General features: G+C 36.7%; 7 protein-coding genes and 1 non-coding gene across 11 annotated transcripts; 5 read left to right on the top strand and 3 right to left on the bottom strand.

Moving 5' to 3' along the window:
• Positions 1-11,004: 11,004 nt before the first annotated feature.
• On the top strand, positions 11,005-13,064 carry LOC141831772 (indole-3-pyruvate monooxygenase YUCCA2-like). 2 transcript variants are annotated; one of them, XM_074719175.1, is made up of 4 exons: positions 11,005-11,748; positions 12,236-12,484; positions 12,575-12,697; positions 12,774-13,064. In XM_074719175.1, exons 1-4 carry the CDS (start codon positions 11,005-11,007, stop codon positions 12,951-12,953), a joined length of 1,296 nt encoding a protein of 431 aa, XP_074575276.1. In that variant the 3' UTR covers positions 12,954-13,064. The 2 variants fall into 2 exon arrangements, with proteins under 2 accessions (XP_074575276.1, XP_074575277.1); XM_074719176.1 differs by having other exon boundaries at positions 12,801-13,064.
• Positions 13,065-15,474: 2,410 nt separating this feature from the next.
• LOC141832668 (NADPH-dependent diflavin oxidoreductase 1) lies at positions 15,475-23,505 on the bottom strand. Of its 2 annotated transcripts, XM_074720126.1 has the most exons (13): positions 23,343-23,505; positions 22,962-23,148; positions 22,747-22,824; positions 22,558-22,662; positions 21,290-21,381; positions 20,683-20,867; positions 20,389-20,486; positions 19,236-19,310; positions 18,987-19,097; positions 18,633-18,767; positions 16,874-16,993; positions 16,495-16,717; positions 15,475-16,414 (listed from the first exon to the last, which is right to left on the bottom strand). In XM_074720126.1, exons 2-13 carry the CDS (start codon positions 23,115-23,117, stop codon positions 15,885-15,887), a joined length of 1,908 nt encoding a protein of 635 aa, XP_074576227.1. In that variant the 5' UTR covers positions 23,118-23,148; positions 23,343-23,505; the 3' UTR covers positions 15,475-15,884. The 2 variants fall into 2 exon arrangements, with proteins under 2 accessions (XP_074576227.1, XP_074576226.1); XM_074720125.1 differs by having other exon boundaries at positions 22,962-23,505.
• Positions 23,506-23,755: 250 nt separating this feature from the next.
• Positions 23,756-29,004, top strand: LOC141832215 (polynucleotide 3'-phosphatase ZDP). The gene is made up of 13 exons (XM_074719703.1): positions 23,756-24,070; positions 24,171-24,236; positions 24,765-24,827; positions 24,896-24,958; positions 26,705-26,788; positions 26,936-26,992; positions 27,075-27,151; positions 27,373-27,454; positions 27,657-27,773; positions 27,912-28,042; positions 28,124-28,193; positions 28,454-28,706; positions 28,849-29,004. Exons 1-12 carry the CDS (start codon positions 23,756-23,758, stop codon positions 28,499-28,501), a joined length of 1,173 nt encoding a protein of 390 aa, XP_074575804.1. The 3' UTR covers positions 28,502-28,706; positions 28,849-29,004.
• Positions 29,005-35,197: 6,193 nt separating this feature from the next.
• On the top strand, positions 35,198-42,975 carry LOC141831806 (hydroxyproline O-galactosyltransferase HPGT1-like). The gene is made up of 12 exons (XM_074719205.1): positions 35,198-35,405; positions 35,552-35,615; positions 35,717-35,766; positions 35,864-36,060; positions 36,673-36,736; positions 36,815-36,887; positions 38,969-39,092; positions 40,596-40,683; positions 40,759-40,809; positions 42,201-42,272; positions 42,356-42,468; positions 42,653-42,975. Exons 1-12 carry the CDS (start codon positions 35,302-35,304, stop codon positions 42,673-42,675), a joined length of 1,023 nt encoding a protein of 340 aa, XP_074575306.1. The 5' UTR covers positions 35,198-35,301; the 3' UTR covers positions 42,676-42,975.
• A 3,679-nt stretch (positions 42,976-46,654) lies between these two features.
• Positions 46,655-54,113, top strand: LOC141831930 (common plant regulatory factor 1-like). 2 transcript variants are annotated; one of them, XM_074719355.1, is made up of 13 exons: positions 46,655-46,829; positions 48,789-48,867; positions 49,134-49,184; positions 49,266-49,355; positions 50,846-50,923; positions 51,074-51,115; positions 51,233-51,375; positions 51,487-51,544; positions 51,623-51,671; positions 51,868-52,109; positions 52,552-52,629; positions 53,415-53,540; positions 53,689-54,113. In XM_074719355.1, the coding sequence occupies exons 2-13, from the start codon at positions 48,808-48,810 to the stop codon at positions 53,956-53,958; spliced, it is 1,287 nt and encodes a 428-aa protein (XP_074575456.1). In that variant the 5' UTR covers positions 46,655-46,829; positions 48,789-48,807; the 3' UTR covers positions 53,959-54,113. The 2 variants fall into 2 exon arrangements, with proteins under 2 accessions (XP_074575456.1, XP_074575457.1); XM_074719356.1 differs by having other exon boundaries at positions 51,074-51,106.
• A 2,727-nt stretch (positions 54,114-56,840) lies between these two features.
• Positions 56,841-56,942, bottom strand: LOC141832698 (U6 spliceosomal RNA). Its single transcript, XR_012602135.1, has one exon. It is a non-coding gene; the product is annotated as a U6 spliceosomal RNA (small nuclear RNA).
• A 165-nt stretch (positions 56,943-57,107) lies between these two features.
• Positions 57,108-62,658, top strand: LOC141831963 (mitochondrial carrier protein MTM1-like). The gene is made up of 10 exons (XM_074719415.1): positions 57,108-57,347; positions 57,616-57,705; positions 58,293-58,421; positions 58,508-58,567; positions 59,883-60,053; positions 60,789-60,885; positions 61,424-61,515; positions 61,624-61,773; positions 61,952-62,010; positions 62,208-62,658. Exons 1-10 carry the CDS (start codon positions 57,108-57,110, stop codon positions 62,338-62,340), a joined length of 1,221 nt encoding a protein of 406 aa, XP_074575516.1. The 3' UTR covers positions 62,341-62,658.
• Positions 62,659-67,915: 5,257 nt separating this feature from the next.
• On the bottom strand, positions 67,916-69,325 carry LOC141832127 (putative WRKY transcription factor 53). The gene is made up of 3 exons (XM_074719612.1): positions 68,998-69,325; positions 68,784-68,918; positions 67,916-68,706 (listed from the first exon to the last, which is right to left on the bottom strand). The coding sequence occupies exons 1-3, from the start codon at positions 69,294-69,296 to the stop codon at positions 68,238-68,240; spliced, it is 903 nt and encodes a 300-aa protein (XP_074575713.1). The 5' UTR covers positions 69,297-69,325; the 3' UTR covers positions 67,916-68,237.
• Positions 69,326-70,233: the final 908 nt, after the last annotated feature.

Here is a 70,233-nt window from a genome sequence, read left to right on the forward strand (position 1 = left end):
ATATATATATATATATATATATATATATATATATATATATATATATATATATATATATATAAATTATTTTAAAAAGTAATTAAAAATTTTGTTCTAAATTATTCAGATTTTTTAGTTGGTCAGCATTCGTCAGATTATATATATATCTGATATTCTGCGCGATCTATACTGCGTGACCCTGTGCGCGACACAACCGATCCCTCGCCATTACTGCCGCCCTCGCTGCTCCGACCGACCACTGTTGGCCACGGTTCGGGCCCGATCGACGCGCCGCTCACCGTCACGTTGGCCGACATTAGATTCCGATCGGATTGTGGTCAGAATCCGGCGTAATTTGGTCGGAACGTGGCCGACAGTGGCACGTCGGTCCTTCCGTAGTCGGTCTCCGACCGCGATTTGGTCGGAATCTGATGGCGATTTGGTCGGAAACCGACGCGCGCCACTACCAGCCGTGTTCTGGCCAAATTGCGCCGGATTCTGATCACAATCTGACCGAAATCCGATGTTGGCCGACGCGCCAGTGAGCGGTGCATCAATTGTGCCCAGGCCGGCGGCCGATGGTGTGCGGACGGAGCAGCGAAGGCGGTCAGAAGCGACGGGAGTCAAGGGGGCGGAACATTGTGCATTCTCATATTTGGACGACCAGATTTGCTATGCGATTGCTTGATGGACGATAGATCGTATGTCACACACGGACACGCACGAGAGAGTCGCGCAGAATATCAAATTTATATATATATATATATATATATATATATATACAGGAATGATATCCTGCGCGATGAGTTAACGCGACTCTGTGCGCAACAGCCGACGTGGCGAGGAGTTTCACTGTTCATCCTCCACCGTGGCCGAAACGAAATCCCGAAATAAAATTCCGCCTCTCCCAAAATCGCGCGGCCGATTCTCAATTCGAGCTTCCGCTGTGGTTGAAAAGGAAGTAGAGAAGGATGTGACTGCAGCGGAGGTGAAGAACGAGAAGGGTGGTCCGGTTGTGGAGAAGGCCTCGTCCTTCAGGGAGGAGAGCAACTTCTTGTCGGATCTCAAGGAATCCGAGAGGAAGGCGCTGGTGGAGCTCAGAGCCGTCGTCGAGGAGGTCATCCTCAAGAACAAGCTATTTAGAGACGAGTCAGAGCCATCGAAGGGGAAGGAGAAGGTCCATGGAGAAGAGGAAAAACTGGAACTTGACAAATCTTCTGAGGTGAAGCACACCGACGAAGAAAAACCCGACCTTTCTACCAAAAACCCTAAATCCTATTCGCTCCTCTCGCGTCGCTGCGTTCGGCCCGCCCCCTTGCTCGCCCGTCGCTCCTCTCGTTTCGAGTTCCCTACTCGAGTTTGGTTCCGTTTCAGGTTTCGACCCTCGGTGCGAATAGAGGAGGAGAAACGCATCGGAATCGAAGATCTCACTCCTAGGTATCGGATCACGTTCTCTTTGGCCTCTACCCACTGTCACAGAATTTGATGTGATTCCTCTGTTTGATCTTTTTCTGGCTATTTAACTTGAAGATCTGACGTTTTCTGATATTGGGTTCCTGGTTTGCCTTCTTGCACTGCTGTAGGTCTGGTGTTTTGCTTCCGATGAATATTCATAAATCAATTGTTTTTATTGACAATGTGTTCTTTTGTAGGTTTTTTCTGCAAGATGTACGTTTCTGATTTGTTATATTATTGTAGATGGTGGAATTTGTGGTGTTGGTTCAATAATTTTATTTATTTATTTATAGTTACGCCCATGAAGATGTTCCTTGGATTTTTGAAAGTCATCATCTTGGATTTATTTATTGTATAGGATTTGTGGTGTTATATTATTGTATAGGATCCCAAGATGATGACTTTGATGAGTTGTTGAATAATGATTAAGATTTTTGAATTTTCTACTAAAATGAGATTTATACTGATTTGTTTTTACCAATGTTAATCTCACATTAGGCATTTTGGGATACACTACATTTTGATTTGTTTGTTCAACTTGCAGTGTGGTTCTTCATGGTCAGTGGCACCAATTAAAGCTGGTTTCGTGGCTCGAGTTGGCCGTCGTAAAGCTGGCACATGATCAGAATATTCTCCAAGTCAACAATGCTACTCTTCAGCCATTTCAAAAGAGGCTCTTCTTTTGTTGTTCAGTTGTCTGAACCCTTCCCCTGAGCTTGTCTTTCATGTACACTTTGATTGCAACACTATTTAAAACAATTTTTTGTCATGAGAATCTTTTGTAGGAATCTTGTTTCGACTTAAAATTATGTTTCTGCCTTCTTTGAGGAGGTGTTTGTTGTCATTGTTTGCTGCAGCTTGTGCCCTCGAATTCAGGCGATATTGAGAGCATGATAGACTAGAAACACTAAGACCCCTCAAATCCTTCAATTTAGTTTTTAAAAGACCAGACAAACTGGACATATAAAAAACCTTAAGTAATCAAATGCTCTATTCATTTACATACAGTATCATTGGCCTGCAGTATCATTGGCCTGCAACACTGTTTTTTTAGTTCTAGAGATTGTTAACATCATTACACTCTATCGTATTGGCTGATGAAAATTCCTGCTAGATGATGAGTTCACAAGGAATCAACCTAAACTTCCATCACTAATTTTATTTTTAATTCTACATAGATGATACTTGGTGTCTCAAAGACACCAATGAGTTCCTTGGACTCCCTCATTCATGTAGATATAAAATTTTGAATTTTTTATTATAAAAAAAGCCATCAGCCTGTTTTGTCCAAAAGTGGCTGATGGACTTAAAGACCTCTAATGCACATGATCCGAACACCTTTTTTGCTCCTCTTGCACTCTATAATGTGTATATCAACTCAGAATACATTGCGATACATCGTGTTGGAAGCAGGAATTTTTTTCGCTCGTGCTCGGCATGTGGATTGGGGTGAAAATTTTATTTTTAATTCTACATAGATGATACACTCATTGGTGTCTTTGAACACCAAGTATCATCTATGTAGAATTAAAAATAAAATTTTTCACCCCAATCCACATGCCGAGCACGAGCGAAAAAAATTCCTGCTTCCAACACGATGTATCGCAATGTATTCTGAGTTGATATACACATTATAGAGTGCAAGAGGAGCAAAAAAGGTGTTCGGATCATGTGCATTAGAGGTCTTAAAGTCCATCAGCCGGTTTTGGACAAAACCGGCTGATGGCTTTTTTGATAATAAAAAATTCAAAATTTTATATCTACATGAATGAGGGAGTCCAAGGAACTCATTGGTGTCTTTGAACACCAAGTATCATCTATGTAGAATTAAAAATAAAATTTTCACCCCAATCCACATGCCGAGCACGAGCGAAAAAAATTCCTGCTTCCAACACGATGTATCGCAATGTATTCTGAGTTGATATACACATTATAGAGTGCAAGAGGAGCAAAAAAGGTGTTCGGATCATGTGCATTAGAGGTCTTAAAGTCCATCAGCCACTTTTGGACAAAACCGGCTGATGGCTTTTTTTATAATAAAAAATTCAAAATTTTATATCTACATGAATGAGGGAGTCCAAGGAACTCATTGGTGTCTTTGAACACCAAGTATCATCTATGTAGAATTAAAAATAAAATTTTCACCCCAATCCACATGCCGAGCACGAGCGAAAAAAATTCCTGCTTCCAACACGATGTATCGCAATGTATTCTGAGTTGATATACACATTATAGAGTGCAAGAGGAGCAAAAAAGGTGTTCGGATCATGTGCATTAGAGGTCTTTAAGTCCATCAGCCGGTTTTGGCAAAACCGGCTGATGGCTTATTTGATAATAAAAAATTCAAAATTTTATATCTACATGAGTGAGGGAGTCTAAGGAACTCATTGGTGTCTTTAGACATCAAGTATCATCTATGTAGAATTGAAAATAAAATTTCCACCCCAATCCACATGCCGAGCACGAGCGAAAAAAATTCCTGCTTCCAACACGATGTATCGCAATGTATTCTGAGTTGATATACACATTATAGAGTGCAAGAGGAGCAAAAAAGGTGTTCGGATCATGTGCATTAGAGGTCTTTAAGTCCATCAGCCGGTTTTGGACAAAACTGGCTGATGGCTTATTTGATAATAAAAAATTAAAAATTTTATATCTACATGATTGAGGGAGTCCAAGGAACTCATTGGTGTTTCACTTCCCATCAATTTAGGCATGCAGAAGAACCCTGCAGTTATTTTCTTTTTCATCTTCATGTTTACAAGATACGTGCATTTTCTTTCTCCAGATCCCTTGTTTGTTGTTTCAAAAAAATAGCTATAAAAACACTGAAGAACTAGATGAAAATAAATTCAAATTTTGACAAGAATTTCTAATATCCTAATTAAATTTTGATGGTAATTTTATATATATCGTTATTAACTCGCAGATCCATTGCTTGCAGAAAAGATTGAGAAAATAAAGGAGAGATTGTATTAAAGTAAAATATGAAAAAAGTAAATATTCGATCAATATGATTCATACACATAAGCAAATGAAATACATTTCCAATGTACTCAATAATTAAGCTTCTCTTCTGTTGTCTTCTCAACATAAGGCCTGCCGGGAGATATTCAGACTCCACTAGTTCAGATCGACAATTATATCTCCATCTTGAGATTATTGTTAGGCAAGAGATTCCCTGCAAGAATTGTAGACGTAAGTTAGCAAACTTGAGTTAAGATTCCCTGCAAGAATTGCAGCGACGCGAGAGGAGCGAATAGGATTTAGGGTTTTGGGTAGAGAGGTCAGGTTTTTCTTCGTCGGTGTGCTTCGCCTCAGCAGATTTGTCAAGTTCCAGTTTTTCCCCTTCTCCATGGACCTTCTCCTTCCCCTCCGACGGCTCTGACTCGTCTCTAAATAACTTGTTCTTGAGGATGGCCTCCTCGACGGCGGCTCTGAGCTCCACCAGCGCCTTCCTCTCGGATTCCTTGAGATCCGACAAGAAGTTGCTCTCCTCCATGAAGGACGAGACCTTCTCCACAACCGGACCACCCTTCTCGTTCTTCACCTCCGCTGCAGTCGCATCCTTCTCTGCTTCCTTTTCAACCACAGCGGAAGCTCAAATTGAGAATCGGCCGCGCGATTTTGGGAGAGGCGGGATTTTATTTCGGGATTTCGTTTCGACCACGGTGGAGGATGAACAGTGAAACTCCTCGCCACGTCGGCTATCGCGCACGGAGTCGCGTAAACTCATCGCGCAGGATATCAATCCTGTATATATATATATATATATATATCAGGAGTCCGACATTTGGAGGCCATCCGTGTTTGCTTCCTCGCGCTTCAATTCCCTTGGCCAGATACGTAATCTAGAGGAGAATGGAAACAAAAAGTGGAGATCTTGGATGGTCTTGTGTGTCGGCCCACGGTCGATCCCTATTCAGTAAGGTAAGATTTCGAATCCATTCAAAAGCTTGCAATTTTAGACTTTACGTTGATTTTTACTAAACTATGCTTGCAAGACAGCTTACTCTTTGTGTTGGTCAAGATTTCCACCTCCACCCCACTGTCTAGTGAATCTACCTAGCACAGGTAACCGAGTGGTGCGACGGAGAATATTTCTTATTGAATAGCAAGTGGTGAGAAAACGGCAGTGGTTGCATTTGCTTTTCGATTTAATATTGGAGGGTTGCCAAATTGAAGATGTAATACTCTAAAAATAATCAAACATGGATCAGCTAAAGATTGTGATGAGCGTCCATGTTGAAGAGCACTAAAAGTGATTCTTTTTAGGGTTTGGCCTGTATGCTTCCAAGTCCAACTACTAATTTTGGTTTGGTAAAAGAAATCTTGAAGGATCTTGGTGAAATGGAACTATTCTCAATTTAGCCTTGTGTGCAAGTTAGCTGAGTTAGAGAAAGAGGAAAACCTAATCAAATGTTTCTTATTAGAGGTAGTTAATAAAAGCTGGAATAGTAGAACTTCACAGAATTGCACAGTCAGACACTTCCTTTTTATAACAAGAGGGAGCTCATTTAGCATTCACTCACCTCAGTGGACAACCTTTTGAGGCGTGGAAGGACGTAGTTTGACTGTGGGAGTTGGCTTTCTTGGCTCATCAATTTGATTTATTGACCATTGTTCTCTTTATCCCTTTCAGTGCCTACATACCCTAAGGCTCGAGTCCTGGAAATCCAGCATTATTCTCAATCACTTTCTCAACCCTTGCAAAAGTTTCAGAGTAAAAAGTACCTGCATACAAACTTTAGAGATTATAAATTATTCCCATATAGACATAGTGTTTTGGTTTATGATGTAACTGGATGGTGGCTACCAATCAATATCCTATGATTGTAAAAAACCTTAGTATCTTAATATATATTTCTATAAATTTGTGACTTTTTGTTACTAGTACATGGCTTACCAGATTTTCGTACACAGCTAATGACAAAAGCATCAGTTGCTTATGTTGTATGCAATCCTATGGTACAAGTGTCTATATCATAAATTTTCCCAAGCCAAAAAAGATCTTTTTGCATGAGAATTGAGTTTACCCCTTTTTGTGCTTTTTCATGAACGAGCAGTACCACTATCTATGATAGTTTTCTTGTTGAAAATAATTATTTTAAGCCTGATTTATGTCTTCAGAAAGGTTATCTCCCTCTAGTTTTAAGCCTTTCCTTTATAACCAATCTAATTTTCTGCTCCCACAAAGGAACCTTTTTGTTTGGTCGTATAATTTTTTCACTCGTATAGGCATGCATGCGCACACATACAAACATCAATTGGATGTTTTGAAGAGCTTAGTTATATGAGTATTATTATATAAAAGCTAATAGAATCATTATTTGGTCGGTCTATCATAAATTCTTCTTTATTGCTTATTATTAAAATTTCTACTTTAAACAGAGTATTTCATCCTGTGCTATGAACATTGTCAAAGCAATTGTTCTCCACCGTGATATTTCTATTGGTGTTAGTTGCTATCTCCACTGAAAAAAAGCATTGCGATAAAAGGAAGCACTATTACACAATGACTGAGAATATTCAGAGGTCAGCAATATCTACTGTATTTTCTTTCTTTTCTAGAGTGGTTTTCTAATTCAATTGAGCATGACTTTCCCTCATCATTCACTTAGTTTGTCATTTGACTCATTTCTACTTCAAAAACATAGACCTTTTATAAAGCCAATCATTTTGAGATTATTGAGAATGCTCATGACTCCTTTGCCATAATAAAGAAGGATTTTGTTTATCATGCTAAAAGTAGTACACCATACTAAGTGCACCTATAGCCTCTTATCTTTGTTGGAACCTGAGCCCACTTATTTTAAAAAATAAGTTTGACTTCCAGTTTGCAATATTGAAGTTTTGAAATCTTCAAAATGTAGTTAGACAAACTCTTTTTTCTCAGATCATTTTAGTTTTTTTCTGATTTGGTAAACCATGTGATGTATTTTTGTTTCTTTTTTTACTTGTTATAAAAAAAAAAGTGAATCTACAACATTTTCAGAAGGACAAAAGCCTTATGATCACTGAGGATCAAGAGATGAAGGGTGAATGTCTAACTTGTCATTACAAGGTGTTATGGATAAGAAGGTTCGACATCAATAAGGGTTAGTTTGTGAAGATCAATTCTTTAGAAGAAACATAAAACCAAAGAAACTATCTGAAATGTAATTGTCTAGCTTAATCTTGTATCTCGATCATCAAGGAACTGATGAGATTAAAAGTCGCCTAGTAAAGGTTTTTGATGCAAAGAAAAAAGAACTGATCTGACTGTTGGAATGACAGGCATCTCACAAGCTACTAGAATTTCTTTAACGTGACAAGTTATTGTTGCACAATAATGGCTTATCTATTTGCCACAAGGTTTTAAAAACCATAAGCACCATATACAACCCAACAAATATGTTAGGAAATATGAGTTATGAATGAATACATATGCAGTACCTATTTTTTAATATTTAGATGTTATCCTGTTGATATAAATACATAGCAATATGTATAAAGAAATTGAAGTTTACAGAATCCATATGATATATGAGAGTAATCAATCTAAGCAATTAATGCAAAAGAAGGTTTTGCATCCACAATAATAATTTATCAAAATATTCAACTTATGCAATATTTATAGAAGGATAGGATATCAAATTGATCATGCAAGAGATCCACATAAGAGAAACTATGTTTCTTCAAACATAACAAAATGTATACATATTCAACATTTACCACTCCAAATTATATATTGTTTATACAAAATATTCACAAGTATTGGTTCTATCTAGGATATAATTCATCTAACAAAATATCATTGTTATATTAACTTTAAAATTGTACATTATCACACTTCTTACTCTTCATTACTTTCTCTTTAAACTTCTACAGAGGCTTGTTCGATGAAATTATCTTAATTTGACTATTTGTTTCAAATAAAATTAATTTAGACTCATCAATGAAATCACCTACATATATACTTCACTTACTGGCCCACCTAGTTTGAATATTTAGTTGAATCAGAATATAAGGTCGGGATAGAGCTTTACAGCATTTTTGGAGAATATTAGATATGTAATGCAGTACTTCAATATGTACATGTATGTAGTCACATATGGACGCATTAGAGAACTTTTGAAACAAAACAAAAAAAAATGTGGCAAAAAGAATAAATCTTCTAACACTTAGAAATAAATAAATTGTGCATTACAAATAGATACAATTACAAATAATATGCCTATTGAATTCACTTAAAATGTTCATGTGAATGGTGTGTTTGAGAATGCTTAATCAAAGTGTTTTAGGCCCTAAAGTAGGTTGGCCTAAAATTCCGTGTTTAGTAAAGATACCCTCAAAGCAATTTCCTGTTCAACCAACTTCTCAAAGCTATTTTTCCAATCTGAGGAAATTGTAATGAAATAGATACTTTCCTAATTGGAAATAAAATTAATATATCATTTTAGAAAACATTGAAGTAATATTTGAATACTAATATTATGGTCAGTACATACTATTAAAAACATAAAAATTTTAAAGATATGAAATTTATTTTGTGTTTCTTTTACAAAACGTACTAATATCCATATCTATATCTATATCTATATATATATAGATAAAAGTGATTTCTAAATACATTTTCATCTGAACAGTATGTGTGATAACGAACATTAAATTGCTTGCACACAGTTATTCTATCTATTTACTTCGAATGCACTTTCAAAATGCAAAAGTAATACCAAACATACCCTAAGATGGCATATAAATTATATGTTAAATGAGTTATCCTATGTCACAGTGAATAAAAAATTACTTTGTTTAGGAAAGTTACTAAAGTCACAACCTATTTCCATATTCTTTTACTAGACTCTTTACCTGAAATTAAGATGAGTGGTCTGTGCTTAAAGATAGTGACTCATTTAAAATCAATGGTTAAGTTCATTTTTTATTTGAATGGTCCTGCGCTGGTTGAAGCTTGACATTTAGCATATCACGCGGTTCCGCCACTTTTTTAAAATTGAAAATATTAAATAGGTTATTTTTAATGTCAAAAGTTGGCAGTGATGCACTGTAAAACAAAAACTCTAATTGACTTTTATGCTAATTCATTTCTTTATGAATACACTAAAATGTCTACTGATCTTAGAGCATCATAGCCATTAGATTAGAGAGTGAATTTTGAGACAGTTAAGGTGAATGAAAGATGGAATGAGTAGTTTATATTAATCATTTATTCATCTTGCAAATCCCAATTGAGTTTCTTATTAATATTTTTTGTGATTTATAATTCCTGACCAAGTGATATCATGTAGGTCAATTAAACAATAATTTTGGCATGAACCTTAATAATGCAAAGTTTTATTGGTGGATGCAATGCTTAAACAAATGGCAAAGTCTAGTGGTGTGAGTATTTTGAGTTTAAAGAAATCTTTGACAGTTTGTTCCATCTTGCTGAGGAATTCAAATAGTATTATTTCTATCAAGAATGATTCTTGGAGGATGTCCACACACACTGTACTATGATCTTTGAGACCCATTAGTAAACATTTCATGCAATAATAAACTTATCCTACTGCCATCCATCCGATTCTCATAGGCCTGTGTGCATCAGAGTAAAACTTGTGCTTTTGGTTCTGCTTTTTCTAACTTTTGTAAATTCAACATTTGTGCATGCAACTAGGAAGTCTTTTTTTTTTTTTTTAACTTCATCATCATTGATTGCAGAAATAATGCTGTTTAGCATTCAGCATTTGAGCAGTGAAGTTATGGTTAATGAGAGTATGTGGTGTTGCATTTTTTTTTCTCTTTCACTACTTGTTATTTATTAAGACTAGATTGTCATTTAATACAAATCTAGGCAAGCCAAAAACTAGAGTTTTTATTTGTTACTGTTATATGTGTTTTCAGTGTTGTTTCAACCTTTTCATCTTAAGGAGAAATGTCAGTCTTATTCTCTTGATATTTTGGAGAAATTACTACTCACCGACTATTAGCTATTTCTTATTGCCAATTAACATTTTTGGTATGTTTTTTGCCTTTAGCTGTGTCGTTTCCATTTTTCAGGCCTCCCTCTAGATCCCATCCTTTTTTATATGGAACATCCGTTTTCACAGGAAGATGCATTCTGATTACATGTTAACCCTGCCCATGCTAAATCCTATTTCTTATATTTAGCTTCTTTTTGGGGAGGGATAACCTTCCATTCATAAGTTCCTACAAGTATTTAACGGGAAGTAGGTTTGGAACTTGGAACTACACACTTTTTCTACATTGTGGAGTGTTGCCCCAACATAACAATATTCATAGGTTTGTCTGACTCATCCAATGGAGAGACAGCACTCAATGTTTCCCATAGTATATATAGCCCATCTGGTTGAGCTTCTGTGTGTTTTCCTGTGTCTGCAACCTCCATCTAAGGAGATGACTCCTTTGCACTTCTAATAGATTTTTTCTTTCAGCCTCTTAGTGTCCACTTTGAGTTCTTGCTGGACGAAAACAAAGGCAAAGAAATTAAGAAACCATCTTCTCTGCCTCATTTTCAACCTTCTCATTATATTAGTCTTCTGCAGTGATCATCCATTCCATTGAGCTCCTATGAGGAAATGGAATGAATCATATGGAAGCGAACTCCATGACCCATTAGTTCACCTTGTCAACCAGTTTGGCATTGAAGAACGCCTTGACCAGGCTATCAATGTCAATTTATCGGTCAATGAGGCTAACCAATGGATCCCTGTTCCAGGGCCTGTCATCGTCGGTGCTGGACCATCAGGGCTTGCTGTCGCTGCGTGTCTCAAGGAGAAGGGCATCCCGAGTCTGATCCTAGAGCGATCTCACTGCATTGCCTCGCTTTGGCAGCTGAAGACCTATGACCGCCTCCACCTCCACATCCCGAAGCACTTCTGCCAGCTCCCTCTCATGCCATTCCCTAAAAGCTTTCCTACATACCCCAGTAGAGCACAGTTTGTGAGCTATCTTGAGGCTTATGCAAGATGGTTCAACATCAAGCCTGTGTTCAACTCCACAGTTGTGAGTGCAGAGTTTGACCAGAGAAGTGAGCTGTGGAGAGTGCACACTGTGGGAAGTGATGGAAGCCCAACCACGTATGTGAGCCGGTGGCTCGTTGGAGCAACTGGAGTCAATGCTGAAGAGTCGGTGCCAGGGCTTGGTGGCATGGATGAATTTAAAGGCCCCGTGATCCATACAAGTTCATATAAGTGTGGCGAAATCTTTCGGGGACAGCGGGTGCTTGTTATTGGATGTGGAAACTCTGGTATGGAGGTTTGCTTGGACCTTTGCAACCATAATGCACGGCCGTCAATGGTCGTAAGAGAAGGGGTATTTTTGTTGTCATTTCATTCATCTACCTTTTCAGCATATAACAAATCTATTCATGAATATCAATTCTTCATATCTAAGGAGGAACTATTAGATTACAAATATAATTCATGGAAATTCTGTTTCAGTTTCAGATTACATTTCGTTATGGGCTCATAAATTTTTTTTTAGGCTAGAATTCCCATGCATTTTTCCTTCTATTTAATTCAAAATGTAGGATACCTTTCCGATCATTGCCAATTTATGAAGCTCTCTTTTTCTTAAGTGTGCTAGAAGTGTACCAATTGTTGTTCGATCACCCGGTACTTTTCACTTCCTCTCTTTTGAATTTTTCACTCCTAGACAGTGCTTACAGCAATGCCATCAGTAAATTATATATAGTAATGCTCCCATTCGAATAGATCGAGTACTAAAGACAGTATGTTGAATAAATGATGTAAAGAGACTGAATCTTAGATTTTGATTCGACTGTGACCATCAATTGCAGGTGCATGTCTTGCCCAGGGAAATACTAGGCTGGTCCACCTTTGGTCTTTCCTCTTGGCTCCTGAAGTTCCTACCGGTTCGGGTGGTAGATCGTGTTCTTTTGTGTATCTCCAGGTTAATGCTGGGCGACACTGAGCTGCACGGCCTCAAGCAACCCAAGCAGGGACCTCTTGAGCTTAAGTTCCTCTCTGGCAAGACGCCGGTCCTGGACGTTGGCACTCTAGCTAGGATCAAATCTGGTGATATCCAGGTTTATGTTCACTTCAATTGAAGGCATTTAAATGAGTCAAGTTGCCGGTCTATAGCTGTGTTCATTAGTAACATTTGATGTGAATTGCAGATTTTCCCTACTGTGAAACGACTGACGGCACATGGAGCAGAGTTCGCGGATGGAAGACTGGAGTCCTTCGATGCCATCATACTTGCCACGGGCTACCGAAGCAACCTGCACACTTGGTTAAAGGTGATAAAGAGCACACACAAGTGGATGAATCAATAAGAACTCCATGAACATTGTTTGCAATTTCTTTTTCGCCGAGTTCATGATTCTGCGGTTGCATTCACAGGGAGGAAGAGAGCTGAGCAAAGGTTGGAAGTCGGAGAGAGGGCTTTACGGTGCCGGATTCTCGATGCAGGGCTTGATGGGGGCTTCTGTCGATGCGCAAAAGATCGCTGATGATATCGCACGATGCTGGGACCGTGGATTTTCGGTGCTTTAGACACCATTGCAGCTCCATTTCTTGTTTTGTACTTGTAACGAGTGCCATTATATTAATGTTGTAGTTCTATGGATGTTGATGTTGAGATATCTATCTATCTATATATAGTATTTTCATGTGCAAGAGATGATGACATCTTTATGATAATATTACGACGAAAATTTTTGCGATGTGGAATAGATCTCTTCCCAGATACCCTCTTGATGGATTTTGGTCACTTACTGACTGTTTACTTAGAAAGGAAGCAGGGAAGATACGATACTGAGGAAAAAGAAAGAAAGAAAGAAAATTTCTTCTCTAAATTTCCTTCCCAAAAGTGACAAAAACAGAGACTTTTTTCTGCTCATGAATTTAGCTATGCACACAAAAATGGAAATGCTGGTGTGGCATGTGGCTTCCACTGACGAATCCACTGAAGTGGTCTAAAGAAAATGTTTTATTAACACTTTTTCGTGTTTATTGTGTGGATTGTTCGTGAAATCGAGACAATATTTTTTTTGATAGTGGTTAATTATAATTTTTTAATTTAGATGATAATCATGAGATCAATTGTATAGAATTATTAAAATAATAGATTTCATTTTTTACTGAAGTACTGAAGTGTGAATCTATCAATGTACAATTATATTTTTTTAAATAAAATTATAAAATTTTATAAATCATTGAAAGGTAATCTAATGTACAAACCTTCATATATTTCACAAGAGATTATTTTCACAACTTAAATTCATGATTTTAAAATCACATGACAACAACTTCACAGTTATTATAAAATTCTCTTTCAAGATTTTACAAATCATTAAACACTCAAAAACTAATATAGCATAGAAATTACTAAAGCTTTTCTTTAAAAAAAAATTAATTTACTTTGTAAATGAATTCATGTCGCGAGTTGTGTCGATGCAAAACCATATTTTTTACAAAATAATTTTATAAGGTTGACAAATAACTAAACACTTAAAAAAAATAAATTATATAGCATGAAAAATTATTTAAAAAAATTAAAATTAATTTACTCTGTAAATCTGTAAATGAATTTTACATGTATTGAATCTGTTTTATGTTAAATGAAATTATGTTGTGTTTTAAGATGGTGATTTAGTACTGAAATTTAAGGTTTCTGAATCTGACGTGAAGGGTGAGATTACAAACTGATGTGCTAATAAAATAAATCATATTTGAATATCATAACCTAACCCAACCCACTGTTGAATTTCAAACGAATAGCTGATCGAAGGCACGGCCATGTCGAAGGAAACCAACATAGGGAATAAGGCGAGGTGAATTCCAAAATGGAACGATGGCGGTCATTTGTTATTGTTGTTTTTTTCTTTCTAAAATGAGGAAGAAGATCTCATTCTCGACCTTCTGAAGCCTTATTTATAGGCCTTAGGATATGTGTTTTCCCATATAGAGGTCTCGTTAAGTTATGAAATCATAGTTGTGACTATGCACCCATTGCTTGTTGATGCAACAACGGAGTAGAGATTTTCAACATCAAACACGAGCTAACCACCACAAGACGAAGAGAAATTCAGAATTGAACAAGGGCTGATTATGTTCCTTGACACGAACCACAGACATCCAACAACCAAACACGACCGTAGCATGATGGTGATGCTCCAAACTTGAAAGACTTTGTGATGCAAGAGGATCTGAGTTTTGAGAGACCATAACTTTTATTCAAGATTGAACCACAAAATCTATAATACATCAAATCGAAACTCATTCAAAAATCTACAAATGATTACTAAGTATAACTTATAATAGCCCAATCTTAAGTAAAAAAAATATCATTTAAAACTTTTTCAAAAACTCCAAATAATCTTTGCCATTATATTAGAGTTATTTTCATTTTTTACATTACAATTTTAAGACTATTTAAATTTTTATTTAATTATTGTTAAGATATTATCTTTTCTTTTGAATAATTTTATTTTGTTAAACCGACTTCTCTCCATTTGACAATATCTAATGTTTTCGCTGAATTTTTGTTCGAAAACAAACTTCCAAAATAATTGCTATTATGTCCGGCTTCACTTGTTCATGCTAAACTCTTCTTCTAGGTTGGAGCAAGACAAGCCACACATCACAAGTATTAGGAATTAGCCCGTTTAATGAATTGCAAATTGGCCTATTTGTTAAACAAGTTCAGATTAAAACTAAAACGATCGTGGATTCTCAACAGCTTATCGATTCAAGTTTGGTTACCTGTTGGATGATTCAGTGCCAATCTAAAGTTCAATGCTATGTTACAAAATGAAAAGTTTCCTAAATGTTGTGTGCAACTTATTCTAACTGAACCATCTGATTGAAGAATGACCCTTACAGACTGGTTTAGTTGTTGCAAGCAAGTAGATGTGCCATTGTTCGACTGCAAAGATCAAGTTCCTAGTTGGTCCAAAAGTTTGCTCATTTTTCGATCATTCTTTCAGATAATATAGTCAAGCTTTACGAAAATATCGGAAGATTTCCAAGCATACTGACTAGACAGACAATATGATCTGCCTCAGCAAGATCTAACGTCAAGAATGCACAATTGAAGTTCATCAGAATCATGTTTACTCCTACAGAATGTACACAAGTCATGATGGCAGAGCAACACCAAATAAACCTAGAGTAGCATGGTAGATTTTTTTTAACAGTATCTATATCCAATGTTTGTTTATAAATTCTCGCCGACTATGTGCTATTCTTGATTCATAACAACGGGAATGAACGAGCGAAATTGTAGTAAGTACCTGAAGTGTTTCTTGCACAAAAATGTTGCTAGAAGTTGATTCCCATATTACTGAATGACTGTCTCTATCAGAAGGAAACTGTATTATTTCAATTACCGACCCGTCGAACGTGCTCAACTCAGTGGCGTGCACCTTGATCGGATCAAATAGATGTTTGATCGAACCAATAATGATCCAAATGTCTCATAGTTTAAGACCATGCTTCGATGAAAAATCTACCAGCTTTCTCTAGCAGACGGAGCCATTTTGTGGCTGATTCTTTAGAGATCCCACTTTCTTCCATAATAATTTCTTCAAGAGTCGAAGTCACATCTGCTGGCATCTTCGTGGAGGACCCTGCGATATATACTGCAGCACCTGCACTAAGAAGATTCCAAATTCTTTTACTCTCTTCCTTCATCTTATGCTGCACATATACCTTTCGCGGCTGATCTCTAGAGAATGCGACAAAAAAACCGCCACCCTTGTTTGTGGATAGCACCCCATCATCTTGGGCATGAGATAACCAGAAATTCTTGTATAAGAAATCATTTTCTTCATTCCTACACCCAAAGAAGAAGAGAACAGGAGATACTGATCTGGTTAAGTTCTGTTGAGCGCGTTCCTCCACAAATGCCCTGACTGGTGCACATCCTGTTCCTGGTCCCACGAGAATGAGAGGCACTGATGGTTGAGGTGGTGGCAAAGCACCTCGAGTGACCCAAGCGGGAATGTGAAATTCTGTTTGCAGATTTGAAAGATTGAATCACCAAATGTTGCTTTTATGAAACATTCTTTGACAATTATAGAGTTACTTTTACCGTTGGTTTCACATGGATCAAGTCCAGCAAGCCATGATGAACAGAGGCCATGTCGTGTTCTCTTGAACGGAGTGATCCATGAAACAATGCTCACAGTTAGGTGCACTTGATTTGGATGAACAGAAGGAGATGAGGAGATGGAAAATGCTCTTGTTTTTAGTGGAGGGACCAATTGTACCAACCATTCGAATGGCATTATCACAGATGGAAAATCCTCCAGTACCTATAACAAAGATCAATAGCTTTTCAATACTTGTAAAAATCTCCACTAGCATCGGGTGCAATTTAAGAAAATGCTTTCCAGATGCTCAACATCACAAACTAATTAATAACAGATTTTAAAAAAATTAGCAACTCCAGTAACAGTAGAATTGACCACCTCAAGAACAGATCTCCGCTCCTTCTGATTGTACTCATACAAATCATCCCTTCCTTCTGGAGAGGCAAAATACTGAAGTTTTTCCTTTTCATGGTCAGCTGTAGCATAAAAGCTCATCACCTAACAGGGAGATAAAATTGCAGAAAGAGAGTTTCAGATTCCTCTATCATTAAAAATGTAAGGGAGCAAAACAAGATCCCTAGTGGCATGATCATGTTACCAAACTGAGCATGCTAGTGGTGGTAAAAAATGAGCCTTACTCCTGCAAGTCTATTTTAGAGAAAGGCACTTGACTAGGTGCTAAGCCAATGCAAGTTTGTGTTGCCTTTTTCATGTCTTCTTTCCTCTGAACACAACTAACTGTACCAATATAGTAGAAGCACAAAGACTAATCAGGAAGACTCCAAACTCAAAGAGTGAGAAAGGCTCCTTCAGCAAGATAAATGCATCAATTAGTGAATTAAACCACCCAACCACCAACATCTGAACAGATCATACCCACTTAGATAAGAGATCTGAATCGATTAACTTATGAGACTCATTCGCTGGTCAAAAATGTTGCAGCCCAAGTTAATAATAGTTAACTCATCTAAACTTATAAAGTTTCTCCGTTAGTCCACAACTCACCATGACAAATTGGGGTATTACAATCTACGTCACTTTAAGTTTTGTTGTCCTCATTAAGACTCCAACTCACCATGTGAAGTCCAGTAGTGGCTCCACCATCACACAAGCAACCCCGTGCATTAGATTAAGTTTGCTGTGATATCAATTGTCACAAGTCGCTTAGATGAGAGAACTGACTCATTAATTTATGAGATCCAAAGTGGTTAAACCCAAGTCAATAGTATCTAACTCATCTAAGTTTATAAAGTTCCTCTATTAGCCTACATCGCACAGTGTAGAACTAAATTGAGGAATACAACACAGTTTTTTAGATAATGCAAATGTAAACAAGTTCAAATCTCATGATCCATATAAATAAATATCCTCTGTTGCATGCAAGCTCTTAGAGAAGGTATACCATGCTCATCCAGTTTCAGTTAGGGTAATACCAACACTGTGAAAACATAGACTAATGCATTATATCCTCTCCCACTGCCTCGTTTTCATCCATTGGTAATTCTATGCTATCTTTTCATATGTCATATATGTGCTCGTCTAGTCAGGGTGATTTGGGACTTATGCCATGGGCATGCCTGCAAGCTCATGCATGACACAGATTTTTAGGCCCACATTCCATGCTCAGTCATGCATGAAATAGATTGTGTTGAGCACTAGCACTATACAGAATGACAATGACATAGAACTAGGTCAATAATGCTAACCATGGAATTAGATAGGGATTATCAAAGACAAGGACTAGCCCAGCTCATGGGCCAATTCATGGGCTAAAAATGGCCCATTTATTATTTTTTAATATTTTTCAAGGATACTCATTTATCCCTTTTTTTTTTGAAATATATACTTTTAAAAAAAGTCTAAATATTTCATATTATTTATTTATTTATTTTATTAATTTATCATCTGACTATCAAGACAAGCATGGTCTGAGCTAGTTGAAGTTGAATCGACCTAGGCAGTACACATGCCTAGCCCAGCATCGCTCAACTTGGGCCATGCTAGGCTGTGCACATCCTATTGACACCTCTAGTTCCTAGAAGCTCCTCTCCCTTATCAGTTGCTACATAGGTTGGCAAATAATGAACTAACATGAAAAAGTGTATTGGACTGATGCAAAAAATGAACTTAATATTGCCTCAAAGAAGTAACGCCGAGGAGAAGCTGATGCCACATCCATGGTGAGCTCCACAAAACTCTTCAGATTAACAGGGTGCACCATGTTCATTGTATGCCTACCAATGGATGGCTTGGCTGCATCTCTGGGATTGACCTGGATGATGAATATGTATTTATCAAGACCTTTTTTGGATAAACAAGTTGGCAGTATACATATAGTTTTTAAGAAAGTAAGGCAACACCTCTTAGGTTTCCATGGATATCTCAAAACTAACAGAGAGTCTAGATATACAATCATAGACTAACACAAAAGTAACCCAAAATATTTTATATAAAGCTGATAGGAAGAAAGCAACAAGAAAGAACAACATACAGTGATGTAACAGTTTGGATCCAAGTTACAGCGCCTTATAAATGCATCAACAGCTGCAGGATTTTGACTTGGGAGAATCTCAAGAACATCACCCACTTGATAGTTAATGGACTGAAGTTAGACCAGCAGTCTAATTAGTAATTGATTGGAAATAAAAAATAGAATTTGAATATGAACAGCTACCAGGTAGAGGATTATGATGAGTTGGATTTGTAGTTAGACTCAATCAAGATTGCACAAGAAACTCACATTCAATGAACTTTCAAACTCAAAGTGGCGTACATCTCTACTATGGCTTCGTTTTGTTAGTTGATGATTAGTTATCTGTCAAATTAATCAAAGGAAATATTCCAAAGATTAGCAACACAAAAATAACACAGTGCAAGTCATAAAAGCCACTTCAGCAATGTACAACAAAACAAGGATCAAAGGTACCCTGTCTAAAGAGATCATAACACCAACCCAAAAATACATGGTCAGAATACCAGGCATGAGTTTTCAAATGTTTCAGTAAGATGAAGCAACAACAGAAGTGTTTCACTAATGTGATTTCAAATATTGAACAGCGTGCAGATGGTTCCAGATAGATTTCATTTTTGAACAAAATCAGTCCATCCAGATTTTGTGGGGCATAAATCAACACAATGCTTAGGTGCTGCATAAACAACCAAAAACAACAAGAAGATCTATATTTGACGGATAATGGTGCCCAGTCTGCAGCAAGAATCTTGACAAACTACTATTCTCAACTACACGTGTACAGCAAATATACCACAAATTACTAATAAACCGAGATTTATATTAACAGGGATCCAAGTAAGTCAATATGTAGATGCCATTATCTGAATCTAGAATATGAAGCCCATAAGCAAATCTTATGTTAAATCAGTTGCATCTATCAAAGTCACTTCCACTTCCTTTTGATATAACACCGGCGAATATTGTCACACAAGCTGATTCAATTGACCTTTTTATTCTAATCCTTTCTCTTCAATCTTTGTGTGAATAAATCTTAATGTAGAAATGGATTTTAGCTGAAGATAACACATAAATAACTAAACTGAACTTTATCTGAGCATGTATGTTAAGGTTTCTAAGTTTTGGTCTATCCATAATCATACCATCTGTGCCTGTAAACCTTCTCTAATCTATAACATAATCACATCAGCCCAATATATCCAACCACAATATATATGCCTATTTAGAAACTAATGATACAAGCATAGCCTAAAATAACACGGATAGTATTGCCACAAGTTTCTAATAGAAAATTGCAAATACCATACATGTTTTATTATATATGAAGATTAAGATAACCTATATCCAAAATTAATGGGATTGAACATTAAAAAGAACTGTCCAAACTCTATAGAAGTGCAATCACAGAGAACATTGTTCATACCATCTTCAAGAAATAATGTGGCTTCTTGTTCTGATAGTAAAACTGCATTGGTGACGTTGAAAGTGCACTGTCAATCACCTTCTCAGTCTCCTTCAAGTCTAACACATATGAGAGTCAAAAGCCTTCACAAGAACTATTAAAGGAAATATTACTTCTGAAAGATATGCACAATGAGGCAACAACATATATCTTTGCACTCTTAAGTTGATATAAAATTAACCGAGACATACAAATCAATCAGCTCAACTAGTGAAAAAAAAAATCAAACAGTTGATGCATCCTATCAAAACTCACCAGATACATTTGAAAGCTCCAGTTGGATGTTGTCCGACAAATGGTATGTCACCTCAAATTTTGGTTGCTCCAAACTTCTCATAGAAGGGTCCATAATATCCGATATCCTAGGCAAAATGTTGGGATGCATCATATTCAGCTTCTTCCAAAAAGATGACAACCAAGGATCTAAGGCACCTTCATACCTGCCAAAGGTAAATTCCAAATATCATTCTGATTCCATTTTTAAGAAACTAACAAAATTTGAAGGTAATCAAACTGTCGAACAAAAGATCTCAGATGGATCAAGCAACAAAATTATCCTACAGTGCCATATTAATCTTAGTTATAGTAGTAGGAATTAAGAACCAATGCAGTTAGCAGCGAACCAATCTCATCTTACCTATGGAATATTAAAAGAATTTTAACATGACCTCTAATTAATATTCTCAAAAAACAAATATTAACATGAGATGAACAAATATTGGGACTAACATGGACCAATGATGATGATTTCCTCCTTAATGATAAGCGGGAAAATTATAACTGGTAAGCATATATCTCAAGAATATAACAAGTTTACAATGAAGAAAGAAAAATCATCAGCAAGACTAAATGAAAAACATACCCAGAAGGGTGCTGATCATCTCCTAGACCTTTTTCAATTAAAAGCATTGCTCCAAGATCGGAAAGCCTCTTATCCAATTTCTTTGCAGTAAACTGTCAAATATTCCATGATATAAATTAGACTAGAAACACTACATTATTTTCACCATTGCAATTGAATGGTGCTTCAATTTTGATGTTTATAAACATGGAAAACAATTTCATAAAAAAGAAAGATCACTAAAAATCAATTAGTCTCCAAAAAGTTGAAGCATTGGGTTGATTTCTCTAACTAACTAGGCCTAGTTGGAATTTGAAACTTTACACAATTTAATTTCTGACTTCTGTTTCACAATGCCCTAAGAAATTGTCTATGAAAAAATTGGAATTATTATCCACAATTAATTTCAAATGATCCTAAATAATTCATATGTTATGGGCAAAGGGGCCATGTGTATGTAAACAGTATAACACTCGCTTGTAATATTGCTTATAAGTTATACAGGTACAGCAGGATTACTTAGGGATTCTTATAAGGAATAATTCCCCCTAACATGGTATCAATGTCATTGATACCCTCTCACTTGGTCAGAGTTGAACTCTTCTGCACAACGTCATTTATGTGAAATTCTATTTCCTCTCTACCAAGGTAATCTACTCAGTGTTCTGATCTATTTGTCCTTTGAAGCACCCAGGCCATCATCGTCTTTGCCAGCTTTGCCACTAAGAACCACCACAATGCTCATCATTGTTCCTTTTTAGTTAAATGAACTCCCTCCACAAGAAGTTCCTCTGGATAAAACCCCTCATGTGATCCTCTTATACGTCTAGTCTACCACACATTGCTTGCTCCTATCACACTAACAAGCGTCTTCATCCATTGTGGTGCCACCCTCACATTTGAAGAAAATGTTAGCTGATAAGGAAGCAACAAGTTAAGGTAAAAAAAACATCAAATAAGCATGTCAAAATTAATGAACCACTTTATTGCTCAACAACATGGTTTGAAAAAATAGATTAACAGACATGCTTGTCAAAATTAATGAACCACTTTGGTGTAGTAAAAAATCATTTAATATATTTGAATGTTACCAGCCCTACAAAGAACTCAATGGAGATAAAAGATCAATGTGACCACCGATAGATAGTTGGGACAAGCACAATTCATGAAGATCTATTGGTATTGGAGGTATTCTGGTTTTTTATTTAAGCAAAAAGCTGAACAGCAATGCAATGAAGAAAACAAATTACACACGAGCTCAAGAGAAATAATACATAATAGGATTTTACATTATATTTCTGGTACCCTGAATCACCCAGCCCAAAAACAGCGTATTGAAGTCCTTCCAACCACTTATTGCTAAGACGCCTTTGCAAAAGAAACTTCCAGAAAACCTAGTAATGTAGCATAATATATCAAACAACTGTTACATTTTTTTTCCCAACCATCATCAGTTTCCAAAAGAAAGCAAGAGTGACCTTCATTGAATCTGGCACATCACCCTGCCCTGTGGTGGAAACAACAAAAATTACAATCTTTTCATCCGGCAAGGAATTCTGCAAGAGAACAGTAACAAATATTTAATAGTCCAATAAACCAAACAGGTTACTGAGAAAACAGAAGTATAGGTATAATTTTTTCCATAAACAAGATCAAAACCAATAAATTGGAAATCAATATATAGATGACAAACCACATCGAACCGATCAATGGAGATGACTTGAACAGAAGGACAGCCACCACGCTCTGCCTCCCTTCCAACCCGCTCAGCAGCATCCATAGCGTTCCCGGTTTGGGAAGCATACAGAACCAACAGACGGCTCGGCTTCAGCTCTGACTCCCCATCCATTCTTTCGGCAAGGTAAAAGGTGGCAATGCTACTACAGCAATTCAACACGACGCATACAAATCATGTGATTAGGAGAAATGTACAGCGGGATAAATTGCACGAGGAGATTCATAGAGCATTAGCAAGTATTCTAGTGCGCTTCGAACTGGTTATCCTTTTTCTCTGATTCTCAATTAGATACCCTTCGTTTCCTATAAAAATATACAATACTGGAGTGGATCCTACTTCCACCGAGTAGGGTTTCTGGTGGCGGTTGCCGCTGCTTCTCACCCCGCCGGTGCCCCGCTAGAAACCGTCGGTCGCTGTGCTCGTGAAGTCCTTCGAGGCTGATGCTGGCATCTCCCGCCCACTGCAGCACCCGCCCTATGTCACCGGATTCGTCGCCGACGCGGAGTCGTCGTCCGTCGTAGCCACCGGAGCGCAAAAGGGGACGCATATAAATAGACTTTAGAGCCCGGTCCAGCCGCCAGGGAAGGAGCGACTTGGGCCGGTTTGATCGTAATTGGGCTCAAACCATTCTTCCAATTAGGCCCGTTATTCTCCGCCTCCTCGTCCGAACTAGACGGTCGAACCGGACCGTGATTAATGGAAGTTTCGAGAAGCCACCGAAAGCCCATCTCCACTACTCGTGTTCGCGCATGCTCCAGTTCAACTCTCTCTCGTCCCTTCGCAGCAGCCATCTCCTCCTCTTCGTTCCGGTCTCCGCCGCCTCCCGCCTCGCATCTCGATCGCCAATGGCGCCGCCGAAGGTGGTGGCGGAGTACGCCAAGTCTGGCCGGTCCTCCTGCAAGGGATGCAGCAAGGCGATCTCGGCCGGTGCGCTGCGGCTGGGGTCCTCCTCGAAAGACCCTCGTGGGTTCGATCTCGTCAAGTGGTTCCACGTCGATTGCTTCCCGGCCGCGTCCCGCTCCCTCCCCGCCGCCGACGAGATCGTCGGGTTCTCTTCTCTGAAGGTCGGACCGCGTTGGACGAGGCAACGCGGTTAACCAGGGTTCGGTCGTTTTCTTTGTTTTATCGTCCCAGTCTTATGTTTTGATTGTGTTGATGATTCAGGGCCAAGACAAGGATGCTCTGAGAAAGCTACAGGCTTCTGCGGCACTCGACCATAACTCCGAAGAGGTGTGGTTTTCTGCTGCTGTTTGGGCATTGCTGTTTTATCTCGTTATCTCATGAACAGGAAATTTGGTTTAACTACTTTTACAGTATAATGAACAAAGATTATTATTTGCTTGATTGGTCTCCGTACTTTGTCTTACAAGTATGCAGATTTTTCCATGCACTGGCGTATTGACTGATATGGGTGACTTATTCTTAACATTAAATCACAGAAATTGTAAAATATAGCAAGTTTGGCATACTGTCTGAGTATGCTTGTAGATCGACGAGTATTGTATATGCCAAAATTTGCAAATCGAATCCCACAGATCTTTGAACTGATATTGTCACAAACAGTATTTCAAAGTAGAAAATGGTTATGCTTTATTGTTGTAGATGAGTTTTGTAAACATGTCAAGTCTTGCCTTTATTGACATCCTAATGACCCTATAATACTAGCACATGCTTCGGATTAGCTGCTCTACAAACTAATCATACTACTAGAGAAATGTTGCTGGCTTAGCTTCATCTTACTTTTCAATGTGCTACTAGGAACATAAAAGAGGTGGTGACTCATCTGTGAAGAAGGAAGCAAAGAGTTCAAAGAAACAAAAGGTCCAAAAAAAAATTCTTCAGGATAGTTTGGTTCTGTTGAGATTAACTTTTTTTCCGCCCTTTTAAAGGTCTCTCATACAGATAAAGCTGGGAATGAAGAGTTTGCTGATGGGAACCTAGAGGAGGAAAAGGTAAAGCTGTTTTTCTTCCTTTTTTTCTGCGAGCTAGGTTGTCATGGTAGATCATTCATATCAAATGCTGCTACTTGATAAACAGAACATTTGCTTTAGAAGGATGCTGCATTAAGCTTGTAGAGATTTGACTTATTTGCCCTATTGTGTAAAAATTTGGTTTCCTACTAGTTTACTTTTTTTCTTGAAGCCTCTTTGTGATTCTTGCGTCTTCATATAATCTAATGATCTTACTTGTATCAGTCCATAATCATAATTTTCTGGTCACTGTTACTGCATAAAACTAGATCCTTTCATAGGCACTGTAAGGAGCCATACTAGCAAGCAAATGAAAAGTCACAATCTTAGGATTTCAATTTTCACCTCCAGGGCTCTCCAAGTTCATGCTCGAGCACAATTGTGAATTTTGATATGTTATGTGCCTACTTTTAACATTATCAGGGATCACCATGTTAACAAATGATTATGTTTTTAATTGAGAATTGGTCTATCATGGAGCAATTTAAAAATTATTTGTTCCACAATCACTTTATTTTTGTTAGAATGCCTAAATAAATAATTTGTAGTCAATATTAGTAGTTAAACTAAGTTCATAACAGTGTCTATGTAAGTGTAATATTTGTATGAATGAAGGTAAGATGCAAGTTTAATCAAAACATCTTTCCTCTGTCTCTCTCTCTAATCTCTCTTCCTCATCTAATTCTCTTTCTCCTGCTCTCTTACTATTGTATATGGTGCCTGAATCCTAGGATTATAATATAGTTTGCTTATATCAACATACCGTCTTCTATAAAAATAGTCAAAATTCAAATTGGTACTTTTTCTCTTTTTCATCAAGCGGGCACTGCTCTTTTGCTTGTCATCAAAATAAATCTATTTTTACACGTCTTATTTTAATCTAATGTAGGTAGAAAACCATTTGATTTTTTATAGAAGATATTAGATAAAAAAATCTATGAAACTTCCTATTATCTTTCACAAGTTTAGTGAATAATTTTGGTTTCAAATATGTAAGGATCACTGAGTTACATGATTTCTTGAAAACTATTTAACAAATATGACTTCAAGTCTAACTTAAATCAAGGGGTTACAGTGCAACGGGAAGGCACTTCCGTAGTTAACCATGCATCCATGACACTGCAGATTGATTTCCTTTAGTGGGAAGATAACTTTGGAATGCTAACTGCGGAGCGACGTGCTGTTCGTATTTCTTGATTTACTCTGATGGCTGGTGGGAAACTTCTATGGGACCGGCCGGTCACCTTTAGGATTAATCGGTTCTAAGAGTTGGATATCTGGATTATTAAAAAAAAGAACTTAAATCAAATATGATTGTTGATTTATTTTGATTCCTGAATTTGTTTTTTCATCTTTGGTTGGTATTCATTTAAATTCTTGAGAGATTTTTAGATTCATTTGTTTTAAAATTGTCTCCAAAATTGAATGAAAATCCAAAAAAATATATACAAAATGTTGACCAATTTGATGCTGATTTTGACCTGAAATTTTCCCCAAACTATTTAATTCTGTGTAAATGTGATAAGAATGGAAGGGATGAGTCTTTTGTATTAAACAAAAGCAGTGTGACCCACGCTTTATAATTCTCTTCATAAATTCTTGGTGTTTTAAAACTCATTTTTATCTCCCTAATATTTGTTATCAATATGCAAACTTCCAGAAGAGCATATCCTTCATGCTTCCCTCATATGCTTTGCAACATTTTGACATGGTACTTTTCTTTTTCAGGGTGTATCTCAGTTGGCTGCAAATGACAAAAACAATTGGCAGAAGATAGAGTTTGATATTTCTGATACCAAAGATAATTACAAGGTGGTTTTCCTTCTTTACTATTTTCTGTCAGTTTATGTTTTTCATTTGCCTATACTCGAAGGCATGTAAATTTGCAATCTTTTTTTTCTTGATTATATTTTATGCTTTTTTTGTTGGTCTGAACCAATTTGTTTTTTTTGGATCCAGGAAGCTACCCTGCCATCAAAATGGAAAGCCTTCAGGACTGTTATCTTCCGTGAGAAGGTATTTTTCTCTTGGTCATGATAATTGAATCTAAAGATGGTGGGCAGGAGGACAGAGTTATGATAAGTTATTGTATTTCTAGGAGGATTCGCTTTATGATTCACAAAAGATTGCTGCATTTGATTTTGACGGCTGCCTTGCGAATACTTCAGTGAAAAGGTATGAACTGGTGACTATTGCTTGACATAACTACTTCCTTTTTCATTTGAAACTACAACTCCTGGCCATTGAATTTCCTGGTCATTTTCGTTGTTGAATATTTTTGTGATATATGAAGCATCAGTAACATTAGGAATCTTTAAGTCAGTATATGGATACCATAAACAATATTTTTGTGACCTATATTATTCAATGCTCTACTGTGTTTGGATTTGCTGCAGATTTGGTCCTCATGCTTGGTCTCTCATGTATCCATCAATTCCAGAGAAACTGCAAGGACTATACAAGGAAGGCTACAAGCTGGTTTGCCATTGATATATATATATTTTTTAAAATATATTTTGTATTTAACAAATGTTGTTGTGAACCATAATAATAAAAAGCAACAATAAGTCATAATGCCACAAAAAATGTGTAAATTTTTCATATTGAATCCTTGCCTTCTGTCTCATCTTTCTGTTTGAATCATAACAGTTTAATCAGGTATCAATATCCTTATCTTCAGGTTATCTTTACCAATGAATCAAACATTGAACGTTGGAAGAACAAACGACAACAAGCAGTTGATTCCAAAATAGGACGACTTGAAAACTTCTTAAAGTGCGTAAATGTTCCAATTCAGGTGTGACATCATCATCATTCACTATTTTTTTTGTCCTGACACGGTTGGTTATTTGTGAATTTTATATCAAAAATTTTCAGCTGGACTTTAAGTGAACTTCATTTGCTTTCATCTGAAACTTGAGCATATGTTTTGCAGGTATTTATTGCTTGTGGAATAGGGAAGAGCAAGGATCAGACACCTGATGATCCGTTTAGAAAACCACAGCCAGGAATGTGGGAACTATTGGAGAAATACTTGAATTCTGGAATTGAAGTTGACATGGACCAGTTATACTTGACATGGAACTCTTATTCGTTTGTCAAATATTTAACCAGAATTACTAATTCAAGCCATTGGCTATGTTGCAGATCCTTTTATGTCGGTGATGCAGCAGGAAGACCTAATGATCACAGTGATGCAGATATACAATTTGCCAAGGTACCTCAGCTTCATCACTTTACATTATTCAAGTCTAATTTGTTCGAAAAAAATAGTATGGTGAATGTCCTGTGCTGTTTCATACCAAATGTTTCTGTTTAGTAAATTAAAACAGTTGAAGTTTCTTACATTGAGCTCACAAAATATCCACACGTTCTGGGATGTCTCCTGCAATATTGTTCAGGAAAAATCATTCAATTTCGCAACATATAACTTCAATGAAATTTTAAGCCATACACAATTGTCTGATGTTGCTACAGGCTGTCGGGTTGAAGTTTCATCTTCCGGAGGAATTCTTTAATGCATAGCGGCATTGTTGCAGCTATGCTTCTCAACTTTTGTACATATTACTCTTAGTTAGTTCATGGTGTTTTGGTATGATGCATTCCGACAGTATCCCAATGTGCCGCTCTGTGCATTGTGTAATTTTTGCTGACAGTAATGCAAGTGATGCTCTTAGTTGTCGCACTCCCACCATTTTGTGCCCGTTCAGCAGTCTGGAATTTTTACAAGGTTCGTTGTAGGTTTGACCTCTCCTCATTTGTGTATATGTTACTTCTGAAATTAAAGGCTCAAACAATGTTAAACTCACTGCTCTAAATGTGGTCTTCTGGCTCGATGCTCACCGGCACTAACCTATTCTGATTGCCCTCAGGGAGACCGGGCAGATCTATTTGAACCTCATGCTTGTCGATGCAAATCATCGCGCCTCAAGAGTCACTGCAAATCCTAGAAATGAAGTGGACACCTACAAATAGGCAGGAAGGTTTCAAATTTAGGAGAGGTGTGTTCAAATCTCAATTTATAATTCAGTTAATTATGATACACTTCCATTTATCAAATTGAATGAATGAATGAATGAATGATTGCATGTCACAAGGAGAACCAGTATCTAAAATCTAGTACAGCAGTTGGAGATTATGCCACTTATAAAAAGTTGAAAAAAACAAGAAATAATATGATGATCAAGAACATCACCAAAACTCTGAAACTAGTTATCTTATCAAACCTCATATAAGCAGTTTGCAAAGTTAGAATCTCACAATTTTGTTTACAAATTTTATTGGATTTTCTGGCTGGTGCCGTGAGCCGATCACAAGTAAAAAATTGGACAAGCAGAGCACAAGACAAAAACCTAATGGGAAGTAGTTGTACATCCACAGGTATGTTGCGTTTGAGATGCGTGAAGCTCCATGGTTTGAAGAAGTATCTCTGGTTCTTTGATCCCCATTGTTATCGCCAAACCCTGAACTACTTGCAAGCATTGGTATTAAATTGGCTCCTCGCACTCTGCCATCTGGAGCAGAAAACCCAAACTGAGATGTTAGGTGATGGATTGTTTTACTCGAATCAGATTTCAGTGCGCCACCCTACAAAATCATTGTTGCTGTTCTTGCGCTTTGCAAGAGGATTTGCTTCAGCAACAACCTCTTTTATCTCAGTTTTCAGGGCGCTGTGCGGGGCACAGAGAACAATTTTACCCCTCGCGAGCTTATTGCAGACTGGCTCGTCTGCATCAAAGTTTGACCTAAGTGACCCAAGTGATCCCACGAACATCATCTGCCTCCTCCATGTGCTTTACAAAAGTCAGAACTACCTTGTGCACTTTTCTCGCATCCTTTGAACTTGCAGCGTTTCCCACCACCGTGCCCGACACAGAAACTAGTCCGCCCTCTACCACTTCTAGGACACCCCGAGACAGCACACCTCTTCCCGCCACCATGGGCTACACAGAACAGAGTTCCCCCATGCACACTCTTTGGGCACACACCTCCACCCTGATACAAACAACGCTTACCTCCACCATGTCCTTTACAGAAGGAACTGCTCCCCTCAGCCCCTTTTGTACAACCCGGAAATGTGCACCTCTTCCCGCCGCCGTGCGCCTTACAGAACAGTGTCCCACCCTGAGCACCCTTTGTACAATCCTCAATCCGGCAACGCCCCCAAATCTCCTACAATGAGCTGCTGATCCTTCCTCATTGCTAGACAGCACCTGGTTTGCAAACACAAGAGTTGTTCAAGCTACTCAGTTTTCGGTCTGTGATTGTGTCGGCCATGGATGGAGCAGATGCAGAAGATACAATCGATAGACTTGATTCCAAGTCAAGCCGATGCCGAGTACGATGATACGCCTTCAAATCATTCACTGATGATTTATCAGGACTTTGATTCAGTTTCCTGAATCAAAGACGCGGCGGTGGAAACAGATGTTGAGCTCGCAAGGGATATTCCATGTCGTCTCTTCGACGATGGGATCGGAATTGTCACCGGTGTTGCATTGACCTGCTGATCGCATGCTCTCAGTGTCTCTTTATCAACCAAACTTGATGGAAAAAGAACCAGGCAGCCTGTCTTCCAGGACTCGAAGTTAAGAAAACATCACTGAAGAATACTTGAATGAAGGATCACAACCTCCACTTAGAGCTGTCAAATGGGCCAACTCATGGCGGGACAGGCCAACCCATGGCGGACCCATCATATGACGGGGCGGAACGGACCGACCCACCAACTTGGCGGGTTGGAAAATCTCCAACCCAACCCAAGGTGGGCCGCGGGTTAGTTGGGCCAACCCGCGGGCCTGTTAAAAAAATAAAAAAATATTAAAAATATTAAAAATTTTAAATTGAAATTATAATTTAAATTGACTAAGTTGAAATTTTTAAATTTGAATTATAATTTTTAAATTTAAATTGTAATTTAAGTAGATTGAACCTACTAATTCATTGAGTTTTCTACTTTAATTTTAAAATTTAAAATAAATAAATAAACTTTCTCAACCCGTGGGCTAACCCAAGCCCGCCGCGGGCCAATCCACGCGGATCGTGGGCCTAGGCGGACCAACCCATCTTAAAATGGGGTGATAAAATTTCAAACCAATTCACTTAAATTACTTGACAAAGCGGATCAACCCGGTGGGCCTAACCCAACTTGACGGTTATACCTCCACTGACAAAACCAGATGTATCGCGATGGTCCATTATGTAAATCTTGGTTCTAAGGTAAGATAACCAATAAACCCTCAAATCAAACAAACAGACACAGAGCTTCAGCCAACAATGTCATCAAAGGCAGTTAACAAGAGAGCCTGTAATAGGAACGACGATCTTTTCAGAAAACGGTAAGAACATATGTAAAATCCATACTACCAAATCAAGTTATGAATGCATATTGGCAATTGTTTAACCAAAGAATAAGCATAGACCAATGACTATCAAATGTAAAAACATTTCAAATTTTTTGACAGTATGTATGTTCCTTGAACTTGTTTATGAGTATCCGGCACGGTTTTGAATTTATCCTACCAAATTCCAACTAAATTCAAAAGTATGTTCCTTGAAATTGCTCATTAAATTCTAACTAAATTAAAATTCATCCTACCAAATTTAAAGTTACTAAACTTTGCAAAAAACAAACCAGAATCAGGATAATTGCCAGAATTCTCAATTTGCATGATATCATGATTTCCTAAATTTGAAAATTTGAATCTCGATAGGTACGAACTGAAAACTAAATGGCGAAAAAAATAACATATTCTTCAACTAAGGGTACTTCCACATCAACTTTCTAGCTTCCAGTATGCGTGAAGTAGCCTACAATCAGCATTCCAATACTTTCTTGTTACTAAAAGTTACTTATAAATGAATGATCAATGTCGAAGTCATGCCATGCTTGACTCAAGCATAGCGCCATTTGAGCTAAGGACACTGCCATAGCAATGTGCAAAGAAATACATCCTAAAATGGGAAATTAAAATTTTCAACATCTAAATCCTTGACTCAGAACAACTAAGATCAGTCGTCAATAAAAATGGTCTACAATAAATGCGTAGTTTGAAAGGAAAGATAAGACTAAAATTTGAAAGTCTATATGCAAAAGAAAGGACAATTAGTACTGGATATGCCAAATCCCTTAAATTGAAGAAATCTTTCACCGACATCTCTAGAGGAAAATGTGCTGTTATTTAAAATTACTTGTGGTAGGTACTAGTGCAATTCATCCCAAGGCTCAATCAGTTAATCATTTTCTTCAGTTATTTATGAATCACATTATGGAAGAGTAAGCTTTGCTTTTGTGTGTACTTGTTATCAAATATGTAGACTTAGAGAACTGAATATTAGTTCCGAATCATGTAGCACGACCAAGGTCAAATTTGAGACTAAACACAAGATAATGCATGATTCATGAATAGCATGATACATTAGTATTCTTTGGTTTTAATTTTATATGCTTATTACTAACAATGTCGAAGTAATATTGGTTCAAAAATCATGCGACAATATTGCTCAAAATTGGAATCGATCACAATATAAATTAAAGCAATCAAAATAAAGAAAATATAAATATCTTTGATTTTGTGAAATTGAACCTAGGACATTCAAGAACATTGTTTACCCAAAAAAATAAGTCGGAAATGAAAAGGGCTAGAACCTAGTTTTAATAATTTCAACCTACCATTTTAATTTTAAAGAAATGAAAAATAACTAACTGGATGATAGTTGCATTCCATTCCCAGAAATACTAGTTGGTGAATGACATATTGATGTGTTGTTGGAGACAACATTTTCTTGGGAATGAAAGCTTTCAACAACTATGCCAAAGTATGATTATAGTCATTGGTAATGGCATTACAGTTTTAAGATCCATAGGTTAAAGATCCCTGCAACATTGCAACATCCCAGTGACTTAGCACAAATCTGTGGTGAGCTTCTTGACATGTCTGTGATTATCTAGTTGCACAGAAGTTGTTCATCTTACCAAATAAAAGAACCCTTAGGCTTTTGAAAGTCGAAAGAACCTCAGTATACCTTGTTAGAGTAAACAGAAAATAGCTTTGTCAGTAACTGCACACCATATAAAGTTTAAGGGTGACATAACTCGAAAGAGGCTCAGTTCCAAGTGCACATGACTAGTTGGGCACTATGTAATGTGAAAAATATAAGAAACTATTGTTGTTAAAATCAGGAAGCTATCAACCCTTAAAGTATGATCCTAGCAATCACATATAATATCCCAAATTTGTCCACCTTAGATACTTCCATTAGTTGGATAACCATTGGCCGGTGGGAAACTTCCGTGGGACCGGGCTGGTCACCTCAGAGATAGTCAATGGGGCTAACTGGGATTTATCATTAGTTAGATAACCATGACAAACAAAACATGGTGCAAAAGTCTGTTCTATAGCTACTCTTTTTTATATCAGTTGTATGTATGTAGGATATACTAAACAACAACGAAAAAGTTTTTTTTTTTAAATCACAAATCTTACAAGATTACAAGTTGAATTTTGCATTGCTCCATAATAATTAGTAGAATGTTACTAGAAAAAGAATAGATTGAATAGTTAGATGCATGGATATGAAATCCCTTTGTGAATTAGAGTTTGAGATATTGTAAATCTATTGTTCAACAAAAAGTAATATCGATAAACATATTATACACAAAATAAATAATGTTTCCACAACAGCGGAAGAAAAATTTGGGATACTTCACAACAAAAACATTTGGACTTTATATTACCATGATAGAACGCTAGAAGTCATAGGCTAGAAGATCCAAGGAAGACAGCGGACCAACTAAGAGCAGAAATTATATAAACGCCCAAACAAGATAATGAAAATTAAAACGAAACAAGCGATTGAATTAATCCCAAGTTAATATTGAAAGTATTTGTAAATTCTAAATTGTATAAGTTTTATAAATTGAATAATAATTTAAATAATTAAAAATATAAATAAAATAAAATAATATAATTTAATATATAAAATATATAAATAATGATAAAAAATTTGATTGGAGAGTCCTTGTCTCTTATAACGTCAATTGTTCGATTTCTATAGAAGAAGATGAAACGAAAATAAAAGACAGTCTTTCAAAGGAATTAAAATAATGATGCTGTAATACCGTTACCAGTCGACTGGGCTTCTCAACCAGCCGCACTGCCCGTTCGTCCCGGCTGCGGCGGATGCGCAAGTTCCTGAGCCAGGCCGGCCTCGTCGATGCGGGGGAGGCTGTGGGCGGAGAGCGGCTGCTTCTTGTCGGGAAGCTTCTAGACAAATGCCATTCTCCTCTTCCTTTGTTTTCTCCAGAAGGCAAAATGGAGAAAGGCCAGTACAAGGGTCTGTTTACTTGGGAGGATGATTAGAAAAGGAATAAATGATTTTAAGAAAAAAAAAGAAGAAAAAAAAGCACATGAAGAAATTTTAAAAAAAATGATAAATCCCAGTAAGTCTCATGGACTCAATCCCTGGGGTGGCCGATCCGGTCCCATGGAAGTTTCCCACCGACCACCAACACATGAAGAAATTAAACACTTAGTAAGGAACTCATCGATAGAAATTATTAGTTCATTATAAAATTTAATTAAGAGGAAAAAAACTAATTATCTTTATCTTTCATAGTAAACGGGCAAGATTTCTCTTAAACGGGTTAATCCATGGTACGGCAAACCAACCTGCTAAAAACCCGTAATATAGTGGAGCGGGATGGATCAACCCATCAATTTGACGGATTAAGAAATCTTCAATCCAAGACGAATTACAGATTAGACAGATCAACCCATAGATTTGTCAAAAAAAATAAAATAAATTTAAAAAATATTAAAAATTATATAGTTTAAACGGATTAAATTAAAAAATTTAAATTTAAATTACGATTTAGATAGATTAAGCACATTAATTTGTTGAATTTTTATTTTTATTTTAATTATTTTTTTAAAAAAATCTCAATCTGTAAGCTAGTCCAAACTCGTCACCGATCGATCCATACGAATCGTAGGTCTAGACAGATCAATCCACTTAAATTCATCATTGATAAAATTTTAATTCAACCCACTTATATCCAATCCGACGGACTCTAAAGATTTGATTTGAATGAGGGGCAACATGATAATTTCAAAAAGTAGGGGAGGAATTTGGAAAAATCAAGGAAAACGATGTTTTTTCCCACTGGTAATGGCGAATGGAAGAAGACGCTGAGATCTGTCCGCAAGCCGCCTGCAAAATTGTTTCGATCGCATCGGAGTAAGCGGAAGGAGAGGAAGGGGAAGAGGACGAGGTGAGAGCAGGGGTCGGGGGCGGCGGCGGCAGCACCAGCAGCAGCAGTAGCGATGCAGATCCGGGGATCTGGTCCCCGCCCGCTGCCCAACTCCCGGATCTCTGCCGTCATGCTCGCAATGTTCGCCAGCATGGCTTCCTTCTACGTTGCTGGCCGGTCGGTTCCCTTTTCTGTCCTCAACTCTACGCCCGATACATTTTTGTCCTTTTTTTTCCCGATTTTTACTCGAATGCTAGTGTTTTCCCGCTTATTGGCATCCAAAAATGGCGACTTTTAATCGAAGGTATTCTCTTTTTTGACAGTCTCTGGCAGGATGCGCAGAGCAGGGTTTATCTCATCAAGGAACTGAATCGAAGGACTGGACAGGTTCTTAGATTTTGTTCTTCCGTTAAATGACTAGCTTTGTTGTAAAATTCCATCCCCCCTACTATTGTATTACAATCGAACTGAAGTACATCAACTTTTAGGGACAATCTGCTATATCAGTTGATGAGACGCTGAAGTTGGTAGACTGCAGGTGACTTGCTTTCAGATTGCTTCTCTTAAATTTTAGAGCCTCTTCTTGAGTAGTAGGGATAAAGGGTGGGTTACGATAATGAATTTTTGCTATTCAGACAACAGCACAAAAAGTTAGCGGCTCTGGAGATGGAGCTTGCTGTGGCGAGACACAAAGGGTTTGTTGGGCAGTATTCTTCGGAGACCAACGGGACTTTTTTTTTAAGGAAAAGACTGCTTGTTGTTATAGGAATAGCTACAGGATTTGAACGAAAAAAACAGAGGGACGCAGTTAGAAAGTCATGGCTCGCAACTGGTGCAGTACAATCTTCTCATTCTACTTATAGCTATTCATCGAATTCATGAAATGTATAACCTATTATAAACTCTTTAATCCTATGCAGTTATATACTGATTATTGTTGGTTTCATTGTCTCGGATTGAAAAATAGACGATCAATGTCCCATGTTTTCTATGAGCTAAACTAGGAAATATTAGTATGCAAACAGACTGTAGAAGAATTTACATGGAGTATGAATTTTTCCTCTTGCATTCCTCCTAATGGGTAGAATGCTCAAGATTATTTCAGAGAATTCTATGAGCTAAACTAGGAAATATTAGTATGCAAACAGACTGTAGAAGAATTTACATGGAGTATGAATTTTTCCTCTTGCATTCCTCCTAATGGGTAGAATGCTCAAGATTATTTCAGAGAATTCTATGAGCTAAACTAGGAAATATTAGTATGCAAACAGACTGTAGAAGAATTTACATGGAGTATGAATTTTTCCTCTTGCATTCCTCCTAATGGGTAGAATGCTCAAGATTATTTCAGAGAATTCATCAAGATTTTAGAATACTAAATTTGGGAGTTTACTCAGTTTTAGATACTTTCAGTTCTGAGTATCTTCTTGCCATTTGTTCTCAGGTGCAGCAATGAAAAAACTGGAATTAGAAAAAGGTGTGGTAGCACGATTTGTGATAGGACGAAGGTAAATTTCAGACGTTGACAATGGAACATGATCATATTTGATGTGTTTTTTTATTGAGATAGTTTTACTCTTCCACAGTGCAAATCGTGGAGATAGTGCTGATAGAGAGATTGACAATGAGAATTGGAAGACAAATGATTTCATAATACTTGTATGTTTAAACTGCATTTTCAGGTTTATATTCTTAATATTAACCTTGTTTATGCAGTTCAAAATGTGCCTTATATATTTATATTGCATCTTATTTCTGCACTAGAAATATTACTGGTTTTAGTGTTTACGTGCCTATCCGTTCAACCACAATGGTAAAACAAATCCTGTGATGATATATGATATATGATATATTAGCACCAAATTTGATGTTTATTGAGAGGCAACAAAGGATAATGATGATAGTAAGCTTTATGTGTCACGACCATCCTGCATTCTTTGCGACACAGTTAAAAGTAACTCAAAATTCTATTCCTCTTCTAAGAACAAGTTGAATTCTGTCCTCTTTATTTCTTCCCTGTGGAATACACTGAGGCAGATGCTTGCTTTTATGCTTCCTGTCAGATGCATATGAAATTAGAAACTGATGGAAACATGAGAAAAGAGTTTTATTTATTTTTTAACAATATGCTTATCTTTGTTGTATAATGATGCATCCAGATATGGACAGTGCTTGACAATAATTTTTATTGGGTTTAACTTGCCTGTCAATTTAGATTGTCTTAAATGAGTCAACATTTCATAGACTTTGCATCGATGTTTCTTTAGTGAGTGTCCCAGATTGAGAAGTTTGGTTGTTTCTTTGACTTCTAGTTCTAGGCATGGTTTGAAATCTCGTATTGTGTCCAACAAAAAAATCGAAATGTATCGTTTCGATGAATTATCGAAACTCGATACTACTCAGCACCGAAACAATGTCTCATATGTTATTGTGTTAATTGTGTCGACAAGTATAATTTCATGTTAACTCTCAACACCCCTTGACATACTACAATTGACATAATAATATATTTTTTATATAGTTTGTCTCCACACAAGATGATATCCAAACTGTAGCATTCCAGATGGAAAGCAAAAGTCGAGCTTAACTATATAGTTGTGTTATCTTTTTCATTTGTTTTTTCATCTTTTTTCTCATTCTACCTCCAATTTATCACTGACATCATACATCAAAACGTTGGCATGATACTAAAACAGTATCATTCCCGTCAAAGACCGAAACATCGCCACGGCTCGAGATTTCGAACCCTGGTTCTAGGTTCACTTTTAGTAATTAATGAAATGGTGAAACCCTAAGTATCCTGCAGCTGCTTGCCATATAATGTGTTTATATCATCTATTAATTTCCTTGGATTGTTTACAAAATAGTTTTCTACAATTTTGAAAGTGGAAGTCAAATTTCCTTCTTTTGCTTATATCCTAATTATCAGTTTTCTAATCTGTTCAACAAAAGTATATGCTAGATGGTATTCAGTTACATGATATTCATCTAAGGAAGGATGACAAGACAATACAGTGTAAGGTGGTGCTACTTTTGCTCCAAATCAACCTTGTGGTTTATCTTGGGCTATATGAAAGAATTTTTGACAAAAATTGTTTAGCTGTGCCAGAAAACTATCCATATTTCTCTGTGATGCACTTGTGATGTCAAGAAGCTTTTTATAGATTGGGAGTTTATATAATTGATAGATCTTGACTGGTCCTTCTCTCCCCTTTGTCTTCACCTAATGACTCTCGATGCTAATAATATCAGATTTCTCGAAACCTGTAAATCTTATTAATTTTATTTATTAGTTCTAGTAAACTCAGTAGGCCAATTCTTAGGAGACAAGGATATTTTAGGGTCTATCAGAGAGATCTCCTACCAACTTGTCCTTCAAATTTTAATAAAGAAATTGGTTTTCCACAAATCTTCTCTCTTGAGTCCACGGAAGGAAGCAAACTCCCATTCGCAGCATCACCTCTTCCTCAGTGTTATGTGGTATCCACTTTTTCCACTGTAAAATGTTGTATTCTCTATTGATTATCTTCATTTTACTTATTAACAGCATTCTATGTGTAGTATCTTGATTTGCTATAATTTGAGCTATCGGAAGTTATGCTTGTTGATGTTACTTTCCTCAATATGTCATTTGCAAAAATTATCTTGCATAAACACCAGCTGAAGTATTTTAGCATCCAGATAAGATGATATCACATCTTCATTTGAATGGTTAAACAATTTGTTCTTATCTTCAACAGGATAATCATGTGGAAACTTCTGAGGAACAACCGAAAAAGACAAAACTGTTTCTTGCTCATGCAGCAGAAGCATGGGATGCCGAGTTCTATGCTAAAATTAATGATGATGTTTATGTTAACATTGGTATGTTTATGTTAACATTGGTATGTTTATCATGAATATATCCTTTCAAATCAATTCAACTGAATAACAATTCTGTTTTATTGATTCACTGATCTAGAAGTGTTCAGTTGTAACAGATATTTTAGATGAGCTATACCGATTCCTCTTGGTGAAAATTCTTTTAGCCCATGATTACTTGGAAGGAGGGGAGGGAGGTGGAGGAGGGAGTAGAAAGGGATTTAAAAAACTGATTGCTTGAAATAATGAGATGAGAGGAAGCATATTTTACTTTTGATCTTCTGTTGATTACTTGGACAAAATGGAGGTAGAAGAACAACAGTCTAAAATGTTCTCTTTATAAACTTAAATCCTTTCGATCCCCTCTGCTTGTTACTTGGAGAGAAGGAGGTCTTGTATGTTTCCTGTGTGTTCGAGGATTTCCTCTTCTCTTACATGCCATTTACAAACTATATTTCATTCTTAACTTCTCCCTTATTCTAACCAGAGATATCCTATTATTAACCATAATGAATAGGATGAATGAGTCTTCCACCATTCAATTAATGTTTCAATAGAACAATATCTTCATAATCCACTGACACACACCAAGATATAGAACATTACCAATTGTTTATATCTTGTTAAACTACCAGAAATAACTAGAATCAACTAAAGCAAAATAACTTATTGTGAAAAGTATTTGAAATAACAAATGTTTGATAACAACAACAACAACCAAATTTTATCACACTAGGCGGGGTCGGCTATATATTTGATGACAACAATGTATTGATAATAACAAATGTTTCAAACAGAAGTCTAATCACAGCAAAGGAATCTCATTGATGCTACAGGTAGCCACATCAATATGCTTGTACCTAGGTCTTGATTCTAATTGGGGAAGAGACTTTCAGAATATCCACTACAAACTGTTTGAATTCTTTTATTTACTCCAGAGGAGCATGATTAGGTAGCCTGACATGTGGATTAGCTCTCTTTTCTAATTCATCTTGTGTTTCGTTTTCAAAATGTAAGTTGTAAATGCATGAAACCATCCCGATCTGTTGTTTCTGTTTTATATCTAATTGTCCAACTACTACAAGTGGGTCAATGACAAAAACTGCATTTCATTACTATTTGATCCTGTCATTTTTTTTTTCTTTTGGAGAGATTGGACAAATGGGAGTTGCATCTAAACTTCTAGTGTGTTTCGGAAACCATGTCAATGGTTCCTCATTATTTTTCTTTTGGTTTCAATTCTATATCTGCAGTTCAGTTGTTTGCATACTGAATAACTTGTTTAGTTGGAAGATTATTCTTTCCCTCTGAAGGCCAGTGATCTGAGGTCTGAGGTAGACTAAGAATTATAAACTAACTGCTGTTAATTTGTTTTTCGATAGCCATAATTACAGTCAACATAGTTGGCTAGCTTCAGGACCTGAATGTTCATGTGTGTATCAACATTAACCTAACTCCTTGTTTAATAATATTTAATCTGATTGATGATTATCTGTGCTTTTATAGATGTTTTGGGCACAATGCTTGCCTCTCACCTGGACAAACCCCGTGCATATATTGGGTGTATGAAATCTGGCGAAGTTTTCTCTGATAAGTGAGTATTAATGGGCATAGTCTTGTGTTGAAAGCTAGGTTAATTATGTTTATTGATTGCTAATATTATATTCAGGAGTCAGAAGTGGTTTGAACCAGATTGGTGGAAGTTTGGTGATGGAAAATCGTAAGCGTTTTTTGAATAAATTTATAATTAGGCATATCAAGTTACATTGTGTTTGGTGAAAAAGTAGTTATTTTTTGCTATGATTCAAGTTATAGCTATCAACTATTTGAATTGATGACTATCAGCTGCACATACTTGTAACTACAATAGTCTTCGAGAATTCTCTGATGGGAGAGGTTGCAAGAAAATTTACTTCATAACTTTGGCTGTGATTGTTAGATCTGTTGCAGCAAACCTCTAATTTTAATCTGTAAAAGCATTTAATCAATATGATCAGACATAAAAATGAAAAAGTTAAGAGGAAAAGTTTGAAGGAGAATGGAGTTGGAGGCAAGCTAAGGCTTAACAAACTTATTCATTATATATACATATAATATTATGAAAAATTAACATTAGACGCGACCCAAATGCCCAAGTCAAGATAATTAAATATAGTGCTAATTTTGTAGGTCCATTAGTGAGCCTACCTTCCGAAAGCCCACTAGTAAGGCTTTCTAAAGGGTAGAGAAACATGGGTATCATATAAGGTCAGAATTCAAAAATCCAAATGTGGGACTAAAGGTGGAGCTAATTTTTCAGTTTTCTCTTCTCCAAGAGTGATTGCTACTCATCTTTCCTGTTATTTTTGAGTCGCTTATGCTAAGTATCGGCTAGGAAGATATCAATCAAGGAGTTTAGTTACTTTCATTTACCATTAAACATTAAAATAACAGCATGCGTGTCAGAACAGTGGCAAACAGCGACAAGAATCACTCATGGATTAGTGAATACATGAATGTATCCTTCAAGTGCTATCGAGCTTGAAACAGGCATAAGCATTGGTTTGTTGCATGTCTGTATAATCTGTTTTTCCATTTGGGTCACAGGGATTTATGAAAATCTTGCTGTTTAGTCACTACAGTTTGTGTCATTCAAATGCTACTTAATCATACCGGCTACAAACTGATGCTAGTGGAATCATACCAGCGGCAAGCTGAGATTATCCTGTAAAGAGAATTACTGCTTGCGGTACATCTATAATATGGTCTAGGTGCCTAATCAAAAGCTATCGTCATATTTCTTCTCGGTGTGAATATTAGCTATACAGCATGCCGAAATTTTGACTACTGAGCTCACTGCAACAAATTGTGGCATTCATTGATGGAAAGGCACATAACACCTCATGCATTTACGCGGCAAGCAAATAGGATACCCTTTGGTTGTCAACACAATTTAGTACAAAAAGCATTCATGTTTTGTAAATAATTTACTTCAAAAAGTTTTTATTATAGTTAAGTTTGTCCTAAATTCTTATTTTGATTAACTGATGATTCCATGTCCAAATATGGATGCCATAGTGCAATGGCCTTCAGTTCATACTTGTTATCAACCTCCTCATTCTGTTGACACAGGTATTTCCGGCATGCTTCTGGAGAGATGTTTGTGGTATCTAGAGCCCTAGCACAGTTTATTTCTATCAATCGGTTTGTGCGCTTATTCTAACCGATCGACATCATTTAGGGGACATGTAATTTATGACTGATGCAATTACTTCTTTGTAACATAGGGCTATTCTTCGCACGTATGCCCACGACGATGTTAGTGTCGGGTCATGGATGATTGGTCTTAATGCGCAGCATATTAACGAGGGAAAACTATGCTGCTCCTCATGGTCATCAGGTTGGCTCATAAACAGAAACCTATTTTTTCTAAAACATCATCCTATGATCAAATTTCTTGCATATCATGCGAAGTAGCATGAAGTTATCAAAACCATTCGATTTATATAATGATTAGTTAAACTAGTGTTTTCACTGATTTCTTTTACGACTCTCTTTTTTCCATGATCTTATATTCTTCTCAGGAGCCGTATGTGCAGCTGTGTGAAAAATATACAACAAGAAACTTTGACATGGTGGATTTGCTCGATCTTCTTTGCCGGCATGAAAGATGGAGCACAGCCTCTACATCTGAAAACTTGTTTTCAATCTCGGAGTAAATTAACTGGATCATCTGAAGCTGTAGCAGAAATGATTTGAGTTGGCTTTTCCACAGAAGAATTACAGTTGAATTTCTTAGGTCGACAGGTTTGATTGTGTTGTTGATCTGTGTAAAGTAGACCATTAACCATTCTTTCACAATGACATATATTTTTCAGTAAACTGCAATTAGTTTTTTCTTTTGGTATCACATTGATCTTAAAATGGACAAATTATATGTATATCTCAAATTTGTTGATATTTGATCACCATAGTAGTTCAAGTGATTAATCTATTTACGATATGAACAGGGGAGATTTGATGTAATGGTAAAGTTGTTATCGTGATTAATCTATTTATGATCTGCACACGTTGAATGTCGAATCGGTTCATTGTCTTTCTCTACATTCGCTCGGTGGTGAAACTACGTTGAACACAACCCTCGACTCTCTATTTCGGAGCTCTTAGGAACTCAAACTCGGTCATACAAAACAATTTAATCTTCCAAGCAACTCCAACCATCTAAGCAGTTCATCCTTTCTCGGGGTTGTAAATTTGGGGATCAAATTGTACTAAACCAAGTTGACTCGTATGCGAGCACAATCTGCACACGTTGAATGTTGGATCGGTTCACTATCTTTCTCTGCAATTCGCTCGGCAAATTCACTCGTGATAGTCTTTGGATATTATTTCAGTTTGCCGCGACCACAAACCCCCGAAGGTGGGGTAAATCTGTTTTAAGAAAACTACATTGAATGCAAATCTCAATTCTCTATTTCAAAGTACGAACTCAGACTCAATCATACAAGACAATTTAATCTTCCAGACAACTCAACAATCATCCAAGTAGCTCATCCTTTTTTACTTGGTAATTTGAAATTATCAGTTCAAGTCATCTTGACAGATAAGTCAAAATTGAAATACTATAATTTTTAATTCAGTACATTCTCGTAAGTCGTAATATCTCAGGCAAAGATTGTTTAATAATGATTTATTGATCACGGGTTCAAATCGCGAAAATAGTCGTAAAATTATGTACAATATATCCAATATGATTTTCCTAGAACTTTAACCGGAGTTTCGTTCATCGGAATAAGATGTGAACATTTCTTGTAGATTTTTGTCATCAAAGTTATTATGACATTTTTTATTATCTCATCAATCTTTGGTTTATAATACCCCTGTTATACTTTTATTTTCTTTTTGTTTCAAATATAAATTCTAGGGATATTCTGTCTGGTGGTCAATAGGAAGGTCAACTCTGACGAAGTTACGTTGACTAAGTCAAGCAACTAATAATTCGAGAGAAAATAAATACATCTTTCTTAAATTTATTTTAGTTAAAATGGTGTAAATCGTTAAAATGATATTTAAAAATAAATAAAAAGACATTCTATTATATTATTTATTTTAAAAATATAGTAATTTTGATTAAAATAAAATAATTATTTTATATTTTTATATAAAATATACGGTGAGATGTTTTTGATTTTTTAATATCTTTTTACTATTTACATAATTTAAATTTTTTTATTTGAGAGGGTCTCTCATTTTTTACCTTTTATTCTATCATCGATAATTCATTTTGTACCTATTAACGTATGCAACTAGGGTTTGATCTCATCGGGCATATTATACGCTAGTAATACTCGAACTATTGATAATATTGGATCATTACATCAGGAGTCATTTGTCAAGGACAGAGTCAGAAATTTCATATTGGAGAGTGAAAGGTGTATGTTTACATTGAGAAGGTGCAGTCGTATCGTTACCCCATTCGCTTCTCATTCGTCCTCTATTCTTGTACTTCTAATACCTCTTGTATTACAAAATTGAGGGGGCCCGACCATCCCCTGACTCTATCCCTAACGATCACACTTTTGAATTTATTTGATGGGTGAATGAGGGCCATTCACCTCCGAATCGAAGATTTGAATATTTGGATTAGAGCTGTCAAACGACTCAATCCATAGCGGGACGACCAACCCACTACAAACTTGTCATATGGCAGGGTAAGGTGGGGCGACTCGACCCACCAACTTGACAAGTTAGGAAATCTTCCACCCAATGTCCCAATCTAATTCAAGACGGGTTGTGGGTTGGACGACCCACGGATTTTTCAAAAAATAAAAAGTATAAAAAATAATAAAAATTTTAAATTTGAATTATAGTTTAAACGGATCAAATTAAAATTTTTAAATTTGAATTACGATACGGGTCAAGCTCACTAGTCCATTGAGATTTTTATTTTAATTTTAAATTTAAAAAAAAAGTTTTCTAATCCAAGAGTCAACCTAAGCCGCCATGCTCTGATCCATACGAATCACGGGCCTATGCGAGTCGGTCCATCTGTTTCATTTTAAAATGAGTTGATAAAATTTTAATTTAACTAGTTTAAATTATTTAACAGGATGAATTAATCCGACATATTCAATTTCAAATTGACGACTATAATATAAATTAATAAAATAATAATTCATTTTAAAAAAAATTATCAACATGTTAAATATCAAATTATCGTTCACGCTACTCCCACGTTTACTCATGCTCAGAGGCTCCCTTTAATGCTTCCTAAACGAACTCCCTCCACATTTACTCCAATCTGCTTCCTGCGTTTTGATTGGACATTATTGGTGGTTCCTACGTGGGATCCGGGAGTCCAACCAATGGAAGGAAAGCTCAACAAGTAAGCGTAAAGAAGCGCATTCACGAAGTCGTGGGACGTTGGCCCATTTTCCCAAAGCTCACCGACCGCCACGTCACCGACCATGTGACTGCTGGCGGTGGCCCTTAAACGACACTTGTACAAACGATGCCACGCCGAATTAATTAGAGCATCCGCAACGTACATGGCGTTATAACGCCATGGGCTCCACTGCCACGTGGTAGTCGATCAGGTGATCGACTACCACACATGGTGATCGATCACCTGATCGACTACCACACATGGTGGTCGACCAGCTGGTCAACCACCATGTGGTAGTCGATCAGGTGATCAACTACCACCACCTGATTGTGAAAATAAAAATAAAAAAAAATGCATGGCCCACCACTGTCACCGATTAACGCGTTCAAAATTCTGAACGCGTTAAATACCTCACTCCTCCCTTGCTCCTCCACGTCCTTTCCTCGCTCCTCCACGTCCGCTGTTAACATGCGATTAACAGCGCGTTGCGGATGCTCTTATATATTCATCCGCAATGCGCGTTAATCGCGCGTTAATAGGGTGATGTGGAAGAAAAAGGAAAGGACGTGGAAGAGTGAGAGAGGAGAGAGATATTTAACACGTTCAGAACATTGAACGTGTTAATCAGGACAGTGGGTGGGTCCCACGTAGTGCGCGATTAAATTTTTACACAGGGGTCGATCAGTTGATCGACCACATGTGGTGGTGGTCGATCAGATGGTCAACCACTACCATGTGGTAAGTGACGTGGGCGTTATAACGCCACGTCCATTGCAGTTGCTCTTATAAATTTAGTAACTCTATTTAATTTTCTAAAATTATAATAATACAAATAATAATAATAATATGATAAAATAGTTTTAAAAAATTTCTTTTTCTTTAATATTTTTTTGAAATAAATTATTATATCTAATAATAAAAATTGTAGTGTGTTTTTTAAATTGAGCTACGTGGAACCCGGAACTTTACCAATGCGGCTCTCGTCAGCAAAAGGGTGGTCCAATGGGACGACAACGTATCGGCGAGGCCCACGCGGGTAGAAGCACTGGAGTCGAACATTTGCGTGAACTTAGTGGTGGCCCTATACGCCGTATCACGATAACCTGATACGGACACGTGTACGGTGACGTGGCCTCCGCCTCTGCACTTCGCTCCATTTGAGAGTAGCGCTCGCCCTCCGCCCCGCCGTCTCCGATGTGTCCATGGAGAAGCGCGTAGCGCCGGGGTAGGCGGATCGGTCCTCCTGATGAGATCCTTCCAGTTCGGCGTTCCTTCGAGGGTTTGAATCGCATCCGCCAGTAGGTTTCCGCTCTTTGGAGGCATATATTTGGTGAATTGGAGAGTTGGCGAAGCAATTCGTGCCGGATATATTGCTGGTAAGCGATGTTTCGGCGTGTTGTTGTTGCACTGCGCCGGCTTTGTTGTTTTCTCGCCGCAGATGTACTCGGTCAGTGTTTGGTGGTCTGCTTCTTGTGCTTGGGGTTCGCCAGAATTGGGGTTTTAGTTCTTTCCTGGAATAAATATTGAATCTTGGTCGCTTCTTTCCTTGATCTTGTACGGCTTTGGAATTTACAATTTTCGAGGTACATATGATTTCTTCTGTTGGTGTGTGTGTGTTTATGTGTGGGCGATTAGAGATAAACATGTGGTAGATCTGGCGGATTTGAAGAGAAGTGGTGATTAAGGATGAATTGTCTGAATATCAGATGATAAGGAAGAATAAAAAAGAGAGCTGATTTTCCTAACCAGAATGGATTTTATCTTCATATTATATCTCATCTGTCGGTAATGGAACATAATCAAGTACCCTTCGGTCTTTGCATATTTTTCTTTTTAGTATGGTTCACAGTTGCACTTAGGAACCTGCAATATGGTCCCTTTACTCATGAATGCCTGCTTACCGAACTTATTCCGTCCGTACTTGTAAGGATTTACTGTTTGTTTTTTCAAGTTTTGTCGTTTGGTTGGTAAATGATAATTCGTTTTATTCTTTTCTAAGTGTTTGCCGTATCTGTCATTTCTTAATAGGAAACATGGCTTAGTGTTTAATCCATCTACGAATGTCATTCCGAAGAGTTCTTTACTCTTTTGATTTAGCTACCAGGATGTTACTTATTAATGCATGTCTGTCTCTTTGTTGATTGCTATTCTGGCCTGTAGAATAAGGAACAATTATCCCTTTCTACCAAAGGTTCCTACTTATCTGGGCAAGTATGCGAAATTATGGAAGATGGTACAATTGGTTCAACTGTGAGATTAAATTTGTAAACTCATTTTCTACACAAAGAAAGCAACATATTAGTTTTCCATGGAGAAGTAGTAATTCAGAGTCTAAGAATCTACACGAGTAGATAGTTATGTTGACTGTGCTTTAATCACACTAGAAAGTGTGTTAAATTTTGACACTATAATTTAATAATTTATCACAAAAAGTTTTGGTGACAATAATTTTGTCACGAGATTCATTGGCCTAAGTTCCAGGGTTAAAATTATTAATAAATATTATTGATCTGTCACTAAATGTGAGATTAGTGAGAACTTTATTTGTCATTGATAATATATTTTATAGTATTATCAAATACAATAGTGATAAATTGTTGTCATAAATTCATCACATATATAATTATTAACCACAACTTTATTACTAAAAATACTTTCAACCACAATTGTTTAACATTAGGTCTGACTAAACCCTTAGCTTTTGCAATGTTGATCCGTTAGAGATTTTGTTATGTTTGCATGACCATGCTGTGCTGAACTAGGGAATTAAGCATCTCAGTTCCATCTTTGGTTACTCCAAGGCACTCAAGTATTGATGGCTGATTACAATTGAAGACTCTGGTTTGTGGCAGTGTTCATCCATCTTCATAATATCCCAATTCTTCTCAATCGTCTTTTGCTTTCTGCGATTGTCTTTTTTTCCAATCAAAAAAATTGTCTTTTTACTATTTATAAAACATCTACTGAGTTTCATTCTAATCCCATGGTCTTGTGATTTTCAGAAAAATTGTAGTTTTGTACTACTGTAGTATGTAATGCATTTGAATCTTAATGATGTGCAAACCATCCTACTGATTATTGGTTTAATTTAATCATACTATTTGGCCACACCTGTTTTTCAACATTTATGAGATACTACAGCAAATTAAACTACATTTTCTAGATGGGCATTTATTAAATTCCAGAATAATTGTTTCATTGGTCTTTTGTCAAAACTCAAGAATCTTCCTGAAAGATATGTCTTGTTATATATTATATATTGGAAGTTCCTTTATTTTGAAAATTTTAGCAATTACAAAAAGAAATCAATAATCTGTACAATTTGTTATCTGCAGGCGCTTCATAGTGTGATTAATGGGGAATAATGAAGCTGCTGCACCTTCGAAATCTGAGAAGTTGCCTTCACCTGTACAGGTCGGCAGATATTTTAAGTGAACAATAAACACCAAGTATTTTTTACCAAGAAACTGGCTTAATAGGTTGTCTCTGATGACTAGTACAATGGTAAATGTTTGTAACCCGTGGCAGAAAGCAAAAGGAATGATTTCCTCTGAGGCTTCAATGCATTACTGTTTTAATGTCATCCTTATCATACCTAAATCTCTAAAGATTAGATAATTTTCTTTGTTTCTAGTAGTGGGAAATTTCTGTTTTTACTTATAAATGATCATTCTTTGCAGTTGCAAGAGCAGCCTGCATTTCATCCATATGCTGACTGGACAGCTATGCAGGTTGGTCACTACTAGATTTTATTTGCATGGTTCTGGAAAGTGTCAGATAATTATAAAAAAGGGCCATTTCTTATCTTTCAGGCATACTATGGTCCTGGAATGATGCCTCCTTATTTCAGCACTTCAGTTGTCCCTGGTTATGCACCACATCCATACATGTGGGCCCCTCGGGTACATTAATTTCTTTGTTCATATCTTGAACTCTATTCTTTTTTTCTTAACTAATTATTTTTGTATCTGAAAGGTAATGGATCTTGTCTCAAGTTATGTAAAAAGCGTCAAACATCTCTGTTTTTTTGTAAATTTGTTAACATATTTCTGTGTGATCCTTTCATACAAAATCAGGAAATTGGTTTGGTTCTTCTATGTGAATGGCTTCTTGAATTATTTCCAGTTCTTCCTCTTTTCTTTGAGTCTAAGATGGATGTCTGACGTTATTGGAAAAGATAAACAGGAATACATACTACTACCCGTTATGAGTTAATGTTCAATCAAATTTAATAAACTAATTAGCTAATTGATATGGAAGGAGTTCTATTCCCATGTATCTCACTTAGTATTCCTTGGAATATAATAACCACTGATTTATAGTGGAATAGTGCTTACATATTTTAGGGTGGGAGTTATAAATTAATTGAAGATAATATATTGCTCTTTGACATAAAGTTCATCCGTTAACTGCCCTTTAATACCTCCATTACCGTTGCCATCCTCATCATTTACTTTTTTGGTTAATAGGATTGGCTCAGAAGGTTTGAAGTAAAGCCTATAGATGTGTCTTGTCAACTTAGTATCAACATAAGAGTTTACATTAAGTTGTTTGTCATTTATGTTGTATATTGGATCTTATTCTCGAAAGGGAGCCTTGGCGCAACGGTAAGGTTGCTGCCATGTGACCTAGAGGTCACGGGTTCAAATCCTGGAAACAGCCTCTTGCCAAAGGCAAGGTAAGGCTGCGTACAATGGATCCTTTCCCCGGACCCCGCATGGCGGGAGCTTCGTGCACCGGGCTGCCCTTTGATTGGATTTTATTCTCAAGGAATTAAACTTGTCAGACAATAAATTCCATTTTTATCTTGAAACATATAGGTAGAAGTAGCACATGAAAGCTGTGGGTTTCTTGTACCTACAGTACATTACATTAGACGTCTAATTAAATAGGTCTTCATAATCATGCTTGATCCTATAACACCTTTGATTGCGGATTATTCATGTTGATACTGTTGTTTGGTTTGACAATCAAGTATGAATGAGGCGATTAAAAAAATCACACTTACCATGCAAATTGTTTGATCTTCATCAGTTACAGGTCCATGTGTGATTTGACCACTCCCAAACCACAATTTAACAACATTATATTTTTCATGTTGTAAATTCGCCATGTGTCACAATGCATGATTTAGTTGTTTTCTTTCCCAATTCTTATTATGTACAATTAGGTAGACTACAAAAGGTGTATGAATAAAACACTTTCTTCAGACTAACAAGATTAGATATGCCTATGATTTTCACAACTATCTGTAAGTGTCCATTGTTGACCACAGAGCTCAGATTGGAACTGCAAAAGCGTGTTTTGTGACAATATAACAGGATTTCTTTATTGTATAAGTTACTATTGCCTTAACATTCATCATGTTGGTATAATTTTTTCATGGACTCAGCCTCTTGTTCCTCCTTTCGGGTCACCATATGCTGCAATGTACTCGAATGGAGCTTATCCTCACCCATCAATGCCTCTTGTAAGTTGTTCTTTGTCACCCTATCTTATTGGCTTTGAACTACATATAGTGTTTAGAATATATAAGAGCTGGTAGATACATAACACTTACTATATGGATGATAATTGATTGTTAGAGTACTTTTTACAAGGATGGCACTTATATTTGCAGGGTTCTCAAGCACAGCATCCTGCAGCGACTGAGGTAGTTGTTGTAAGCACTATTTACTTGCACCTTTTCCCTTAAATTTGGTTGTACTGCAAATCATTAAAAGCTTAAATTCTTTTACTCAGGTCTTTTTTAAAAAACTTATTTTATCCTATTTTATAGATGGGAACCCCTTTGAGCATAGAAGCTCCTGATATATCATCAGGGAGCAAGGACAAAGGGCTAGTGACTAAGCTTAACGCAACCGGGGGAAACAGAAATTCAAACAATGCAGCAGGTGCTCATGGGAATGAACTGTCACGAAGGTTTATTCAACTGTATATTTATAGATACACAGAGTATTAATTGCTGAAATTCATCAGTAGGTTTACTTTGATTAGATGTCTGAAAGTATTCCTTTTTTATTATACATACAGCGGATATAATAGTGCAGATGGGTCTAGTAATGGAAGTGATGGGAGTAATTCGACAGGAGTAATGCCCTATTCGTTTTGCTATTTTTTGAAATTGCATCGCTTCCAATATTATTCGGAATATTCTATCTTGTTATAGGGATATAGCGACCAACGAAAGGTTGGCTCAGAAGATAGACCATCATCAGGTATCACCACCCTATTATGTATACTTTCTAAATTAAGCAACACTCTTCTAATTTGTATGAACTTGTTCTATTTCCCATTATCAATGAATTTGAAATATTTGTTTGTCTCCCATCTTTGGAGCCTATTATTTTAAGCGATTAATATTTTGTCATGTGAAATTACTTTGAAACCATTATAGATGTTTTCCTATTACAGATGAAAGAAAAATTGACTCAAACATCAATCCTGCTAATGGCGGGGGAAAATGTTCATCACTGAAAGTCTCTTTAGGGGTTTCTGCAACACCTACAGATATTGCACGAAATCGAGTGAGGAATAAAACTTCTCCTGGTCCAGCACAAGCGTCGATAATGAAAAATACTGGCAACCCTGTCCCTTCAACAACAATTCCCATGATGCCTGGTAGTACTGGTGTACCTTCTGAGCTATGGATGCAGGTTCAATCTCCATCCCAGCTCGTTTTTTACTTCCGCCCTTGGAATTGCTACTAAAACTTGCAGAAACTATGATCAGCCTTGCGCTTATTGTTTACCTTCCTCATTAATATGTTTAGCTTCTAGTTTATTTCTCGACCCTGATAAAATGTATAATAAGTTCCTGCTCATCAATTGTGCTTCAGAATCGATTGGCATCCCAATTGTACTCGACTCAAAAATTATCTTATCGGTTGCCATAGAGAAGCACCCTTTTAAGGCACAAAATGCAAATTGATATTCTTTTTCTTTTTAAAAAGAATCAATTGGTTCATGCTGCTTTAGATTCTAAAGCACTCCCATAACAGCATATAGAACTATAAGGCGTCAGGTCGATGTGTTTAAGTGTTACTTTTTCTGAAGTTGCTTGATTTTCAACTACATTTGAGGAGTTTCATTTTTTCAGGACGACCGGGCACTGAAACGGGAGAAACGGAAACAGTCTAATAGAGAGTCTGCCAGAAGATCAAGGTTGAGAAAACAGGTACTTTTAAGTCGATTTTTCGCCGATATCATAGCTGTCATAATTTCCTTGACGTAGTTCGAAATTTGTGGATCAATTTAGAAATTTCATTTTAAAGTTTAAAGATTCTATATGTTTTTTATTATTATGGGTCGTTAAAAAGTTTGTTATAAGTTTAAGATATAAATTAAGCTTAGTTATAACTTTTGAGAAAACATAAACTTTTTGTTAGACCGACATAGTCTCATTTTGAGTCTATCAAACGGGTTACGATCCCATAATATTATTAAATTGAAAGATGATTAAATAGATGGGATCTAACCCCTTTTATAGACTCGATCACTTGAATAAGAACAAGTTGGCTAACTAAAAAAGCATATTTTTTTCTCTAAAGTGATAACTAATTTTAAAGGGCTTAATTTATCTCTTAAAGCTATAACAAACTTTTTAACAATTTTTAGAAATTAGAACATATCTAGAATTTTTAAACTCTAAATTTAAAATGAGATCTCTAAATTGGTCCTTAATTTTTCAAACTGCTGACAATTCATGTTTGCATCAAGACTCAAACTAAGATCCAAAATACTTATTCTATCTCTAAAATTATAGCCAACTTTTTAAAGAGCCATATCTTGATAAAGTTGTGACAAACTTTGTAATGCCTTTTAGAAATTAAAAATATATAGAAATTTTCAACTCTGCAATTTAAGAATGAAGTTTGTAAATTGATCCCTAATCTTAGAACTGCACCACATTTCTTGTCATTTTTCTCTTGCAGCTGAAGTTTCAGTTCTTTCACATTCCAGGCTGAAAATGAGGGACTTGCCAAAAAAGTTGATACCCTAGTTGCTGAAAACACAAATCTCCGATCTGAAATCAGTCGACTTATCTCAAGCTCTGACGCATTGCGAGCAGAGAATTCAGCTCTATTGGTATTCTTTGTCATCTGCTACTAGTTTGTGCCATCAGTCGAGTCCCGTAAATTACGCAGTGCACGAATGCATGTTTGTTTCGACAAACAAACAAATGAACCATATCCAGAATGATCTGAATCTCACAATTGTTTTATGTTATGCGCAGGAGAAACTGAAGAATCTCCGATCAATCCACCCAGAGGAATCATCTCAACCTAATGTGGAGACTGAAGGTGCACCATCAATTGTGGCAGCAAACTTACTGTCGATGATCGATAAACCAAACTCGATCAACCCGAGTGAAAATCTAGAAGCCGGAAGCACTGGCGACCCGAATGGCAAGCTTCAGCAGTTTCTGGACACTAGTCCAAGAACAGAGGTGGCTGAAACTGTATTGAGCATGAATCCTGTGACTATGCCCGATAAGGGATTATAGTGATCCTGTACAATCTTCTGTCTTCTCTTCTTTGTTTCTTTTTTCGGCTTGTGAGAGAATCCATGTAACTACCAATGTTGGAAGCTTTTCGAAATCCCAACTGCTAATGGATAACAAGAACTGCTGTAAGATTTATCTCAAAGTTGTTACCCTAACCATGAGCTCCTCCTTTTTTTTGCTTTATGGCATCATTCTACAACTGTGGCTGTGATGTGGGTTGGGGTTCTTTTGGTCTCGCGTGCTATGGTTCATGTGGATCCGATCACGATTTGGAATTGATGGTTCGATAGTTCTTGATAGATCAATCATTAATCTTAACTGTCCAAAACGGTTCACGGTTTGGAATTTTTTTTCATTAAAATTGAAGAATTGAAGTTGAAAGTGATCGAGATTTCGAAATTAAGAATAAGAGTAATAAATATTAAATTGTACTTATTAATAAAAAAATGATCAAATAGGTCAGACTTGCTTACCATTGTCGAGGTCAGAACCTCTTACAACAGTTGAAATTGACGATTCCAATTAGGGTTGAGCACATGTGTGATATTGATTTTTGAAAAATGATCAAATAATCTCAATCGTTGAAAACTACTATGTTGCTGGTAGTGTATGGTGTTGGTTAATAGTTGGTTCGGCAATTAATTAGGCTTCTGAACCATAATCGATTTAGTTGGGGCCGATTATGGTTCAATCTCGGCAATCTAAATAAACGAGTAACTAATCCATTGACTCGATTACGGATCCGATTTGGACCCGGCCTAGAGTCAGGTCTAGATACGTGTTCGACATATCCCAAATGGGTTCAAGTTGAGTGTGCTAAGTTTGTAAACTCGCAACCCGAGTCATGGTTCGTATCGAACGAACCCCAATTGTGCTCGATCTGAGAACTACCTTTGCAAACTCCCAACCTGAGCCGAGCCCCGTTTGACAGTGTTGGTCGATCCAGTTAGATTTTTAAGAGAGCTAATATTAATTAAATCAATATTTATTATCATAAAATCAATTAATTCTCAAAATCTTATGCAAATAGTAAGTAGATTACTGTTTAATAATGAAATAAATTAAATCAAGAAAAAAAAGGAAAAAAAAATGCAGTGTTTGGATTTTGGAAGGAAGTTTTCACTTTGGGAATTAATAAATTGCAGATTTGTATATTTCGTTTTATGATTATTCCAAATTTAATGAGCCAAAAAAAATATTGATTTTTTAAAAAATTATGAAAAAGATATTATTATATATAGAGAGAGAGAGAAAGTGAGGAGATGCTTTAGGGATGATGTTTTAGAATGTAATTGAATTGATTATTATAGAACAGATTTATTAAAATAGATAAGGATCGAATTTTAATGAAGTTAAGATAATGTAACTTATCGATTTATCTCTTCACAGATGATCGTGAAACTGACTGTGTGAGATCGTTAGATTGATGAATTTTACCTTTTCATTGAAAAGTACGTGGGACGATAGGATCACTTTCGAACATCTTGACTCGTCTTAATGTGTATTCAATCGCGGACGTTACACGCACAAGAAGGCGCGCAACCTATCAATTTCGCATTTATATATAAATATAATTTGATTTTCTTAAGTTCGAAATCAACAGCGGGGGCCACCTGAAAACTGATTAATTTACAGGTATGCAAAGCCGGGGCCCTTTTTATGGAATTAAACTGATGTGGCGTGATCTCCGCCTTCATTTTAGTGCGCTCCCTCTCTCGCCCCCTCTCCAAGAAAGTTAAAATTTCACTGCACCCCTCAAAATTTATTATATTATTTTGAAGTACCTTAAGATTTTTAAAATAATTAAAAAGCCTATTTAGAGTTAGGATTGTTTGGTGAGTAAATTTCATATTCAGCTTAATAATTTTTTTTATAATATATATATATATATGCATTTTGAATCTGATGAATTTTGAAGATCATCGATCCGATCTAAATATAGATGGATCTTGATGAACAATCTAATATTCTAAAATTTTTCAAATTCTCTATTTATAATATATTCTATGTGAAATTTAAATTCTTGTGTAGAAAGCTCATCCTATTTTTGATCATCGCATCATAACCCCCAAGAGCATTCAATTTAGGAAACTTATTTTAAAAAAAGGATGGTGCAACGGGGCAATGGTAAGACATTTAGGTTGTGACCCAGGGATTTGCGGTTCGATCCCCAACTATATTTGTAAGAATTTTCTTCCAAATGGAGAACACGAACTGTATGCGCTTCACGATTTATCCTGGTGGTCGGTGGAAAACTTCTGTGGGACCGGACCGGCCACCCCCAGAAATTGAGTCCATAAGATTGACTAAGATTTATCATCATTTTTTTAGGAAACCTATTTAATATATAAAATATCAATTAAATGAATAAATTTAAATATATTCATATTCAACTTATTGATATAAATAAAATTTATAAATCAAATTCGAAATTCTTATCAAATTTATAAATAAATAATTAAATTTATAATATTAAACTTATTAATTCATCTTTTAAAATATAAAAATTTTAAATAATTAAATAAATTTAAATTCAGAGTTCCATGATATTTAAATGAATAAGCTCAAGTTTATAAACTTAACTTGTATCGATTAATTTATAAAATAATATTGAATAATATAAAATTTACTCGTTTATAACTCTACTTTTTAAATACTTACAATAGAATAGAATTGCTATGTTATCTTCTGCAAAAAAGGTGAAATCCGCCACCTTAGCTACCCCATACGATCGACCCCTCGATCATTTGTGAGGAGATAAATCAGAAAACTGCAGTTGGTCACGACGCAGGAGGGTGTTGCCTGGCTTCGCCAGAATTCGAACCCTTGCCCTCTTCTGCAACTCTACTACGTCATAACCAACTCAGCTATATTCCAGGGGTAAAAATTTGGATCATTTCTCGATTTATGCGTGTCATCCTTGCGCAGGGCCATGCTAATCTTCTCTGTATCGTTCCAATTTTATCGGATGTCTCCGAAGAGACAGAATTGCTATGTTATCATATCTCAGTTAAGTAGTTTGAAGCCCTAGCTTGAGAAAAGAAATAAATTATGGGGCGAATTGTAATTTTTCTCATTAAAATCAGGGTGTAACCTGTTAACGTGGACTTTGTGTCTCTGTGTGTAGAGAGAGAGAGAGAGCTTGGAAAATGGCAGGCTGCTCGAGAATGCCCAAGTCCGCCGCCACCGTGGTCGAGTTCGACGGCGCCTCGTACGCAAATGCACCGAAGTCGGACTCCCACTCCACCTCGTCCCCGCAGTCGCCCTCCGCTTCTCGTCTCGGCTCAGCTTCGTCCGACTCCCAGGCGAGGTTCGGGGAGAGGGCGCTCTCCGCCGCGGGTGCCGCCGTGATTTCCGCCATCCTTGTAAATCCCCTCGACGTCGCAAAGGTGAGATTTTGACTTCGTTCGTTTATTTTTTCCATCTGTTGTTTTTCGTTTCTTCGTTTTTGCTCGCCCCTTGGCGTTGTCGTCTGTGCCGTGTTTTTTCCAATGCTTTTGGTTCGGCGCATCGATTCTCGTTTCTCCTTGCTTGATTCTTCATTTTGTGCTACTTATCTTTCCGTTGTTTCCAATTGAGTTTCTGGTGGAATCAAAATTGGTTCTTTCCTTCCGGTATTTTTGGAATCATTAAAAGCTTCCTGTATTGTAAACGCAGACAAGGTTGCAGGCGCAGGCAGCTGGAGTTGCATATTACCCTATGCAGCATCAGTATGAAAGGCGCTTTGTGTCGCTTGGTCCAAGCACGGTATGGTGTTGCCTGTTTTACTATGCCATTATCTGAGTCTTCGTTGTCTAATTTTGATTTATCATTCAATTATGATGCTAGCACTACATCTGTTCTTTTCCATTAATTAATAGGTTAACACTTATTAAGATGTGCTAACTCTGCTCTAGTTGATACCTCAAACCTTAATTGGTCCCAAGGATCATTTGATAATTGGTGGGATTGAGCATTTCTGTTTTTGCATTCATCTATATGGTCAATGGCTATGGCTGATACTTTGTAACTCCAAGACAAATGCCTGAGCTTTGGGATATCGGCTGATGTAATCAGATTATTAAATTTTCTATCATTGAGAACTCCATTATGATTTCCTAATTATTCTTCAACCAGATTGAATCTTTTTGTTGGCATTGGGCATTTCCTGGTTTAATATCATATTGGCACGTTGTTGGCCCTTGTGCTAAACATTGGCATTAATGCTAAAGGACATTTTTTAAAAAAATTTTGTGGATGCATTTTTCTGCTGACTATTAACATCTTTTATATCACTGTGTTTGCCTTAATCATCTGATATCTCATGGCTGACATAATTTTGATAATGTACTCAGATGTTTTCAGATTTAAGATGCTCCCCATCCTGCACCCGGGCTGCAATATTTGGCACTGACTCAGTTTGTCCTCCTGATTGCTTCCAGTACAAGGGAACAATGGATGTCATCAATAAAGTTGTTAGGCAGGTAAGTACACTTAATTAACACAAATATAATCATTTCTTTGCAAATCTTCTCCATTATGTCATTCTATCTACTTCTAAAAACAACAGGAAGGCTTTGCTAGATTGTGGAGGGGTACAAATGCAAGTTTAGCATTGGCTGTACCAACTGTGAGTTTCCAATCTCATTGCCAAAACAGCAGCACAGAAGTCCTTGATTATATTGTGTTACTCTTTTTTACTTTTATTTTTATATTATAACAGAATTGCACTCTAAATATATGATCTACTTTTATTTGTTGAACTTACCTTGATACTATACCTTCCGCTTAATTGTCTCCGATCTTCTGGGCATCCAACGTAGATATTTAAATTTTAAATTGATTTTAGCTCACAGTACTTAATTATTAGATTTTTTATTTATTCTGTTTGAATTTTGTCAAATAAACATTCAGTTTTGCACTATATTTGCAATTAACCAATTATGCATTGTGCAATAAGTTTCTATGTTGCTGCTCTTGGATAATTTCTCGAGCATAGATTTTAGATATGGCAGGTACTTTAGACGGTTGTGGCAAATCTAGATTAAAATTTGATTTGTAACAAGTTTATTATATGATCTTCCACCTTTAAAACCAGGATATTTCATTGTCAATTTACAATTAGCTGTTAGCTATGAAAGCTAGTAGCTTGGCGGCTTTGGGTATATCAACATGATATTTTGATTTGTAACAAACTTGGCTCAAATTTTGATTTCTAAAATATCTAATCATGTACTTCCAACTATTTCATTTGTGTCACCCAGTGCCGCTTTACACTGTATTCTTAGCAATACCAGCTGTTAGCTTGGAATTTTACAATTTTAAATGAGTTATAATTGCAAGATGATTCATTAGCACTCCTATTAAATTATAAACTTTTAATAACCAAAATCATTCCTTGTGTTAGCTCAATAAGGATGTGCCATGTGGTGCCTACATTGTGCCATGATGCATGAGGTTGGGCATCTTATGAATATGCTGACTAAATGTCAGTCTCTTATAAAGTTGAAGGCGAGTCAAATGTATTAAAAGTGAAAGCTCAGGCTAGATTGAATGGCACTTGCAAGTTTTGATATAGACCATTTTGTAGTGGAGTATGACCTCAATCCTTAGAGAATTAAAGCGTCACAAAGCCCTCAAATTCAGCAAAGAAAGTATACTTGGTCAATTTGGAAGGTCATATTAACTACTTTATTGAGGTCTTGAATTCAGTAGAATTCAGACAGGGCATGCTAGAAAGAGAAAAGAAACAGATCATCCTATGTATAATTGGCTTTTTATTTAATGAAATATTGAATTCTGAAGTTTGTGCATCATGAAATTTGTTGAGTTGTTACTTTTTTCAGACTAAATTAATCATAAATTATTCTTATTTCCTACATGGATCAGATAATTTTCTACTTGGATTTATGTGTAATACTTTCCTGATTGGACTTTGCTTGTAGGTAGGAATATACTTACCATGCTACGACATATTCCGCAATTGGATTGAGGAGTTCACTGTCCACAATGCTCCAATTTTAACACCTTATGTCCCTTTATTTGCCGGCACACTTGCACGCTCATTAGCATGTATTTCTTGTTCACCAATTGAACTCGCAAGAACACGCATGCAGGTAAATCATATACTTTAGTTGGTCGATTCAGTATATTAAATCTAATGCTTTATGAAAATAAGAAAAATATCACATCATCCCAACTATTTTGTGCTGGTCCAAATGCATCTTACTCTCCATTGAGATTTATGCTAGGCTATATCACTAGTAATATTCTAATCGAGCGTTTTTGTTTTATATTTAACATTTTTTCCATCTCCCTTGCTTGTTATACCTATTGCTATAATTAGTTCAATTCTTTTAACTATAAAATTTGTTGGTTGCCGTTGAACGTTAAACCTATTAAACTCTCTTAATTATACTTATTATTCTTATTGTTGTTATATATTGATGTTTGATTACCTTACTTGTATCGTTTAGCCGGTCTCGATGCATTCTTCATAGTTCTAACTTTTAACCTTGTCATTGGATGGTTAACGTTCGTGCTTATTGATCAACATAATTGATTACATATGTATTTATTGCTAGGAAGAAGTCTTCTTATGGGGCCTTGTAACATTTTACTAAAGACAAACTCTCGAATATCAATGTGCAAGTATCTATAAATGCAGCCATTTATTCATGTGGTGTTTGTTTATAGCTTGAATTAGAGTGTTTTCATTGAATTTTTTTACCAATTAGCTATGAATCAACTAAGACCGAGTCTCCACTGGTTGATCTTTTCTCCACTTGCTTTCTATACTGCAAAGTCAAGTCAGAGATATGAAAATTAAAAGTCGATTGTTGTGACATCAGGCATATAAGGAATTGAGACCTGGAGTGAAACCCCCTGGAATTTGGAAAACACTAGTTGGAGTTCTATCGTCTGTTCGTACAAATGACAACCCTAACTGTAAGTTGATAGATTCTTGTTCTCATGTGTGAGTTGTAAAATATATGTAATTTCCTATTGTTTGTCAAAGATTGGAAACTTTTTTCTGAACTACCTGTTGAATTCCTGTTGAATTGGAATTGAATTGAATATTGTAGCAGGATACATCTCAAGGTATTTGATATTGATTCTTTTTAAACTGATGATCTCTTAGATAGATACATGTGATAATTGTCAAAATGTGTTGAGGGAATGTTCTTTTATCGATACAGTTGTGCTGATTGAAGATTGATTTACAAATTTTCTTTACAATTTTATATGTTCTTTAATTTTTAAGATTTGTTAAAAGATTGTTATAATTTTTATAGAGAAATTATACCCTTTAAAAGTTAAGTTATAGTTTTAGGGATAAATAAACTTTTTTAGTGTCTTATTGTTGTTGTGCATTTGTACTTATGCTAATAGCTTATTGGATATTTCTGTCGTCGTATTTTTTCGATCAATCTTAATTACAAAACTGCAAGATGACTGATCAAGACTTTTATACTTCTGCAAACAGCGCGAGGATATCGCGTCCTGTGGACAGGTATGGGAGCACAACTAGCCCGTGATGTTCCCTTTTCCGCCATATGCTGGCCAACTCTTGAGCCAGTATGTTCTATCAGCATGAATCGTGCACTTCTTGTACCGAGTTTATGATTTTGCAGGTTGTTTAGAAATACTTATGTTGTTATGCTTTGCACTTGTTCCATTATATAGATTCGTCGAAGATTACTTTCAGTAGTCGGTGATGAAGGTAATGCTGCTAGTGTTCTAGGGGCAAACTTCTCAGCTGGTTTTGCGGCTGGGAGTATTGCTGCTTTCGCCACATGCCCTCTCGATGTCGCAAAAACACGGAGGCAAATTGAGGTTTGGTCTCAGAATCCCTATCGATCTTTTACTTTTTTTTCTACAATCAATTGGCAAAGGTGGTATTTGCTACTACTGACAGTGATTATTTTTTATGGCGATTTTTTACCGGAGTTACACAAAATACCTCTCGATTGTTATACTTGCTAATTCACTTTCATCCTGATTCTCATTCCAGAAGGATCCATCAAGGGCTCTAAATATGACCACGAGACAGACATTGGTAGAGATTTGGAGGTACATCTCTTATTAACTATTCGAAATGTTTGCATATCGAAATAACTATTCGTATCCGAATACGCTTTCATTTTCATCTTTCGCTTTTGTGCCGAATTGGTCGCTACCACGATAATTAAGCACCACTTGACTTCATCACTTCATTGATACTTGAATAAGAAACCATCAAATTGAATGACCTCCTTCAATGTATGCAGGACTGGAGGCCTGAAAGGTCTCTTTACTGGTGTAGGTCCACGAGTCGGTCGAGCCGGTCCTTCTGTCGGCATCGTAGTCTCCTTCTATGAAGTTGTGAAATACATTTTACATCAAAGGAACGCAGACTCGTGAACAAGATTGCCCGATCGATATGCATGTCAATGCTCATGGATCTTCAAAGGTTGCTGCACAAAGAATTGCTTTCCTCAAACATGCTAACTTGGCTCACAATGGTTGTCTTCTAACCATACCATGAAATAGAATAAGATGGTCCCGGTTTTGTCGGAAAATGTACTCAGATCTTCGATTGATTGTCGTAATGGGAACTCGAGAACGATGAACTTCAAGAGGCCGAAGACATAAATTTTGTGCATCAGTTTAAGTTGTCGCGATATAGCATGCTGTTTTTGCTTTGTTGTCACAGGATAGCTCAATTTGATTCTACAACTTCATGATCATGGTAGTGTTGCTGTGCAGTGTGAAGGCTTAATTTGCTTCTCTTTGCCCAAATGTCGATCGACAAAAAAGACCTTGATACTTTGTCTTCACCATCGTGCCCGAGATTGACGAAGCCTTCCGTCTCGTCCGCGTTGTCTTCTATGTCATTGAGCTCTAGGGACCAAAACATAAGTCCTCAAATTGGAGACGAAAAGGCTCCTTCCTTTTCGAGATCAACGATCTACAAAGAATAGACAAGAGGAAGATGACACAATTGTAATAGTTGAAATGATTTCTTGCGTAGATCTAATAATCCGGTTCGTTAACATTGATGATTGTTAATAGATTATGAACTTTATAGTGGATGATCCCAATCGGATGGGCCAATGTATACAAAGGGAGAAGCCTCATTCGATTAGACATGCTGAATTGGAGCTTCTTCTTCTTCACTTTTCTTTCCCATTGAGACGAAGACTTTGATTTTCGTCCATTCCTACGTAAGATCATTCCGCTACACTTGCAGGAACTCCGGTCAACTATAACATTGGATTCAGATCAGCCCTTCGTTTGCCATTGCATTCGATTACAAGTCATTCACTTTAGTTTGTCTTTGATGTATCGCAATTGCTTTCATCTTCAACCCATAAATCTTATTCAAATAACAACATCAAACAATTATCTCACTTCTTCAGCAAAAGGTGAAATCTGTCACCCCAATGAGATATCGATCTCACCACAATCTATGAGGCGTCTCACTCTTCTGTAAAAAGATGGAATCCGCCACCTTAGCGGCTCCACACAGTCGGTTCTACGACCATCTGTGAGGAGGTAAATCGAAAAATTACAATTGATCACGACGCAGGAGTATGAGGCGTCTCACTTGATCATGAACAAAGTGTCATTCACCAATAATCTCTCCAAAGCCCACATCGATCGCTTAAACTCATAATATACATCTTCTCATATCACATGCATAATATTTATATATACATACATACATAATTAGATACCCACAACTCAGCTCAATACATCATTGGCGCCAGCGCCGGCGCCGGAGGGAGGCCAGATGAAGGCGCCGATCGCGAAGCCCCTCTTGTCGGCAAGGTCTCCGGCGACCGGAAGTCCATACTGCGCCAGCAAGAGGTCCAGCGCCCACTCCGGCATGGCCTCGTAGTCGTCCTTGTTGTAGCGCGGGTAGTGCACCGGCATGTGGAAGCCGAAGCCGGCGCCGGCGCCGGCGGCGTTGTCTGGCTTTGCTGCCATGGCCTCCTTCTCCGTCTCTCTCATCGCGCGTCTCCCCACAAGGAAATTCCTATATATATATACAAGGGAAGGGATGAGGAAGGACGTCGTTGGGCTACAGTTGGAGATCGAGGAGGAGGGAGGTGCGGAGCCACTGAGTTCTTGACCTCTTCTGTTCCAAGACAACCAGGCGTGCTCTTAATATACCATCTTTCTTTCCTTTCTTTCGGTTAGTCTATCACATAAATTTAGAGTAAAATTTATATACATTTAAAAATAAATTTCTAAAATATTCGTCTAATTTGAAATTCAAATCTTAAGCTTTTTATTTTTCCTCTAAATGTTTAAAGAACTCATTTCAATAAAATGTGAAATTCGTCATCTCAGTGACCCCACACAGTCAATCCTATATATATGATCATCTATAAGGAGGTAAATTGGAAAGTTACAGTTGACCACTACATGACATTACCTCAATTTCATCGAAATTCGATCCTTGTCTACTTCAACAAGTCTGCCCCGTCGTAACCAACTCAAAAGTCGACCTTCAAAATTAATTATAGAGGTATATGATTTTTCTCTTGATTCACCTACTAGATAAATCTAGAACATAACTTATACACATTCAAAAGTCGACCTTCAAAATATTCATCCCATTTAGAATTTGAATCTTACTCTTTTTATTTTTCCTATGAGTATTTTGCCATTAAACTACATACGTGAAGGCAAAAATAAAATTTTTGTTTAAAGTTAAGTTTGGATCTAAAAATCATCTTAGATAAGGATACTATGACATAGAAAGATCTATATAATTGATCTCATCTAGTAAGATAAGACTTGATTATTGGTGTAAATGTTCGGGCTTCATTCAAGAAATCATGAAGATATACAATATTTTTCCTAGTTCGCCTAGATAAATCACAACTTATGCATATTCAGAAGTTCGATCTTCAAAGTATTCATCCCATTTAAAATTTCAACTTTAATCTTTTTAGTGCTCTTATGAGTGTTTTATACACTACATACATGGGGGTGAACACAATATTTTGGTTAAAAAATCAAGCTCGCATCTCAGAATTAAGTCATCTTAAATTAGGATCATGAGGCACCATCTTATATATTCAAGTACAATTTATGCATATTTAGAAATCGATCTCTAAAATATTCATCCAACTTAGAATTTAAAATCCTAAACCTCTATTGTTCCTTTGAGTATTTTGTCCCTCACACTACATTATGTTTTTTAATAATCTAAATAGTCTTTTCTTGCTTTACTTATCCGATAAATTTGAACTACAACTTATGCATATTTAGAAGTCAATATCTAAGATAATTTGAACCCTGATTTTTTATGGCTCCTTTTAGTATTTTACCTCAGCGAAAATGAAATTTTTTTAATAAAAATCAAGTCCACATCTTGAAGACATCTTAAGTTAGGATCATGAGGCACAATCTTATACATTAATTTAGTTAAATCAAGGTTAAACACCAAAATTATACACTATCTTTTCTCATTAGTCCATAATTCTCTAATAAATTAAATTATAGTGCCTTAATTTTGACCCAACACCAATTTTTTTAGTTATAAAACGTCACTACTTTGCTTGGACAAGGATTTTGTATCAAGTTATATTATTATTATTATTTTTAAATAAGTAATAAAGATGGTTGAATAATTGGCATGTTCAAATTTTTTATTCTATTTCTTTTTTGAATAAATAAAGATGGTTGAATGATGCCCTCGGCTATGGTAAAAGATGGGATGGATTTTTTAGAAAATAAGGGTTCATAAATTAAAGCCATTAATTTAGATTAATCTGTTCTATTAAATAATTTAAGTAAATTGAATTGAAATTTTATTAAATCATCTTAAGGTGGATTTAAGTAGATCAACTCGCCTATGTCCATGATCTGCGTGGATTGGCCCGTGATGAACTTAGGTTGACCTACAGGTTGAAAAAATTTATTTTTAAAAAAATTAAGTTAAAGTAGAAAACTCAATGAACTAGTAGGCTTGATCCGTCTAAACCACAATCCAAATTTAAAAATTTCAACTTGATTTATTTAAACTATAATTCAAACTTAAAATTTTTAATAATTTTTTATTTGTTGATAGACCCGTGGACTGATCTATCTAACTCGCAACCTACCTAAGGTTGAGTTGGATTAGAGATTTATCAACTCGTTAAATTGGTAGGACAGTCCATCCCACTTCACCATAAGATGGATTGGCTCATCCTGTCATAGGTTGACCTACTTGATAGCTCCATTCAAAACTTATTCAGTGCACATTACACTCGAAGATTTTTAAAAACTTATGACTTTAAATAGTCCGTCACGATCCATCTATGTTTTCTGATTGATTCATCATCTTTCGAATTAATTAGATAGCAAAAATTTAATACTTGAATTAAAAAAATTGGATGATGAACAAATAAATAAATAAACCACATCAATTGGAGTAAAATAAGATTTATTTTAAAATATGCAAAGTCAGATTAATGTCAGTGTTTTTAACAAAAGAATAGATAAGGATTAGCAATAATAAAATTAAATTTTCTAAAACTTAGAAATTAAAGCTACAAACTAGTTCTAGTTAATTGTTTGATAATCTAGAATTTATTATAAAAATTTAGAATGGAAGATGACAACACTATCGATTTGATTCAATATTTAAATATATTCAAATGAAATGTCAACTATATTTACATGTATTTAAATTTGAATATTTGACATTAAAAAATATAAAAAGGTATTTTATATTTAAAAAAATACGTAAAAGGCCTTTCATCCTATTTCTAATATTATAATTAATAATAATTTTGTTCAAAATTACTGTAAAAAAATAATTTTAACTAAAAATAATTTTGATTAAGTTTGAATGACCCTAAATTCTATAGTAATTAATACATCCAAAAGCACTGATGAAATTAAAATATCTCCACAATAATATGATATTATCCACTTTGAATCTAAGTTCTCATGGTTTTATTTTTAGACTCAATCTAAAAGGCCTCATACTAATGGAGATATCTTTCATCTTATAAACCCATGACCTTTTCCATGTATTTCTAATATGGGACTTTAATTTAATTCCAACAACGAGATGAGCCACTGTATAGCTGACTTCTACGGTGACGGAGTCGCTGAAAACCCAGGAATAACTAGACCAACTCGAGAGTATATGAAGTTTAAGAGAGAAAGAAAGTTAGAATGGAAGTTAGGGGTGTCCTAGCTCAACCATTCCGACGCTCAAGTTAAATCACCAATTGGAGGAGGAGGCTAAGAAAAAGAACAATAGATGAATATATATAAATGCAACTGTGTGTATGAGCGTACCTTAGCTCACAAAAACAGACTCCTTTTATATAGTATAATAGGAGTAGGATATCAAATCCACGATAGAAAAAGTATCCCATCGTTGTAGAAGGTCCGGTCCAATCATCGTTGTCTCGCACTGTAAAAGACTATACTGTATCAATTACATGTTACGTTACCATATGTTATTATTCCACATGCTATGTCATCCCACATGTTATGTCAGTCCATATGTTACTCATGCTACTATTGAGCAAGCTAAGGTGATTGAGTTGAAGGGTTTAATATGCAAAGTCGAAAGACATCGAGTCGATGGAGCTGAGCCAGCTAGGCAAGAGTGCCAATTCGACAGGGCTAGGCTGACTGAGGAGTCAATCATCATAAGGAAGATTGAGGAGTTAATCTTCATCGGGAAGACTGATAAATTGTCCTTCATAAGGAAGACTAGTTAGTCGATCTTTATCAGGAAGACTAGCGAATTGGCCTTCATGAAAAAGACTAGTCAGTCGATCTTCATGCGGAAGAGGTCGACAACTCGATTGATCAAGTCGGTTCGACAATTGACACATCCTAAGAAGTCTATGTTGATCATGTTGACCAAATTAAAGACTTGCCTAGATTCTTATTTACCTCTGTATTATACAGATATATATATATATATATATATATATATATTTTGCATCCGATTAATTTTAAAGATAGACAACCATTGATTCAATTTAGGATTCAAAATCATCTTATTATTCTTTTTTTATCAACATCTAAAATTTTATATTTATACAAAATCTATAAAAGAAAAACTTTTGCATGGCTAATCGGGATGCTTTTCTCCACCTTTATTGAATGCCTAAAGATTTCGTCAGAGATTTCCACATTTGTCCGTCTTGTTGATCATGATTTCATCGTCAACCTCCACGTCGATCGTGATCGTGATCGTGATCGTGATCTAACAGAGATCGATTCGACAAAGAATCCAACACTTTTCTGCAAATCTTTAGCAGCAGATTCAAGAACAGCGCACGGTTCTCTGTTCACGAGAAGAAGACTGAGGCATCGAACTGTAAGCTCTGCTCCAGCTCCAGCTCGTCGAGCAGGAAATCCATGCCGACGATCGACGAATTGATCGCCGAATTGGCTCTGCCGATGATGTGCGTGAGATCGGAGTCCGAGGCGTCGAGGCAACTTACCGGATTCGGCGACGCCAGGAAGTCCGGCGAACAGGCGCCAATTAAGGAGGAGATCTCCGCCGGAGCTTCTTCTGCGTCCAGGGATTCGGTTTTAACCCTCAGCTCCGATTGGAACCTCAGCAGCAGCAGGTTCGGGCTCTGCTTCGGCTCTTTTCGCGCCGGCGTCGAAGCTGATCCTTTCGGCGGCTTTTGCCGGCACGAGTGCGTGCCCAGGTAAGTGACGTCGAACAGCAGCGCGTCGTCGTCCGTCCGCTGCACCTGCTTCGCCGCCGGGCAACCCTGCGTGTTCTGGTAGGTGCATCTGTAGTAGGCTCTGCAAGAGGATCAGATCAATCACGGTGAAGGAGATGAACACTCTGTTTTCTCCCGGCGATGGAGTCGATGGCTGACCTTGGGTACTTGGAGCCGAGGATGTCTTTCTGGCCGTACTTTCTCCAGCTATGGCCGTCGTCGACAGGGCCTTCGACTCCTCCGGCGGCGGTGGCGGTGAGCCTCACCTGCGTCGTCCACTTATGGAGCGTCTTCCTGCGAAGATCAGATCCAAGGCCAGTCAGTTCGTCGGCGTTCGCAGATCGGTCAGAAGAAATTAAAGCAAAGCTCGCACCTTTTCTTCATCATCTCCTTGCGGTCCTGGTCGCGGAACTCCAGGCTGGAGCTCTCGCTCCTGGGACTGGCGGCGGCGGACGCCGGCGACCCGGGGGCGCTCGATTGAGCCATCAAGATCGATTTTTGAATGGCGGAGAGGATCTCGGCCACCGAGCTCCTGCAGGACTGATCGGGCGGCGAGCAGAGATGGACCTCCAGTTGCTGCGCGAGGTCCAGCGCCCGGGCCAGCTCCGCCATTAGAGCGCTGCTGCTCCGCTGCTCGACTCCGGCGCCGCCTTTCGCCATCGCCGCAGGCATTCTTCAGGCGAGGAGAGGAGAGTGCTGCTGGAGAATCCAAGCGGAAGGAGGTCTTATAGAGCGGGAAGATTAGCGCGTTGCGAGCGCTCATTGGTGGAGAAATCTGCAGAGAAGAGCGACGATGGATGGGATCTTGACCTGTTCTTGCCTGAATTTAATAATCGGAGAAGAAAATCAATTATTTAGATCGAGAAATACGCTCATCGGTGGTTGGGAATTGACCGGGAAACTTGACGCTCGGTTTGCGCGTTTAAAGAGAACGACGAACTGTGGAAAGTGGAGGCACAGTGAAAATGAACGATAGGGACGAAGAATCTATCGATAATAGAGATTCAATCAAATTTATAGGACCTTTATGTTAAATTTATGCGAAAAGAAAGAAATGGAACTTATACTAAGAGAGTCCGCATAGAGCTCCCCATACGTTGAGAAAGTAAATCAAGAAATTATAATTTATCATGATGAAAGAGGACATTATTGTGTCTTCGTTAAGATTCGACTCTTATCCACTTCAACAATTCTATTCCGTCGTAATCAACTTAATTATACTCTGAGGGCATATGTGCCTCCTTCTATTTGATTCGCATTTAGTTCTGCATAAAGATCCTTCATAATATTTAAGAAATTTATTGAGCTTAGCTGAGTTTAATTTTGTATTGAACTCAATTGATAATGGGACATCTCACTTTAAATTTTTTTTATCTAAAAGACACTCTATCTCTTTTTAATATTCTAGTACTTATTATATTGTCTATATTTTTCATATAAATTCTGAATTGATCCGATATATTATAATAAATGCTACAATTAAGCTGTCATATAGATATAACAACTATTATTTCGTAGATATTACATAGTTGTAGTTGCTGCATTTTTGTAGATACTATCACATAAAAATAAATCTTTAAAAAAAGGATTAAAATTATTCGGAATCTTC

Source organism: Curcuma longa, chromosome 7 (genome assembly GCF_044706935.1).
Source record: "Curcuma longa cultivar G26 ecotype Majalengka, Jawa Barat chromosome 7, ITB_CL_G26_1.1, whole genome shotgun sequence".
NCBI lineage: Eukaryota > Viridiplantae > Streptophyta > Magnoliopsida > Zingiberales > Zingiberaceae > Curcuma > Curcuma longa.

Excerpts from the sequence above, each read along its gene's own strand:
- LOC141831772 (XM_074719175.1), top strand. The coding sequence starts at position 11,005 with ATGAGGAAATGGAATGAATCATATGGAAGCGAACTCCATGACCCATTA. Across the intron at positions 11,749-12,235 it reads CAATGGTCGTAAGAGAAGGG|GTGCATGTCTTGCCCAGGGA; the intron begins GTATTTTTGTTG and ends CATCAATTGCAG. Across the intron at positions 12,485-12,574 it reads TCAAATCTGGTGATATCCAG|ATTTTCCCTACTGTGAAACG; the intron begins GTTTATGTTCAC and ends TGTGAATTGCAG.
- LOC141832668 (XM_074720126.1), bottom strand. The coding sequence starts at position 23,117 with ATGGATGGGGAGTCAGAGCTGAAGCCGAGCCGTCTGTTGGTTCTGTAT. Across the intron at positions 22,825-22,961 it reads CCATTGATCGGTTCGATGTG|AATTCCTTGCCGGATGAAAA; the intron begins GTTTGTCATCTA and ends GTTCTCTTGCAG. Across the intron at positions 21,382-22,557 it reads CAGGGTACCAGAAATATAAT|TTTACTGCAAAGAAATTGGA; the intron begins GTAAAATCCTAT and ends AATATTTGACAG.
- LOC141832215 (XM_074719703.1), top strand. The coding sequence starts at position 23,756 with ATGCTCCAGTTCAACTCTCTCTCGTCCCTTCGCAGCAGCCATCTCCTC. Across the intron at positions 24,237-24,764 it reads TCGACCATAACTCCGAAGAG|GAACATAAAAGAGGTGGTGA; the intron begins GTGTGGTTTTCT and ends ATGTGCTACTAG. Across the intron at positions 27,774-27,911 it reads GCGTAAATGTTCCAATTCAG|GTATTTATTGCTTGTGGAAT; the intron begins GTGTGACATCAT and ends TATGTTTTGCAG.
- LOC141831806 (XM_074719205.1), top strand. The coding sequence starts at position 35,302 with ATGCAGATCCGGGGATCTGGTCCCCGCCCGCTGCCCAACTCCCGGATC. Across the intron at positions 35,767-35,863 it reads CTGAAGTTGGTAGACTGCAG|ACAACAGCACAAAAAGTTAG; the intron begins GTGACTTGCTTT and ends TTTGCTATTCAG. Across the intron at positions 36,737-36,814 it reads CGATTTGTGATAGGACGAAG|TGCAAATCGTGGAGATAGTG; the intron begins GTAAATTTCAGA and ends ACTCTTCCACAG.
- LOC141831930 (XM_074719355.1), top strand. The coding sequence starts at position 48,808 with ATGGGGAATAATGAAGCTGCTGCACCTTCGAAATCTGAGAAGTTGCCT. Across the intron at positions 50,924-51,073 it reads CTCACCCATCAATGCCTCTT|GGTTCTCAAGCACAGCATCC; the intron begins GTAAGTTGTTCT and ends TTATATTTGCAG. Across the intron at positions 52,110-52,551 it reads CTTCTGAGCTATGGATGCAG|GACGACCGGGCACTGAAACG; the intron begins GTTCAATCTCCA and ends TCATTTTTTCAG.
- LOC141831963 (XM_074719415.1), top strand. The coding sequence starts at position 57,108 with ATGGCAGGCTGCTCGAGAATGCCCAAGTCCGCCGCCACCGTGGTCGAG. Across the intron at positions 57,706-58,292 it reads TGTCGCTTGGTCCAAGCACG|ATGTTTTCAGATTTAAGATG; the intron begins GTATGGTGTTGC and ends TAATGTACTCAG. Across the intron at positions 62,011-62,207 it reads ACATTGGTAGAGATTTGGAG|GACTGGAGGCCTGAAAGGTC; the intron begins GTACATCTCTTA and ends CAATGTATGCAG.
- LOC141832127 (XM_074719612.1), bottom strand. The coding sequence starts at position 69,296 with ATGCCTGCGGCGATGGCGAAAGGCGGCGCCGGAGTCGAGCAGCGGAGC. Across the intron at positions 68,919-68,997 it reads AAGGAGATGATGAAGAAAAG|GAAGACGCTCCATAAGTGGA; the intron begins GTGCGAGCTTTG and ends TGATCTTCGCAG. Across the intron at positions 68,707-68,783 it reads CTCGGCTCCAAGTACCCAAG|AGCCTACTACAGATGCACCT; the intron begins GTCAGCCATCGA and ends ATCCTCTTGCAG.